Source organism: Rattus rattus, chromosome 8, assembly GCF_011064425.1.
Source record: "Rattus rattus isolate New Zealand chromosome 8, Rrattus_CSIRO_v1, whole genome shotgun sequence".
NCBI lineage: Eukaryota > Metazoa > Chordata > Mammalia > Rodentia > Muridae > Rattus > Rattus rattus.
Window position 1 is genome coordinate 90,960,652 of NC_046161.1, and position 67,206 is coordinate 91,027,857.

Below are 67,206 nucleotides of genomic sequence, written 5' to 3' on the forward strand. Positions count from 1 at the left end.
GACAGACACACACAGATACCCACATACAGACATACACACACAGACATACACACACAGACATACATACACAGACATACACAGACACACACACACACACACACACACAGACACACACAGACACACATACACAGACATACACAGGCTCACAGACACACACACAGACACACAAAGGCACACAGAGACACACAGAGACACACAGACACACACAGACACACACAGACACACACACACACACACACACACACACACACACACACACGGTGCCTGGGGACAAATGACAGAACATCGGGTCCTTCAGTTTGTCATTTGAAATTTAGAATGAACATGACTACAAAGAGCTCTCGGAATCATTGATGTGTGCTGACTATTGTTGATTCTGAGGTTTCAGGAATTGTAAATGACCAGATGGTTTTCAGCAACTGTGAGGTTTTTTTTTTTTTTTTTTTTTTTTTAACAAGGATTTTGTTAGTTTGCTTTTGTTCTTTGTAGGATCTTTTCGTTCTTTAATTAATTACACTTTACACCCTGATCATAGCTCCCCTCCCTCCTCTCCTCCCAGTCCCACCCTCACAACCCTCTCTTCCCCATTTCCCCTTCCCCTTCTCCTCAGAGAAGCGGAAGCCCTCCATGGGAGGAGCCTGCCCTGGCACATCTAGTCGCAGCAGGACTACGTACATCCTTTCCCATTGAGGCCAGATAAGACAGCCCAGCCAAGGGAAAGGGATCCAAAGGCAGGCAACAGAGTCAGACACAGCCCCTTTCCCATTGCTCCGTTCTCATTGCCCACCCCTCTCCCTCCTCCACTCCACTTCTGCCTGGTAGCCCGTATGCTTCTGCCTTAGGGCCCTTGCACATGCTGACCACTCCACTTAGACTTTCTCCCGGATGTGTCCAAGGGGCACACATCCCAATGCAAGTTTCCACTGAAACCTAAAGTCACATTGTGCGACCTCTTGTCCCTTGATCATCCCCTCACCTAGTCTTTCTGTTCCCTTTATAATCTTTATCAACACCAACGCAGTAAGTGTTGTCTGTGGTCGACCTCCTCCCAGTGGGGCTGTTTGCCTGTTTGTTCACTGCTGTGTTTTTTAGCGGTGCTCAGTGCACAGTAAGACGGCGCTCAGTGAACTTTGTCAAAGGATCTTCCAAGAAACAAAGGTACACATGAGTGCATCCTCAGGTTCCCCCCCACCCCCAACCCCAATTTCTTGACTAGTGCATTGACTCTTTTTTTCCCCCTGAATTTCCTAGCTTTCCCCCCCCCCCAGTATCAATCTACAACATTTTGAGGACTTAAAAAATTCATCCTTCACAGTTTTGTATTTGCGGTTATTGCTTCCTACATGGAAGAGTGAGTCACACTGCTCACTGTGAAATTCCCACCGAGTTTCTCCTCTTCTTTTCCACTGCTTTGATGAAAGAAAATCATTTTTTGAAATCTTTCCTTTTTTAAAAAATTATTTCATTTTTATTTATTTTATATATGTGAATACACTGTAGCTGTCAAACACACCAGAAGAGGGCATCAAATTCCATTACAGATGGTTGTGAGCCACCATATGGTTGCTGGGACTTGAACCTCTGGAAGAGCAGTCAGTGCTCGTAACCACTGAGCCATTTCTCCAGCACCCCCATGTTTTGAAATCTTTAATGGCTGCTAAAAATCTTTGCATTGCTACTGATTGCTACAAACTCTTTACTTCAAGGGAAATTTGGGGGTGGGGCGGTAAAGGTAAATTGAGAATGTTACAAAGTTTGGCTTTCAGTCACATAGGTTTTGGGGAATCAACTTGTTGCATTCCTTCCGAGTCAACCTTTGTGCTTGGGGGCTCATTTGTACCTGTTCCCATAGGTCAACAGCAGTAGAGAGAAACACTGGCTCCATGTCAGCTCTGATGCATCCCGCCTGGCTATTATCTGGAAGTACGGTGGCGTCTACATGGACACCGATGTCATCTCTATCAGGCCCATCCCCGAGGAGAACTTTCTGGCAGCCCAGGGCTCCCAACACTCCAGTAACGGGGTATTTGGGTTCCTTCCCCACCACCCCTTTCTGTGGGCCTGCATGGAGAACTTTGTTGAGCACTACAACTCAGGCATTTGGGGCAACCAAGGTCCCAAACTGATGACAAGGATGCTAAAGATATGGTGTAGACTTAAAGACTTCCAAGGGTTGGGTGACCTGAAGTGTTTGAATATTTCCTTCCTCCATCCCCAGAGATTTTACCCCATCCCCTATCCGGAGTGGAGACGTTACTACCAAGTGTGGGACAGAGATCTGAGCTTCAACGACTCCTATGCACTGCATCTGTGGAACTTTATGAACCGAGAGGGCAAGACTGTGGTTAGAGGGAGCAACAGTCTGGTGGAAAATCTCTACCAAAAGCACTGTCCTGAGACTTACAGGGTTCTGATTCAAGGCGCAGAAGGGACAGTGTCCAGGAAGTCAGGCAAAGGTAACAGATAGAGAACTGCTGCTGCTGTGGGAAACTGGATGTTTTCTGGGCTGCCCAACTCTCGCATGGTCTACATTGTCTCTAGAGGCTCATCCACTTCTTTAGGACTAACTTTGTCTGGTCATAACAGCAGGCTTCCAAAGAAAAGTGGCTGTAAGCACAGAAGTTTATTTATTTTTCACTGAACAGCAAGTCTGAGGGCAGATAATTTAGGAAAGGTATTTAACAGTGGCCATTGGAAGCCCATGCTAGAATCTTTCTGTTTGTTTTCCTGCTGTCTGTAGTCCATGCTCATGTGGCTGCTAGACCTACAGCTCATCATGTGGCTATGCCAGACAGTAGGATGGCAGAGGGAGGAAAGAAAATGCGTTTCATAAGACTTTATGCAAGTACTGTATAAGTGCAAATACCATGTATCTCCCTGGCTAGATTGTAGCTGCAAGGGAGGCTGGTAGGTAGCTAGCAGGTTTGTTTACTGTTCTATTTTTATTAAATATTGTTAAGATTAATTTTAACACCTGTCAGAATGGAGGGACCTGGTTGCTGTTGTTGTTTTGATTTTTGAGACAGGTTCTCACTATGTAGATCGGGAGAGCATCCAATTCACAGAGATCCTCCTGCCTCATGCTGGGATTAAAGGCATGTGGCATCCTACCTGGCTCTTGATTTTTGACATTCGTATTAATCCATTTTCTGTCACTATAACAAAATCCTGGAACTGGGAAATGTATTAAGAAAAGAAATGTATTTATCTCATGGATTTGGAGGCTGAAATCTTGGTTCAGGTGACTCTGTTCGGCCTCCAGTGAAGCCATCGTGGAGAATGGTATCACAACGACTGGAAACATGTAGAATATGGCCCCGCGGTGAGTCAGAAAGCCAGAGCAGCTTAACCGGATTGGTGTCAGAGTAAAGGTCTGTCTGTGTCCCAGGCAGGCTTCGAACTCTCAATTCTTTTTCCTAAGCCTCCGAGGGCTGGATTACAGGTATGTGCCACCATGGTCTGCACAGGCGTCCTCTTTCTATAGGAACTAACTGGAATCCCATCAAAAGTCTATTAATTCCTTATGATGAAATCCTCCTATGACCCAGTTACATTCCACTTCTTTAAATGCCACTTTGGAGACTGGGCTGAAAATATACAAAACCATGTATAAACTACAGCAATGTTCATTTTTTTCCCTCATGAATACAGTATTTATTTGTCTTCTCTCTGTCAAACCCTGAGCCAAGCACTTTCCCCAGACTTTTAGGGGAGGCACAGGAAAAGGAACATACGGGGGGGGGGGCAGACGAGACAGGAAAGAACTATAGGAGGTGAAAGTGGAAACAGCCGCTCCACATGACGAGGAGGAGGCCACCATTAGGCGAGAGAGCCCCGTGGCCTCTGAGTGGGCAAAGCCCAGAATCGCGTAGGAGACTCCCCGAAACAGTCCCAATCCTTGCCCCAGAGCCAGCCACTCCAACTGTAGCAGCCTCAGCTCCAGTGAATTTGGCAGCTGTGTTGATGTCCCTTGAAATGGCGCTGGTTTGGAAGCTGCGGCTAGGGATAAGCGAGGTCAGAGGCCAGCGGACTGCCAAGCAGCTGAGGCCCTCATCTGTGGGCATCTGTGGTCGCTTCATCGCCACTGCAGACAGACAACGGCTCAGCAGCTGAGAGGAGATGGACTTGAAGCAGGCACACATTTTCAGGGCTGAGGGGCCAAGGCAGGAGAGCGGCTTCCCAGTAGAGAAGACCTACAGCAATGTTCTTTAACTCATTAACTCAGTTGATACTAATTGATTTTCCATACCAAGCACTAATTTAGGGGCCAAAGACAGAGATGGACTGGCCGCTTGTCCTCAGGATACCGTCCTCCCCCCAGAGCCCGCCTTCCCACACTCCCCCTTTCTACTGCACACATTTGGCCTACTTCCCCAGTTGTTGATTAAGAGCAAATTCTAAGCCCAAGCCATTTAAAGCTGCTTCGTCCATAGATTCAAATGAAACGGACTTCCTCCAAGCATCCTGTTGCATACACCATAAACACATGTGATTTTTATTTTTCAATTAAAATAAAAGTAAATTCACTTCTGATATACATATACATATTATATATATATATATATATATATATATATATATATATATATATATCCCCCCAATCACAAAGTTGAGAATGATGTTTTATGAAACTACATCCATCGGCTGCCTTTCATTCTTAAATTCCCCTTTTCAAGAATCATGGCTCTGATAGTCTGATTAAAACAACTGGTGATCAAGGGTAGGCAGAGAAATCCTATCTCGAAAAACAAACAAACAAACAAACAACCTTCCTAAAACAAAATAAAAAACCCCAAACCCTGGTGAGACGGTTCACTGGGCAAAGGGGTTTGCTACCAAACCTGAAGGTTGAGTATGAGCCTTGGAACCCACATAGCGGAAGGAGAGAACCAGCTCCTGCAAGCTGACCTCTGACCTCCACATGTGTGCTGTGGTGTACATGAGCGCACATGTACACTGAACAACCCCAAACCCTCACAAGTCCTGAGTCCTCGCTTGGTTTATTTATTCCATTACCTGCTAGATTCTCTGATATCTGACTCCTCAGTCAGGCTCTATGTCGCTTTCCCCAGGATGATGTCCCCGAGACACTGAGCTCTGGCCTTTAGCTTTTCACAGATGAGAATTTCTCAGTTAGCCCTGTTGGGAAGGAGGAGGGTCATACATGTTGGCTCTTACTGCTGTACCTGAGGAATGCCCTCCAACTAATATCCCTGAACACGAAAGTTTGAGGGACTCGAGGGAAAACACTTTAAACTTCTCAAAAACCTGTACTGGGGCTGGAGAGATGGCTCAGTGGTTAAGAGCACTGACTGCTCTTCCAGAGGTTCTGAGTTCAAATTCCAGCAACCACATGGTGGCTCACAGCCATCTGTAATGAGATCCAATGCCCTCTTCTGCTGTGTCTGATGACAGCTACAGTGCACTCATATACATAAAATAAATAAAATAAAGCTTGGGGCTGGAGAGATGGCTCAGTGGTTAAGAGCACTGACTGCTCTTCCAGAGGACCTGAGTTCAAACCCCAGCAACCACATGGTGGCTCACAACCATCTGATACCTTCTTCTGACGTGTCTGAAGACAGCGACAGTGTACTCATATATACTAAATAAATCTTTTACTAAAAAATAAAATAAAATAAATCTTAAAAGAAAAAAGAACTGCTGCTCTAAAAAACAAAAAACAATCAAACAAACAAACAAACAAACAACAAAACTATACTGTTTCCAGGAAGACCAAATAGGTCAACAGCAATGTCATACGTATTTCTTTATGCTGAGCTGTACTTGTATGCAGTTTTGAGGCAATAATGATAATTTGATGTTTAGAGAGTCCTTTGTTTTGTGGTAAAATGCTTTTCTTTAATAAGTATGGAAAATAAATACTAACATATAAGAAGTGCTATTTGTACAGTAGAAAGGGGTGAATTTAAAATACCGCATGGTGGTTCTGAGGAGAACTGAGCAATGTAAATTTCCTTGTTCATTTTGGAATGGTTGAGTGTTACCTATGTTTAACCAGATATATTTTCTTATTCTATATAGTTTCTTATTCTTATTGTGTAATAAATAGCATGCAATAACAAGTTATTTTATGTTGGTGTATTTTTCTATTTTTATTGATTTGTAACCACTCTCTATATTAAGAACAATAATACTTTAATATTACGTTGCACCCTTTACTCTATTTTTTGATTTTACTATTTAAATTAAAAAATGATTTTTTGGTAATTTCACACATGCATACAATGCATTTATATTATATCTACCTTCTGTTGTTTCCCTCTAGTTCACCTCTTCCTCCTTCCCCTCTTCCTCCTCTTCTTGCTTTTCTATCCACAGAATCCATTATTGCTGCCTGTATGTGCATGGCTTTGGGCAGCGTCCACTGAACATGAGCAACCTGCCCCAGGCCATCAGCTGAAGAAAACGGATTCTCCCGATCCCAGAATCCATCAGCTGACAAGAGCTCCTCAGCTCAAGCTGAGGCCTCAAGAGTTCCTTCCTTCTCCTGCTGGAGTGCTGACTGGGTTGATCTTGGACCAGCCACCGTAGCTCCTGTAAACTCATGAATGCTTTGGCCCTGTCCTAGCCAGACGACATTGTGTCACAGCAGTCTTCTCTGACCTCTGGCTCTTAAAATCTTTTAGTACTCCTGAGGCAGAGGCAGGCGGATCTCTGTGAGGTTGGAGGGCAGCCTGCCTGGTCTACACAGTGAGCTTCAGGCCATCCAGGGCTACGTAATAAGACTATGTCTTAAAAGTTAAAGAAAGGAAGAAGGATTAAGTGTTTACTGGAAAGACAGCCTGCTACTAGGACCCTAGCAAAGTAAGAGCAGTCAGGTGTTACTTCTTAGCCACGTTTGCTGTGCCAGGTATGAGTGCCCTCCGGGGTGTGCCTAAAGCAGCCTACACTCAACTGAAAAGTTGTCATCTACCTCCAACATGGAATATTCACGCCAGACTGATCATTAGTGTAACCCATAGGGCTACAATAGGCATAGCTGGGTAAGACTATTGAAGGATTTTCTTCCCTAGCAGTTTGAAAAGCACCTTCTGTCACTATGAAGAAGCCAGGAGGCAGGAAATCAGCAATCAGAGATCTACTTGCTTTCCCCTATGACCTAGGAGCAGATTGCGGTGTTTCAGCAGTTGGGTCCTACCATCAAGTTCAAACTCTCCCCCAGAGCCCTGGCCAGGCTATGCTCATGGATCAGCCCAGAGACAGGGTCTTAAGCGTAATTTCTGAGTTAGTAGCACTCTGGCATGGTCTCCTTGATCACAGTGGCACAGAGAGTCTTGATTTGGGAGTTCACGACAGTAATGTCTTTACTTTTATTAACTTTTAGTGTTTGTAATCCCTTTTTTGAATTATTCATTTATTTTACATGTATGAGTACAATATAGCTGTCTTCAGACACAGAAGAGGGCATTGGACCCCATTACAGATGGTTGTGAGCCACCATGTGGTTGCTGGGATTTGAACTCAGGACCTCTGGAAGAGCAGTCAGTGCTCTTAACCATCTCTCCAGCCCCTAGTGTTTGTAATCCTTTACAATTATGAATATAGAGGATGAGGCAGAGCAGTGTTGATAGCATTAGGCCAGCCTACATTCTGTCATTAAGCATCTCAGCCACTTTCACGGTGTATTAAAGTCATAGCTATATCGAAATATTATTTATACGCTTAGAACTCTAGATCAGATGCATTTAATGAATTAAATGCTCTATTTGCAATGCAAAGCCACCCTCAAGCTGGGAAAGATGAATTTCCTCCTAAAAGACAGAAGTTCTAGGCAGGAAGTCACTGAGATGGGTCTGTCCTGGTCCCACCTCCATCATTGCCAGACAAGTGAGTGGCAGATCAGTCAGCCCTCTTCCTGGTCCTGGTTAGGCGTCTTTGAACCCCGCCTTTCTGTTGTTATTTCAGAAGACACCCTTTCCCCTTAGGCCTCTTCTGGAAGGGAAAGATTTTCTTCAAAGTGATGTCTTCAGGGAAAGCGCTAGAGTATACACTCTCTATAAAGAAGTCCCCCTCAGGTCCAGCCACTCCAGACAGGTAAGCCTGTTGTTGCTAAATTCTTGGATTTTCATCTTTTGAGACAGGAATTCTCGGTGTAACAGACTTGGCTATCCTGGAACTCACTCTGTAGACCAGACTTGCCTCAAACTCACAGAGATCAGCCTGCCTCGGCCTCCTGAGTGTTGGGATCAAAAGTGTGCACCACTACTGCCTAGACAGATTCTCGAATTTTTTCAAGAGAAATGATCAAACTGGGTTTTTGAGTAAACTCTTCCTCTGACCACATACCTCTATATCCCTGCGTCAGCACTATGTAAACTGAACAAAGTACCCCTGACCTAATGCAACCTCATAGATCATTAGTGGCTATGCCAGAGGTTTGTATGGGTGCTGGCTTCTTTGTTAAAATGGCAGCAATTTGGGGGTGGGGGATGCTCAGGCAATTCTTACTGTTTCCTGTGGTCCCTGAGGTGTAGGGCCGGGTATATCTGTGATAAGATCTAAGTTGAGCCAAGAGTGGAAATTTGGCTCTAGACTGAGGAGATAAAAGGCCGCACAGCAAGGTGGGAATCGCAGATATTGAGACCCATCCCTCTTCTTTTCAGTCAACAGTCATGATCCCAGCAATTCAGGGTGGCAGTGATCTAGCACCAATATCCTTTCCCTGAACCTAGACATGGACTAACCAAGGTCCCCACTGAGGCTGCCATATTGGATGGTGCAGTGGCAGAAGGTGACAGTTATTCTGTGCTTGTGCTTTCTCACCAAAAGGAAAACAAAAACAAAACAAACAAAACCAGACCTTGCACATACTACGCAGTCAAAACTTTCCTGTATCAGATGTTGAACTGAGGCCCAGAGAGAGGGACATAAATACCTAAGCGTCTCATGTGTGCGAGTCTCGATCACCTGAAGATGGGACTTTGACTTTCAGCCAAGGTTAACCTGGGTGCATATCAAATTTGCCTTAGAAAAAGAAGGTAACTGGCTTATACACGGGGAAACTGAGGCTGGTGGACGTCATACACACAAATGTACACACAAGTATGGTCAGCTACCCTCTGTAAACTCTGAGGATTGTAGTGAGAAGACAGCCAAGAAGCCAATGGGCAAGAAGGCTCCACGTGAGCCCAGAAGGGCACACCACGGATTGCCCAGGCTTAAGCTGGGCCTTGGGGTATTTTACCTCATTTGGTGTGCATTAACAACCCTGCTAATGTGAGCTTATTTTTCGTACTTTACAGCTAAGAAAACTGAAAGGTCGCGGAGGTTAAAGTGATGTTCCCGGGGCCACACAGTTTGAGGATGAGGAATATGAACTTGTCTTTGATGTCCAAGCCTGCACACTTTGCTCTCAGATAGTGAAGAGGGTATCCTGGTCGGAAGAGAAGAAGAGCAAGATGTCCAACCAGAGGGCCTGACTCATACACAGCCCTACTTGTTTCTTGTGTCTGACCCCATTTCTCTCCTTACATTGAAAACATTGTGGTAAAACACATGCAACACAGGATTCACTGTTTTAACCGTTCTAGTATAAAACTCAGGGAATTAAATATTTACGTTGTCATGTAGCCATTCCTAGTGGCATCCCTGAATGCCTCTCACCATTTTTCCCCTACTGAAATTTCTCACTCTTCAAGAGCTTCCTTAGCTCTTTCCCCCGCCCCCCACCTCTATAGCTTCCAATAACCACTGTCCAACAACTGTCTTTATGATCTTGACTCTTTTTGGTTAAGCCCTATAAGTGGAATCACATGCCTTTTCCCTTTTAGGACTAGCTCCTTTTTACTTTGTTTATCTATTGGTTAGCTTTCTACGAAAGACTCCTGGCGTTTTCCTGAAGCAGGAGCTGGGAATCTCACTAACACCCTCGAGGTCTATACCTATTAAGTCTTCCTACTAGGCCTCCCCTCTTAAAGGTCCCACCAAACTCCCATAGCACCGTGCTGGGAATCGAGACTTTATCACATGGACCTTTGGGGACACTTAACCAAACAACAGCAGTGATATTATTAAGAATGGGGACTCCAGGAAGTGATGCGGTCGTGAGAGTAGAGCCCTCGCAGCTGGATTCAGTGCCCTTATGGAAGGAACTACTAGATCCTTCTGCCATCTTGATCAGAAAATAGGTGCTCTGCAAAAAGGGAATCTGCTAAGCCTTGATCTTAGACTTTCCAGCTTCCAGAAGCAGGAGGAAGGGTTTCTGTTTAGTCTGTAGTATTGTATTACTGTAGTCTAAATGGACTAAGATAAACCTGGTTCATGTAATAACGAATGTTAGTATTTCCTTCCTCATTAAGGGTGAATGATATTCTGTTGCATGTGTAAACCACGTGTTCTTAGCCAATCAGCTGCCCATGGGCACTTGGATTACTTCCATATTTTGGCTGGTGTAAATAATGTTATTATTTTACAGTGTGTGTGTGTGTGTGTGTGTGTGTGTGTGTGTGCGCGCGTGCCCAAATGTCAGAGGAGAACTTTCAGGAGTTGATTCTTTTCTTTCACTGTGTGGTTTACAGGATTTCAACTCAGGATATCAGACTTGGTGACAAAGCCATTTACCTGCTGCGCCATCTTGACAGCTCATTAAACACGTGTGTCCAAGCGTCTGTTTGGGGTCTTGCTTTAAGCTTCTTTAGATATAGATCTAGACATGTGTCTTACTTATTTTTCTGTTGCTGTGAAGGGACCCCATGACCAAGGTGTTAGGGTTCGAATCTCGACCCGTGCCTGGACAGAACACACCCAGACAACATGGTTCCATGTGGAGAGGCTTAATGAGAGAAGAGTAGAAGAAGAGAGGAAAGGCGGCCAGCCATGGCACATGGTGGGAGGGGGGAGAGGGGGCAAGAACGGAGAAGAACAAAGAGTAAGAGTGGGTAAGAGAGGAGTAAGAGAGTGAGGAGGGGGCAAGCAGCCCCTTTTATAGTCAGGCACAGCTGGCTGTTGCTAGGCAACCGGGGCGGAGCATACCTGCCTGTTCCCAGGTAGCTGTGAGGGTGGAGTTTAGACAGAATACCAACACAAGGTAACTCTTATAAAAGAAAGTAGTTAACTGGGGGCTTGCCTACAGTTCCAGAGTCTCAGTCCATTCACCATAATTGCAGGGAGTAACAGGCAACAGGCAGGCCTGCTGCTGGAGAACTAGCGCAGAGCTACATCCTGTTCCATTAGGGTGGGCGGGGAGACTGGGTCTGACATGGGCTTTTTGAAACCTCTAAGCCCACCTTCAGTGACACACTTTCTCCAACGAGGCCACACCTCCTAATCCTTACAATATTTTCAAATGGTGAAGAACCATGGCAAACCATCTTGTTTCCCACAGTGGCAGAACCGTTTCGAATTCTCATCAACAAACGCACCTAAATTTGAGTTTCTCCCCACCCTTGCCAACGCTTATTTCCAGTACTTTTGTCCAATATGCAGAGCTTGACATATTGAAGCTATGGGTGAGAGAAGGGCCCTAAGATTCAACAAAACCTCCCATGAGAGGAGACTCCCAAGGAGAAGGGAGTAGGGACCTATAATCAGGAGGGAGAATACCCCCAACTCCTGCCCGAGCTTTCTGGGCAACGTTGGTGGATAAGGGATCTGGAAGGTGATTGTCTTCTGATCAAATTGGAGTACACCTAAGTGAGGGTCTCCTAAGGTAGGCTCGGGTCAATTTCCTTTAGTTTTTCGGGCTTGCAGAGATGTCTGGAGGGAGATAGGGAGAGGTGACAAGAGGGAGAGCAGCAGTTAACTTTAGGACCGTGGCTGCATCCTGCTATGGACGAGAAGTGGAGAGAAGGGATGACGACAGAGTCTGCCCTGCCGCTTAATAAGGCCTGGGAATTTGGATGCTGGATTTCCTTAACGGATTCAAAGCAGCACTCTCCCTCCACCCCCCTCCCCAATCCCTTGCAGCTCTAAAAATAGCTGTTCCCGGGCGCTGGGGAGAGGCTCCGCCTCTGCTGTGGGTGGATGGGTTGTGGGGTAGGGGTGGGGGTGGGGGTGGGGAGCACTGCAGACCCCAGTCCTGAGCTACTGGCGAGGAGAGAGGCGCAGAGTCCGCGTGGCTGGCAGCATCGTGCGGCTGCATTGCAGGAGATGGAGTGAGTCTGGACTTGCGGACGTGGTGAGTCGGGAACGTGGCAACCCCCAAGACCTCCAGTCACCGGCCCCTGCTCCGGGTGACCCTCAGACTGACCCAGGCCTCCCAGGAAAACTATGCCTGGAATCCAGCCGGGAGCCGCGGGAGGGAGCGAGGTTCCAGGCGGAGCTACTCGGCCGCTGCGCGCGCAGGTTAAACATTAGTGGCTGCAGTCGCCAAGCTAGGAACCGAGCTGCGTGGCCGAGGGTGCCTCACGACGTCCCGCTCCCTGCGCCTCCATCCCAGCGGCCTTGGATTGTTCAGGAATGAGGTACCCTGCGGGGAAAGAACCCGTATGCTTGGAGGCACGGAGGCGCGGAATTGGGGAGGTCTGACAGCCAACCCTCGGCTTTTTCAGGGGGGTGGTCTTGGGAATGCAGTTTTTGAAAACAGTAAAGCGATCTGTGCTCTGTAGGGAAGTGGGGTTCGGTTACTAACAAGATGATTTTTAAATAAAGATTGGCGTTTCTAGGTTCCTCCGCTTCCGGTCCCGGGCTGAAGTTTAACAGGAGCACAGCATTAGGGGTGGATGTGATTAGAAGTCCACAGGGGAAGAGTAGGAAGCAGGAGCAGAGGACAGGGCCTTCACAACGGTCCTGAGGGGCCCAGGGCCGGTGCTGTCCTGGCCATGTCTTCAGGAATTGATTTCTAACAGGATTAGGAGAGGCCTAGGGAGAGTAAGATGTTCTAACCCTACTTTTCCATCTGTCTGTCAGCGTTCAGCAAGATAGTTACTTCCTCTTCCTACCTTCCCCAAGGTGTGGTCTGGGAGGTGAAAACCCTGCTCAGAGAAGGTCGTCTGTCTGTCTACTAGAACCAAGGGTCTGCCCCTCCTGCTGCTGCAGGCCTTTAATGTAGTTCCTCATGTTGTGATGAGGAGCACACCATAAAACTATTTCACTGCTACTTCCTAACTGTAATTATGTTACTGTTAGGAATTGTTAGTGTAAATATCAGATATAAAGGATATCCATATGTAGGCCCTTTGGGGTCGCGACCCACAGGTTGAGAACCACTGTCTTAGACGCATGCCTTGTCGGGACCAGAAAACTTTGTGCGGTTGGGAGCTGAACTTTTCTCAGAGGGTCAGTCGTGCTATTCAGAACACCAAGGAAAGAAGGGGAGTACTTGGTGGGCAGTTCTGAATGCCCTGTGGTCACTTAGCAGAAAGGGGCAGTTGTGGCCAGCAGAGTTAGTCAGCCACTGCCCTCTCACCGCTGGTCAGTCACTTGCCTGGTGATCGTTAGTCAGGGGTCTGGCCCAAAGTAAGGAGAGAGAAGCTCTGTTAGGAAGGAACAGTGCTTTAACAGACAAGAAACACTGGTATAGTCTGTCAGTTTTCTTTCCAATGAAAAGCAGGTTTTGTTTGTTTTTGACACTTCTGTGCCTGGGGATAATAGGTCATTCTAGGCCTTATTCTCTTAGATACTCCCAGGAGCCACCAGTCAAAGCCCCATCTCCATTTTTGTTTTAAAGAAAAAATATTTTTGTGACACTAATTTATGACAAGTTTTTATAAATTTTTAAAAATTCTTTTAGACTTTCTCACATGTATTCTGATCATACGCCCCCTCACTTCTCTATCCCCTCAACTTTGAGACTCCTCCTCCAGTCCAGTTTTCTTGTCCTACTACCTTTGTTTGTTTGTTTTTGATGTAGACCTTGCTGGCCTGGAACTCAAAAAGATACACCTGCTTCTGACTCTCTTCTGAGTGCTGGGATTAAAGGCAATGCCACCACCCAGCTGTCCTACCGCTGTGTGTATAGGGCCTGTCTTGGAATATGGTTGACCTACCAGGGGTCACTTAAGTCCTTGGAGCTGGAGATGTAGCTCAGTGGTAGAGCTCAGACTTAATGGGGACCTAATGTAGGCCACCAGCACATCCACCCCTCCCCTCCCCCACCCCCAATGTGCAGGTGAGAGGAAACTTAAAGTGCTAGGCCGAGTGGGCCTTGGAGTGTGAATCTCTCTCTTGCTGCCTGGAAGTTAACAGTGAAGAGTAGAAATGGATCCTCCTTTTTAATAAAAACATTTATTTAATAAAACAAGATGCTCCAAGATCAAGGCCAGGGACTGTAAAAGAAGTGTTCTGGAAGATCCCAGTTCTCTCTTGTTTCCATTAGGGGCTCTAGTGCTCCCTGGCCTCTGCTGTGTGGAGAGCATGTTTGCAAACTGTGGGAAGGTTTCCTTGGCAGCCCTGACAATTAGCTCTAATGACAGGCCCGGAGTTCCCCAGGGCAGGCCCTGTGGAGGTAGCTTGGGAGCCAAGGCAAGTTTGTAAATGATTGCCACGGCCCCTCAGAAGCCTGGCACCTTCCAACTTTCCTCTTAGTTTCATTTTTGAGGAAGAAAAAGAGACAGTGAGGTGTGGAGATGCAACTTTAAGGAGAGGAAATGCCCTGCCCTCCCACCCCCAAACTGCGATGTTTGGACAGTATTATCTTTGGCAGAATTCAGGTGAGCAGAAGAGCCACGCAGCTTCCAGGATTTGTTTCCCCGTGAAACTGGTGACTGGGGAGGGAGTAAACACTGCCGAGTGTGGAAAAGCTGCAGGGAGAAATGAACATCCTGACAGTGGCGCGAGCTTGTTCACTAGCACAAAGCTCCATTTGAATCATGAACTCTTCAGAGTGAAGTGGGATGGGGAGTTTCCCTGGACCCCATCAGAACCTGTCGAGGCAGGTAACACAGCCTTGGCTTTCCTAATGACGGTGAATCATCCCTGCCTGCCTGCGTTTCTAGTCCCAGAGGCGGGAAAACACTCTGCTGATAACTCAGTCTGGAGAAGGCGTGCGCTCCTGCCCCTGGGGTGTGTGGTTTCTTGGTAACCAGCTCATGTGGCTTTGTCTTCTGCCTGTCCAGAAGCCAACTTTGTAACCAAGAGACATCGAGGATTTACGCCCTCTAGCACTGACCCTGTCATGATTTGCTGTGAACCCCGGCAGCCCTTCCATTCTGCTCGAGAAATCTCAGGTACCGTATTTCCACAATGAAACAACCTGCTGTCATTTGTCACTTGTATGCCACCGCTGCCATTGTTGGGAGGTCAGTTAGTGTGATTCGGATTGGTGGGGTCAGAAATGGCACCTTTGAGGTCTGGTGTTGTGCCTGGCATGTAGGTGCTTGATAAACGATAGCAGCTCGATCAGATCACCAGGTATGGGAATTCCCACCCTCCCTGTCTACCCTTTGATGGCAGAAGCCCCAGACCTCTAGACATCAGACCTCTAGAGAACCATAGAAGACAGGAATGATACTCTTGAGGGTAAAACCTCATGAACTGAGAACTCTACTTCAGAGTCCTACATACGTGAAGTGTGGTTTCCCATCACGGTGTTTATGAAGTTTGCTGAGGGCGTGAAAAAGAAAGGTTTGCAGATACCAGGAGGGCAAGCTGTGAGGCCAGATCTTGACAGCCACGCCGGGTACTGGGAGGCCTCACTGATGTGCCTGAGCCCATTCAGGAGAGCCAATGGGGTTAATCTGTGGATGTATAATGTCAGGCACGTCCCTGGGACTCCATTTCCAAGTAGTGAGTCTGAATGAAAGACGACCAACTCCTGTTGATTCTAACTCTTGGGTGTTCCAGCCTCATTTCCCCAGAACTCCAAGAATTCTGAGGCAGATGGTCTAAGATTTTGACAGTTCTTTTTATTTTATTTTATTTTTTTATAGATTTATTTATTTTATGTATATGAGTACACTGTTGCTGTCTTCAGACACACTGTAAGAGGGCATCGGATTCATTACAGATGGTTGTGAGCTTTGAGGCATGTGCCCCATCTTGAGCAGGAGCAGAAGGAAACACCAAGGGCCGTCCATACTGAGGGGCAGCAGAAACATGGCTGACAGCCCAAGACCGAGGAGTCGTATTGCTTGGGTTTGAATCCAACTTCTGGACCTTGGGCAAGCATCTTTTTTCCCCTCTGTGTCTCAGAACACGATGGCAGCTCGTTAGGAATTGTTCTTTTTAAATACGATTTTTATTATATGTGTATGTATGTGTGTGTGCCACAGTCCTGCCTGATGCCCGTTGAGGTCAGAAGAGGGCTTCAGATTCCCTGGAGCCGGAGTTCTAGACAGTTGCGAGCTGTCATGTGGGTGCTGGGACTAGAACCTGGGTGTTCTTTAAGAGCAGCCAGTCCTCTTAACTGCTGAGCCATCCTCTCTATCCCCTAGGAATGGTTTTGAGAAACATTCTCCCTGTCGCCATAATCCTCAGCACTCTATAGCAGAGGGTGTTTTCTTCTGCTGCTCTCTGCCTAGGTGTTTGTTGGTGTGTGCACCCATGTGTGCGTGCGTGCGTGTGTGTGTGTGTGTGTGTGTGTGTGTGTGTGTGTGTGTGATGTAGAGGAGGGGATATAGTGTGCATGTGGAGGTCAGATGAAAACTTTATGGAGTCAGTTTTCTCCTCCCACCTTTATGGGGGTCCCTGGGATCTAGCTCAGGTCATCAGAATTATGCGGTTTATACTTGCCCTGATGAACATGGACCTTGGTTATTTGAGACAGGGTCTCTTGTTGAATCCAGAGCTCACTAATTGGCTAGATTGACTGGTCATTGCATTCCAGGGACCTGCCTGTGTTGGTCCCCTACCTAGTGCTAGGGTTACGTGCAGGTGCCACTGTGCTTGGCTATTATGTGGGTTCTCGGGAATGCAGATGGGGCATTCCCAGTACCTTAGCTGCATTGCCTTCCAGACCTGGTTCTGCTACAGCCATTGGCCAAGGAAGTGAAGAACTCTTGAGAATCATGGCTTTACTGAGACCTATGCAAAAAGGCAGAGAATCAGTCTGTTGTCAAGCATGTGCTGAGGTTTCTGTCCTACCTGGCATTTCATGTATTTAATACTACTTTCTAGGCACTGTTGGAAGTTGGGTTTGAAATAGAAGCAGTTTTGGACGCAGAGTTGGGTCCAAAAGTGTCAAGAGGCAGAAGGGACCTGAGCAAAGAAATTTGGGGACAGCTGAGGCTCAGTCAAGAGCAGGCCCAGAGTAGCAGAAGCAGTGGGTATATGAACTCATCCTCAGGAGATTATAGTGAGAAATGACCCATAGGTGAACAGTGGACGAATGTCAAGGGGTACCTGGACCCTTGCTTTGAAGGAAAGGCGGAAGAATAGTCATTACTGAACGGGAAGACTAGCAAGGGCGACCAGAGGTAGAGGGAGAGTGGAGCAAGCCGGTGGTGGAGATCTGGGGCCTAATCGTTAGAGAGAGAACTGTTGGCACACACCGGAGGCCAAAGCTTAAATAGTTAAAGAGCGAGGTTCTCAGGCCCTCAAGGGCAGGAAGTGGGTGTCCTGTTACCCTTGTACGCAGCATGTCTGGTTACCTGCTGTTGTCAGGGGCATGGCTTGTTGTGAGCAACTGTCCCTGAGGCTCTGGCGGTGAGGCTGCAGCCTGGAGCTAAGCATGGTGAGTGCTGTGTCAGCCAACTCCTGCTTCGTTGGCTACGTGACACACTGAACGGGATAGAAATGTGCTTGCCTTCTGGTGACCATGTGGCCTGCTTAGGTTAGATGCTGCTGTTCTGGGAGGAGTGTCTGAGAAAGGAAGGAGAGGGGTAGAAAATGAAAAGCTAGGCTCAGAGCAGCCTGTGGCCATTCTGAGGCGCAGCCAAAGAAATCTGCAGTCAGTACCGGGTCAGAAGGAGCCACCCTGAACCCCAGAGCGGGGAGCGGGGATGTGGTTATTAATACATCACACAGTACCCACAATACCAAGAGCTGGGCTAAGTCCAAACAGGTATAGAGTAAAACGGGAGTCTTCATGAGTGGATGAATTAGAGGCTTCAGGGAAAGGGGGTGAGCCTCTGGTCAAATCAAATCTTCCAAGAGGAGAGCCTTACCGCAGCTGGACAGTTCATGTCTACAGTCGTTGGAGGCAGGGGCATGCTCAGCTGCAGTTCAGCTCTGGTCTCCTTAGCAGGGAAAGACCATACTTCCCATCCAGATTCTAGTTTGGTTGGTGGAATTGGGATAACAGTACCCTATTTATTTGTAAAACCATACTTAGAGACTGCATGCAGCATGCCAGTGTTACCTCTGGGCCCCTCCCCTGCCCCCGGACTCCTTCTCATAGTCCCTGGGAAGCAGGTAGAGCTGGCCTGGCCATTGGCACTGTCTTTTCCAGAGGGAGGCAGTTCAGAGGGGACAGGGCCTCTCCTTCCCCTTCCCCTGCCCACCTAGACCCACTCTTTCTTCAAGGCCTTTATCTTCCGTGAGTTTCATGACCCTTTTTATGCCATTACTTTTCTCCTTGTAACAAATACTAACAAGAGTAATTTAAGAAAGCTAGGGTCTCTTTTGGCTGATGATTGAAGAAATACAGTCCATTATGCTGGTGGGGGACATGGTGGTCGGGGTGTGAGGTAGTTAACCACTGCTTCCACAGTCAGGGTGCAAGAGAATTCTGCCGTACTCAGTCTGGGACTCCAGGGTATGGGATGGACCCACAGCTGGGCGGGGCTTCCCTCCTGAGATAATCCTCTCTGGAAACACCCTCATAGATAAGCTGAGAGGTGTGTCTCCTAGGTGACTCCAACCCCAGTCAAGTTGACAAGGAAGATAAACTAAGACACTTTTCTTCTCCGCCTTTGGATTGAATTTAAATGACGGGATCACACAGTCTGGGAAGAACTTGATCAATGGGGAAGGGTGCACCGGGAATAATTTATGCAGAGACAGAGCACCTTTTCTCATCTTAGACTCAGCCTGCAAGGGCAGAAACTATTCCTGGAGGAAAGTGCTTACTGGCTTGCCCCTATGGCTCGCCCAGTTTGTTTCCTTATACACCCCAGGATCACATGTCCTGAAGTCGTGCCGCCCACATTATCATCAATTAAGCCCTACAAACTGATCTTTTCTTTTCTTTTCTTTTTTCTTTTCTCTTCTTTTCTTTTCTTTTCTTCTTTTTTTTGGAGCTGGGGACCGAACCCAGGGCCTTGCGCTTCCTAGGCAAGCGCTCTACCACTGAGCTAAATCCCCAACCCCCCTACAAACTGATCTTATGGAGACATTTTCCGAATTGTATTTCCTTACTCTCAGAGTCTAGCTTGTGGCAATTTGACAAAAAGCTATCAAGTATATCTACCGAGAGTATGGGAAATAGAATCTGAGTCTTTTGGCAAAAACAACAACAACAACAACAACAACAACAACAACAACAACAACAAAAACCAAAGCTCTAGCCCAGTGTTTCCCAACCTTCCTAATGCTGCAACCCCTTAATACAGTTCCACTTGTGGTGAACCCCAAACATAAAATTATTTCATTGCTACTACATAACTATAATTTTGCTACAGTAAATGTAAATATCTGATATTCAGGATATCTGAGAACTACTGCTCTAATCTGTTAATGGACTTGGAGGGAAGTTCCCCGTTAGAGCATTTGCCAAGCATACATAAGGCCCTCTGTGTTATCCACATTGCAGGGGAAAAACAACAGATAAACAGACAGGCCTATCGTAGACCGGGAATAATTTATGCAGAGACATAGCAGCTTTCTTAATCCCCTCTTGGCTGGGCTGGATATTGTTTTAGTTACAGTCCACCAGAAATAATATAGTCACATGATCACACTTTGCTGCCGGGGATGCTGGGAATTGTAGTCCACATGAGTGCTACTAGAATGGGGTATATATACCAGAAGGCACTGCTGTGGTCATTGGTGGCTCTGCTATTCCTGGAGAGTTGTTGGACTTTATCCCAAGTAACTATAGAGTGGCAGAAAAATCCTCTGGTACATTTGACAAATTTTTTTGCCAGGCGCTACCACAGTTGCTCGGTAAGGGATCCCCGAGGACCACATGCAGGCACTAGACTGCGAGTGTCATGGGCCCCCTTCCTTACCATAGTTCTTCCAAGTGGATTTCTTCCTGCTCCCCTACAGACTCAGGAGTTTTAAGAGGAAGAGATTTGTCCAAGGCAGAGGATTTAGATACATTTCTGTGCAATGGGAGGCTTACCTTTCCTCCCCACGCTGAAGCCACATTGACATAGTTGTTGGCACATCCTACTGAGTGACTGCTCTACAGACAACATCACTGTGCCCTCCTTTAAGGTTTTGCTGAGCGGGTGTATGGAAGGTATAACCGTTTGAACTTTATCTAACTTGTACTCTTCCGTTTTCCAGGTCCTCTTTCAGCTCCTTGGCCAGTGGCCTTGGTGGCATTCTACTCCCGTGGTCAGCCCAGAGCCTCTCCTGCCCATGCAGTACCCAGTAGCCACTGCTGATGGCCTTAGTGGCCTGCCGTCCGGGGCCTACACACTTCCCACCTTCAAGTTCCAGCCTCGCCGTGAGAGCATAGACTGGAGGCGCATCAGTGCTGTGGACGTGGACCGTGTGGCCCGGGAGCTGGACGTGGCCACTCTGCAGGAGAACATCGCTGGCGTCACCTTCTGTAACTTGGACCGAGAGGTGTGCAACCACTGTAGGCAGCCTGTGGACCCAGTTCTGCTCAAGGTGCTGCGCTTGGCGCAGCTCATCATCGAGTACCTGCTGCACTGCCAGGACTGCCTGAGTGCCAGTGTGGCCCAGCTGGAAGCACGGCTGCAGGCCAGCCTGGGCCAGCAGCAGCGTGGCCAGCAGGAGCTGGGTCGCCAGGCTGACGAGCTCAAGGGTGTTCGGGAGGAGAGCCGGCGTAGGCGAAAGATGATCAGTACCCTGCAGCAGCTGCTTCTGCAGACGAGCGCCCACAGCTACCACACGGTGAGGATTCTGTGGTGAGAGAGCCTGGGCTGTACACCTTAGGCACCGGACCAGCTGAGTGGTTCTGCCGTGGACCACGAGTCTCCCGGAGGCCATTCTCATCAGTTAGGAGCAGATTTTAAAGACGATTATTCTGAGAGTCTGAGGATTCTTATTGGGTTCTGTGCAGTGTAAGCGTAGAGTGGGTGCGTGAGAGGAGTGTATAGGGTGTCTATGCAAGTACTCCTGTGCATAGAGGGATGCGTGTGTACTGTATGAAGGTGTGACTGCATGATGCTTGTATCTGTGCATATTGCTGTGTTAAATGGGTATACACAATGCTCGAAGGGTCTATGATATCTGTGTCTGTGGAATATGTCTTGCATAACGTGTGCTTCTGCCGACTCACTGCAGTGGACCCAGCTAAGGAGTGTAATAGAAAGGTATGTTTATGGCTTCGAGGCGGTGTAGACTGTGCACGTCTGTCTGTACCTATAAAGACTGTATGTAATGATGTATATATGTAGGTGGATGAAGGCTATGTGGCACGTGTGCCTAAGGATGTGTGTATGTATGGAAGATACGTGTGTTTGTACGTGTATAAGGATGGAGAGTTTGTAGGTGTGCGGAGTGAGCTGTGTCTGCGTGTGTGTGGAGGCACGTGGACGACAACTAAGCGTGTGGTGAGGCGTGTGGAAGCAGGCTCACTTTAGAAAAACGACTTCGTAGTTCAGACAGAATTCATGACTCCCCTGCACTGGAAGACGAGGCTGAGACATCTACCCTGGCCAGGGTTTAGAACGTAGTTGTGGTCCATGCTCATTTAGGTTTTCAGGGGATTCCTAGTGTGGGGGCAGGGCTGTTAGTGTGGGCGGGGCAGTAAAGTGACTTGCACGGTATCCCCCGTGCCACCCAACTTACATTCCTCTCCCAACTAGAGGTTTATTTCTGTCAGTTAGGTCCTCAGTGGGCAGTCTGTCAGTGCAGGCGCTGTCTGTTGCAACCATACAGCGCTCGATGGCAAAGTTCATATAGAAGCTGGCTGTAAGCAACCCGGGACTGGTGTGGAACGCCCGCTACCAGTGACCCCATTCTTTATCTCTTGCTTTGCCAGTCTTACTGGGTCTCACGGCCTAAGATGGTTGCCTCTTTCCATCTTTCAAGTCGGCTCACTCTGAGCTACATCCCTTGCCAGCCTTTTTTTTTTAAAGTCAGGAACTCATGATGTGGCCCTGGCTGGCCTGGAACTTATATCAGACTGGCCTTAAACTCACAGAGGTCTGCCTGTCTCTGCCTCCAGAGTACTCCAATTAAAGGTATGTGCCCCACTAGGACTTTTTTTTTTTTTAAAAAGTCACCTTCTAGAAATGTACCATTTGTGCTTATAGTGACTAGAACTAAGTGACGTGGTTATAGTCATTGTAATGAGGGCTGGGACACCTGTGGTTATTTTCGTTGGTCTCATATTCTACTAAAAACCAGGATTCCTATTTCCTTTCCCTTCCCACTCCACCATCCTTTCTTTATGTGGTGCTGGGAATTGAACCTAGGGTCTCACATACTCCCAACCCTCCCGCTTCTTATTTCTGAGTCAGCCCGTGGACCCTGTGGAGGCAGAGTTTCGCTACAGGACATTTTCATGTGGTCTAAGGGATCTAATCTGGCAATTCCCGTTGCTTTCCTTCTGTGTAGTGCCATTTGTGTGACAAGACGTTCATGAATGCCACCTTTCTCCGGGGCCACATCCAGCGCAGGCATGCAGGCATGGCGGAAGTCGGTGAGTCCAGGCGTCCTCTGGGAACTGCTGGGCTAGGGTTTGGCGAGTGGGGCCCACGCACATGAACCTGCTCTTCCAGCCTCTCAGAGATCCCACACGGAACTCTGCAGCGTCTCATCAGTGTAGGGGACAAGAGGCATCAGGCAGGTAGGTTTAGTTGTAGCTTCGTTCCTATCCATGAACATCGGTTAGGTTTGCCCCGCACTTTCTGTACCCTTCGCTGTGTGTGGAGTGGCAGCAGTGACTCAGACCGGCCTTCAGCCTCCCTGCCTCGTCCGCAGCAGTCCCAGACTGGCTGTATTAATGGGGCAAACGAGCAGTCAGACCAGTTCTTTGGCTGTTCTGTGTACTGGAGCTTATCGTGACACAATCACTTTATTTAATTTTACCATTTCACATTCCCAAATGAGTAACAAGGCTTTGTGCTGCCCTTATAAAGTTATATGTACTTTTTGAGTTCAACAGAAGTGTCTGTACAATGAAATAACCACATAATAGAAATGTTTCATTAAGGGAAACATTGTTTTTTTTTACAGCTGAGAATAGGACTTGCTTTTATGCAGTGTAGTTCTAGGTTGATCAGTCCTCAGAAAGGCAGACAGACAGACCGACAGACAGATACACACACACATATACACTATACACAGAGAGAGCTTAAAGCAGTGTTCTTCAATTGCGTGCTTATTATATAGTCTCTTCACAGTTCTATATCAGGGATTATTAAGGAAAACAGTCTATGTCTTAAATATTGGTTTCTTATTTTCTTGTAAAAATATATCTTTGATATGGAGACTTAACTACTTAATAATATATAGGAAAAGGAAAGTTAAAAACTGGGTATTAGGGGGTTGGGGATTTAGCTCAGTGGTAGAGCGCTTGCCTAGGAAGCGCAAGGCCCTGGGTTCGGTCCCCAGCTCCGAAAAAAAGAACCAAAAAAAAAACAAAAAAAAAAACAAAAAAACCCAAAAAAACCTGGATATTATCACAGCAGTTATTATGTTAATGTTTCTGCATATATTTATAAGCATATAAAATTACTTTTGAGTATACCATAATTTCTGTTTTTTTTTAAAAAATTATTTATTTCTTTTTTTTTTAAAAGATTTATTTATTGTATGTGAGTACACTGTTGCTGTCTTCAGACATGCCAGAAGAGGGCATCAGATCCTATTACAGATGGTTGTGAGCCACCATGTGGTTGCTGGGATTTGAACTCAGGACCTCTGGAAGAACAGTCAGTGCTTTTAACCACTGAGCCATCTCTCCAGTTTTTTGAGTTAGTCTTGAACTTGCTTAGTATAGCTGAGGCTGGCTCTCTGCCTCCACTTCTTGTGTACTGGGATCATACGTGTATGCTACTGTGCCTGGCTTATGCAGTAATGGGGTTCAAAAGCAGGGTTTCAGGCATACCAGGCACTGCCAGCCCTAAACCGTCTTTGAAAACATGATTTTTAATGACTGTAAAGAATTTCGTGATGTAACTAACCATCAGTTTCTTTCACATTGCCATACAGAATATAAAAATTTACCATTCTCGTATGTAAATTTTTGTTTCTTTTAGTATTTTAATAGGAGAGGGAAATGTCTTCTTTATCTATTTTACCATTTATTTTTATTTAAGTGTATGTTTCTGTGTATATATGCCGTGTGTGTGTGTGTGTGTGTGTGTGTGTGTGTTTGTGTGTGTGTGTGTTTGTGTGTGTGTGCGTGCGCGCGCGTGTCTACAGAAGCCACAAGAGGTGTCCGATCCCCTATGGCTGGAGTCATAGGCAGTTGTGAACCACAAAACATGGCTGTTGGGAACCGAGCTCAGTTCCTCTGGGAGAGCTAACAAGTGGTCTGAATCGCTGAGCCATTTCCCCGGCATTGTAGAAAAGTGTCCTTAAGACAGTTTTTGCTGCATTAGTGCCAATGATGCTTCCCTTTTCGCCCATCCCTGTGTCGGCCCCAGGGAAGCAGAAGCAGGAACAGCAGCTGGGGGAGGTGCTGGAGGAGCTTCGGGCCAAGCTCAAGTGGACCCAAGGGGAGCTGGAAGCCCAGAGGGAGGCTGAGCGGCAGCGGCAGGCCCAGGTGAGTGTGCAGGGAAATGGCTGCAGAGGTTCAGGGTGTTGTGGCCAACCGTGCACTACACTCCCACAGGGCCCAAATTTAGGCCGGTTTCCCTGAGCCGGAAGTCAGAGAGAGAAGGCCAGCTTCTCCGGTGTGGAACACGATTCTGTTTGTCTGGAAGGGATGGTCAGACTACTCTGACAGACCTGTGTGGCGGAAGGTGCAGCAGAGTCGTGGTCTTCTGCACGGCGATGCTGGAGGCATCCGAACTTGAACGAAATGTTTTGGGCCACACTGTTATCTGGCTCTCCGAGGGCAAAGACTGGCTCTGCTTTTGAAAGCTCCAGAATTCTAGGCTAGAGGGCATGTGCTATAAAAATAGAAAATATAAATAAATGTACAGAATAAAAATGCCAGCTTTCTTCACCCCTCCTTGTAGTTGTTCGTTAATCATTGCCTTAGCAGGCATTTACTGGGGGTTGTAAAAAAAGAGAAAAATGAGTCTTATCCTCAAGGGGGTCTACAGTTTGGATAAGTCGTGTCTAGCAGTGGACCACTCTGGGTCTAGACAGCAGGGGTGAGGGTAGCATGTTCTTGGGTTGCCACAGTGTTAACACACGTGTAGGAGGCCTTCGCTGGTACTCAGCAAATGTTTGCCGTAACATGGAAGTGATGATCATACTGCCTTTTTTTTTTTTTTTTTTTTTTTTTGGTAGGAATTAGAGATGATTCGTCAGAGGGAAATAGAAGCTAAAAAGAAGTTCGATGAATGGAAAGAAAAAGAACGGAGCAAGCTTTATGGGGAGATAGACAAGCTGAAACAGCTCTTCTGGGATGAATTTAAAACTGTCGCCAACCAGAACTCTACATTAGAAGAGGTACCCAGCACAAAAAGCTTTTCAGAGTTATTTTGTTGCAAACCTACTTGTTCTTAAAAGTTAATTTGTGTGTGCATATGCATGCATAGATGTGTGTGTGTGTGTGTGTGTGTGTGTGTGCATGTGTAGATGGGCTTGCCCATGCACATGTATGTAGAGACCAGAGATGGACATAAGATGTCTTCTACCATCTTTCTGAATCTTAGTTCTACATTAGACTTATTGTGTGTGTGTGTGTGTGTGTCTGTGTGTCTGTGTGTTTGTGTGTCTGTATGTGTATTCATGAATATGTGTGGGTGCCCATGGAAGTCAGAGGAGGCCCTCAGATTCCCTGGAACTGGAGTTACCTGCTATTGTGAGCGGTCGCCTGTGGGTGCTGGGAAGTGAACTTGGGTCCGCTGTAATGGCAGTATCCTCTCACCAGCTGAGCCATCTTGTCAGACCTCTCACCTTAGGTTGGTTATTTATTTACTTATTTATTTATTTGTTGTTTTTTGGATATAGGATCTTTCTGTATAGCCCTGGGTGTCCTGGAACTCAGTATGTAGAACAGGATGGCCATGAACAGATCCACCTTCCTCTGCCTCCCAAGTGCTGGGATTTGAATCCCGCACCTTAGTTTTTGAGACAGGAACTCTTACTGAATAGGGAGCACTAGGGAGTACCCCATTTTGACTTGAGTGGCTGGCCAGTCAGCCCTTAGGATCAACTTGTCTCCAGCTCTAATCTCTGGCTTTATAGACGTGCACTACTGTGCCTAGCTTTTAAATAGGTGTTGATGACTTGAACCCAGGGTCTTTTCTTTTCTTTCTTCTTTCGTTTTTGTTTTTCTTTTCTTTCTTTCTTCTTTTCTTTCTTTTTCTTTTCTTTTATTTTGAGACAGGGTTTCACTATGCAGCTCCCACTATCTTGGAGCTTGAGAATACGCACTGCTGTGCCTGGCTGACCCAGATTCTTACATCTGTACAACAAGCACTTTGCCCACTGACGCCTCCTCCCACCCTCAGAACTCATTACTGAGTCCTCACTGGTTTTACTTGTGCTGTCGTTGGGGCTGACACAGTAGAAGGTTGGACCCCAGAGGCCTGTGCCCAGGGGAACCCACACTGCTCTGGCACACCCTTGCTGTGTGACCTTGGGTGAGTTAGTTTACAACCCTGTGCCTTAGTTTCCTTTGTGTACGATAGATTAGTAACAACTTTAAATGATCACATGCCTAGGACACAGCACTGCCTGCCATTTAATTAGAACTCTTTAGAAGACTAACCTTATTTTTTTAAAGCCTTCTCATCATTGGCAAGAAATGTGGTAGAATATAAATGATACATTTTTCTCCCGACTTAAATCTGGTGAATTCTGGGTATATGTCAGATACTCTGGTGGGGTTGATGGTTGTTGTGTATCATAGGTAACATTTGCTGGCTGTACTTACTGTTCCCTGCTTCTGTTTTTAAGACAGGGTCTCTGTCACCTGGCTGGCCTGGAACTTCTTGTGTAAACCAGGCTGGCCTCAAACTCACAGCAGTCTTCTTGCCTTTGCTCTGTGAATGCTTGGAATACAGTATGCGTCATTATGCCCAGCCACAAAAACTTATCACATTGTCTTACTTAGGGTTTTAGTGCTGTGAGCAGACACCATGACCAAGGCAACTCCTATAAGGACAACATTTAACTGGGGCTGGTTCAGTCCGTCATCATCAAGGCGGGAGTATGGCAGCCTCCAGGCAGGCATGTTACAGGAGGAACTAAGAGCAGAATACTGACTGACTTCCAGGCAGCTAGGATGAGGGTCTTAAATCCCACACCCACAGTGACACACCTACTCCAACAGGGCTGCACTTTCTAATAGTGCCACTCCCTGGGTTGAACATATACACACCATCACTCACATCAAACTTTTTGGTTTTTCTTTTTTTCGGAGCTGGGGACCGAACCCAGGGCCTTGCGCTTGCTAGGCAAGTGCTCTACCACTGAGCTAAATCCCCAACCCACACATCAAACTTTTTATGCAGCCCAGACAGGCCTTGAACTTTCAGCAGCCTGCCTCAACCTCACAGAGCCCTGAGATAACAGGCACATGACATTTCGCCAGGCTGAGCTCCATTTAGATGCATGCACACATGTGCTTTTTTAAAAGAATGTATATTACATTCCTTTTTACATGTGAAGTCAAGACCGTGTAATTTGTACAAGTTCGCACAGCTAGTAAGGGATGGAGGTGAGGTTTGAAGGCAGCTTTTAAAACTCCAAGGTCCTGTTCTCTGCCGGCCGCATTATCAACGCTAATACAGGGAGACCTTGTTAAAGTTACTGCCGAGTCACATCTTTATATGCACAGGTGGAAAACCATTTTAAAATGTATTTATCTCTGATTGGTCCTCCTCACGTCAAGAGAATCTTGCTTTGAAAGTGAATTGTCAGCAGTGTTTCTCACCACCATCCCATGTTTTGCCTGAAGATAGATAGACACAGGCAAGTGTTCCTAGGGGTTTGTGCTAGGGCAAGCCTGGGACCTGGGGTGAAAACACAGAGAGCGGGGTAGGATGGAAATGAGAGCTTGTTCTCTGTCTCCGTCTGTCTCTGTATGTTTCTGTCTCTGTCTCTCTGTCTCTCTCTCTATGTCTCTGTCTTTCTGTATATCTCTGTCTCTGTCTCTGTGTTTTTTCTATAATTATTCAAGTCCCCCATCACAGTGCTCCCTGCTGGGTTAGGGATGCTCTGTGGAAGGCAAACTACTACTCCATGGTGTGGCCCTCTGCTCTCACCAGCAGCTTCATGGCCATTGTTCCTGATTTTAAGTGTCCCTGACTCTACACTTCACAACACGTTGCTTGTCGAGCGACCGTCCTTAAGTACTGTTGACTTGAAGCAGACACCATTGCTCAGAATCCACCTCCAATGGATTTACTTTGGGTTAGAAAAACTTTGAGTTTCAGAAAATGAGGTCACGCTCCTTTACCAGCTCCTGTTCTGACTCAGATCCCATTCTTCTCATAGTGGGACAGCCTAGGCCTGGGTTTATTTATTGTTTGTCTGTCTGTAATTCTTGTGGGGAGGGAGGTAAAATTCGATTCAGAATGACTGGAAAGTACTGTGAGATAGTCTTCAAAACCAGAGGCAACATCCTGATGTGAGGAGAGCCACTGAGCCCTCAGTATATTTTGAGAGTGTTTCTCCTTACAGCTTGCCCAGTACAGAGGTCTGAGCACTTTGGCCATGATGGACTGCAGAGAGAATGTCAGGATACATGGAGTTGATGCTGCGGCTAGAGGATTTGCTAACAGGAAGAACAGGCCACGGGGTCTGCAGTGCAAGGAGCCAGATGTGTAATGTGCTATAGCCCTGATGGGGGTGCACATCAGAAATCCCCAGTTATCCAGGCCTCTGCTAATGCATTTGCCAGGATAAATGCTCTGGCTGAGGAATGATTAACGTCTGGTCCTGGTATTGCTTAAGCAGTGGCTGAGAAAAGTTATCAAGAAGAACGCCAAGTTAAACTCAGGCTCGACGGTTCTTAAAGCTGCGCTAAGGTTTATCAGTTTCGTGGGCTTTGTTAGTATGACATGGGTAGGTAGGAAGGGATTCTGCCTTTGATCCAGCCTTCTCCTCTGGTGACAGTGCTTGCTCAAGGATTAGTGGCTGGAAGTGACATGGCTCTGAACACTGCACAAAAATAGCTGTTTCTGGTGTGTGTGTGTGTGAGAGAGAGAGAGAGAGAGAGAGAGAGAGAGAGAGAGAGAGAGAGAGAGAGAGAGAGGAGAGGGAGGGAGAGAGAGAGAGAGAATCCTCAGGGAATAGTTTGGGGAGTCAGAGGTTCTCACATGGGCACTAAGTGTGGGTCTTTTAACAGCTTATTCCAGACCTGGGAAGAAACTGGCCAGCACTTGGGCAAGTTCAGGGCTTGGGGACATCGGAGTGTCACTGGAATTGAAATAACACTTGAGTTTGTGTTGTCCATGGGTGGTTACTTTTACTGTACAGGGGCTGGGCCCCAGGAGACCCCTCAGGAAGGGACTGCTGTTTGGGCGGATGTTTGCAGGCACATGGCTGTGGTGAGGGCAAACTGGGGAGGCCCTTGACTGTGGTGGGTTCCACTCTTCTGGTTCTGTATTGGGGTAAGGCCTAAAGCCAACGTCCCGCCTAGGACTTCACTTAATAGAACAATTCTTGGCTTTTCCAGAAGCTGAAGGTGCTGCAGTCCTACAGTATGACTGAGTCTCACCTCGGGTCTCTGCGGGATGAAGAGTCAGAGGAGAGACTCAAGCATGCCCAGGAGCTCCAGGCCCTTCGAGAAAAGATGGACGTTCAGGTGAGCTGATGGGCGCTCTACGCCCTTCTGTCCAGAGCTGTCCCCGCCGAGGCTCCTGGTTTGCCTTGTGGATTTGGCAAAGTTGAGAGACATCAAAACTCTGAACTTTCAGGCCTTGTTCAGTATGAAAGCGGAGAATAAGGTTCTCAGGCCAGGCTGGGGACGGGTTTAATCCTGATATGTCCCTGATATGTCCCTGTTATGTATGAATACATGCAAACATAGGTGGGTCTTCTTGATATTTCTGTCTCGACTTTCATTCTAACACAGTTGGAAAGGAATTCGGATAGAGTGACAGTGTCCTGAGGTATTTACAAATCTGTGGTAAATGTTTAGCTCTCAGCTCGGAGCTAAGATACCACTTGCCAGTTTCTGTGGTGTGCAGGCTCCTTTCGGGCCATCACTGCGAAGTCACTTGGCAGAGCTGGGAGGATTTGTACCCCGTCTACTCTGGCCACCACTGGGAGAAGCTTACTTAAGTCCAGGCAGGGGAAGTGGATGTCACTTATAGGACACAACGGGGACAGTCAGCACTGCAGCTCAAGAGGGAGCGAGAGTCTGTGTCTGCTCCTCAAGGGTGGTTGAGAGAGGCGGAAGCCTATCTGCAGAATGGTGCTGAGGCCGGCTTCACAGTGTCCCATGGCTTTTTATTGCCATTTTAAAACACAAAGAGCATCTTGGGGAGGAAGGGGGTTATTTGGCCTACACTTCTGAGTTACAGTGCATCATCAACAAAGCAAAGGCCTGGAGGTAGAAGTAGAAGGAAGGAAACGGCTTACTGGCTCGTTTTCCTCAAGGCTTGCTCTGGAACCACCACGGCAGGGATGACACTGCCCACAGCGGGTTGGGTCCTTCCACATCAATTATCAATTAAGAAAATGCCCTACAGGCTTGCCTGCAGGCTAGTCTCATGGGGCATTTCCTTATTGAGGGTCCCTCTTCTCAGATGACTCTAGATCGTGTTAAGAATACAGACAAACAGACAGACCACCCACAAAGCTAATTCACAGAGATGGTTCATGGATTTTACGTCATAGAAAGTCATGGAGACGGCTTGGTCAATAAAGTGCTTTCAATAACAATCATGAGGGCCTTAGTTCAGATCCCCGATGCCCACATAAAAACCGGGAACGTTTAAGTCTAGAACCTTAGAGCTGGGGGAGACAGAAACAGGTTCCCAGGCTCATGGCCCACAGTTCAGTCAGTCTAGCTAATTGGTTTAGTGAGAGACCTTGTCTCAAAAATAAGATGGAGAGGGACATTTGGCCTCTACACACATGCATGTGCAAATACACACACACACACACACACACATGCACGAGCACCTTTCTTTTCCTATAATCTAGAACTCTGTTCATATCCTTTCTTCTCTCTCTCTCTCTCTCTCTCTCTCTCTCTCTCTCTCTCTCTCTCTCTCTCTCACTTTTTTGAGACAGGTTCTCATGTAGCCTAAGCTGGTCTCTACTTGTTGTATGTCTGAGAAGGACCATAACCTTGAACTCCTGACCTTTCTCCCTGCTTCCGCTTTCAGATGCTTGAGTTATTTCACTGGAATTTTTTTTTTTTTTTTAAATTTTTTTTTTTTTTTTTTTTTTTTTTTTTTTTTCGGAGCTGGGACCGAACCCAGGGCCTTGCGCTTCCTAGGCAAGCGCTCTAGCCACTGAGCTAAATCCCCAACCCCGCACTGGAATTTTTTTGTTTCTACATTTATTATTGCTGTTTTCTTTACCCAGTTTTGATTTTGTATAACATGTGGAACTTTTTTTTAAAAAGATTTTATTTATTTGTTTATTATATAAGTACATTATAGCTAGCTGACTTCGGACACACCAGAAGAGGGCATCAGATCCCACTACAGATGGTTGTGAGCCACCGTGTGCTTGCTGGGAATTGAACTCAGGACCTCTGGAAGAGCAGTCAATGCCCTTAACCACTGAGCCATCTCTCCAGCCCAACATGTGGAAAGTAATCTAGCCTTTTGTTACTATAGTTGCTGTGGCTGACTTTCCTCATGTCTTTCCTTTTTTTGTCATCTGCCATAAAAAAGTAATTCCTGTGGTAAAAGTTATTAAGCAGTCAGCCTTTTTAAAAGTGAGAGTTACATTTTTATTTATGTGTCTGTATGCGTCTCTGTGTGTATGCATGCATGCATGAGGGTGTCTGCAGAAGCTAAAAGAGGGTGTTGGATCTTCTTCTGGAGCTGGAGTTGCAGGCCAGTTGCAAGCCACCTGACTAGGTGCTAGGAGCTGAACTCAGGTCCTCGGTGCAAGCAGCAAGCTCTTAATTGCCAGACATTTCTCTGTCTCTTCTTCACTGTTGCACCCACTCTGAGCTTTAAAATGAAAATATTCCTGTGTTTTCTTTGAGTAATTCTATGGCCTTAGTTATTATTATCTCTACTCTCTTGGTTTTTATGTGTAATTATCTGACTTGTCTATAGTTGGTTTTGATTTAAAACAGGTGTTTGCATTTTTTCTTTCTTTCTGGTCAGCCAGTTTTTCAAACACCAGTAGTCAGTAATCCACGCCCCCGTCCTCTCTCACGCTGTTTCCATTTTTTTCCTTTACACGGTTCAGGTCCTCTATTCTGTTCCATTCGTCTTCCTGTCTGACCAGGAGCCAGTACTTTTTACTCTTTATAGTTTTGTGGTTTATATTTATTACTACCTAGAGGGCTCCATTTGACAAGCTTCTATTCTTTTTCAGAAAACAGAGTGGAAGAGAAAAATGAAGGCCCTGCGTGAAGAGCAGGCAGCTGAGAGGAGACAGGTAGCTCTTGTTTGGCAGCAAGAGTTTGGTTTCCCATGACCTCTCCCTATTCAGCATCACCCCACTCCACCCCCAACCCGCCCCACTCCACCCACCCCACCCCATTCTCTACCTAGAACTAGCTATGAGGTGTTTCATTGTTTATAGTGTTCATGGCTGTCAGTCCTCTTTAATATACAAATGGGGTCATCTGCCTATCCCTCAGATGCCTTAGCCTGCTGCAGCCCCCCTTCTCCTGCCAGCCGTGTTCTGAATCCCATGCATCCTGTAAGCCTCAGATGGGTTATCAGTCCTATTCTGTGTGGATTCTGTGAAAACCTCCTCAGCCAGGAAGAAGCAGGTTGATCAGACCTCAGTGATTTCAGAGGAAGTCTGGTGAAGGGCCCACAGGCTGAGGCCCCAGCACAGAGAGCAGCAGACCTCAGGACAAAGAGCAGGCCTCTGTGTAGATGCCCACGGGAAGGAGGCAAGTTAGGGAGGTTGTTAACTTCCTCAGCTTCTGCTGGCCTGTGGCCCAGAAGATGCCATGACACACAGCAGACAGAGCTTGACCCATGTGACACTGGTTCCCATTGCATTGTAGTCCCCATGTGATGTTTTATTTCTATTCTCTGGAGTGTCTTTATGCAAGTATTTATAAATGGCCACATTTTGCCTCTGCTCTTACACCAGAGGTGGCAACACTTGTTTTTATCTGAAGATGAATTTGATAATTTTTGAGTGGTTGTTTTTAACCTGAATGTCCTCAGTGGGTGACTAATCTGACAGAACCTTCGTTCATGGGAAGCCTGGGAGCCTGCATTCCATTTTCTCTTCCCATTTCTTCTCCATCACAGCTCAAAAATTCACCCAAATTAAAGGCAGCCACCTGCACTGTGTAAAGATCTGGTCTTGCCTCGGGAGAGGCCCACCAGGAGCATTTGGTTGCCGGGACCCTGCCCCTCTCACTTGGGTCCTTGGGTCCCTAGCAGACATCGTGCTGACCAACCTTCTCCTGCCCACCAGCTGCAGGAGGAGAACGAGAGGCTTCATGTCACGCTGTCTCAGGATCAGAAGAAAGCGGCAGCCCAGTCCCAGCGCCACATCAATGCCCTTCGTGCCCAGCTGCAGGAACAAGCCAGGCTTATTGAGTCACAGGAGGAGACGGTAGGTCCACCCTTTCCCTAGTCAGGGCTCACAACTGCCAGGCCTCTTCTCTGTGAGGATGACTTTGGCTCCTTCCGGGCACAGCAGTTGGTGTTGTTAGGCTCCTGAAGGGGAGTTAAGAGAAGCAGGAAATTAAAGGCTGTAGCCACCTCCCCGCCAGGTTGGAGTAGCCTGTTCTCCACATGGGCTGTGGCAAGTAGCTCATTCTACCACCAGAGACCCCGCAAGACGCCTGGCCCCAGGCTGGTACAGTTTAGGTATTACCTCGTTTAACCCTCAAACTGCCGTTGAAAGTAGGCACTGCTTTCTCTTCACCTTTGTTTAGTACAGTGGTTCCCGACCTACCTAACCCTGTGACCCTTTAATACAGTTCCTCATGTTGTGGTGACTTGAAATTAACCTTGAAATTAACCTTGTTGCTACTTTATAACTGTCATTTTGCTACTGTTATGAATTGTAATGTAAATATCTGAGATGCTGGATATGGGACATGTGACCATCCCCATGGGAGTGGTGACCCGCAGGTTGAGAATCATAGATGAAACAGGCTTGTTTAAGTCTGCATAGGGTTTTCTGTAAGGGACGGTGACACTGGACTCGTGCGAGGCTGGTGGAACACAGAACCGTGCTGCTTATAGTGCGTTCACAGGTGTAACGTATTAACCTGCCCCCCTCTCCATGAAGGAGTGGCTTCCAAGGAGGTTTTTCTAATAAGTGAGAAAGAAGTTGCTGGCTGTCTGAGCACTTCCTAGAGCTGGATGCCATGGCTCTTCACCGGTTCTTGGTAATTTTCCCGACCAGCCTGTACTCAGCTCCTGTTTGGAAGGCCAGGTTTGTGGGAAAGTTCCCTACACCCTCTGAGCCCCACCTGCGACTTCAGGTTAACCCTGGAGTCACTGCCACTGTCCAGCTCCTTCCTGTCCTCATGCCCCTTGTTAGTTACACTGTCCTGCTGTCTAGCCACATTCTTTCAGTCCCTGGATCCACCTGTCACATGACAAAACTTTCCCTGGGAGACACAACATGCAAATCTACTGACCCCAGATAGAGAACCATGACAGACCAAAGTCCAGATACCTCCAAAGTCCAACTTGGAGAACCTGTGAGTTTTATACTGGGGTTACTTACAGGGGCATGGCCGAGGGGTTACTTACGTCAGTATGCATGAGATAGCTGCATCACCAAAGCCTGCCCCAGCATGGGTGACAGCTTACAATGCTGGAAACCTGGAGCCCACTGCACAGCCTGCAGGCAGCTCAACAGGTTGGAGAGCGTCTTTTCCAAGTGACTCAGTTGGTCTAGGTTTCTTCCAGGCAGCCCACCTGGATTCTGATTCTTGTAGGCAGCTCCTTTGGTCTCAGAGCCTTCTTACAGCACAGCTTGTCTGAGAGTCTTCTTTGTAGCTTAGCTTCCTGAGAGTGGGACTCTCAGCTTTTATTCCTTATTCTGGCAGGGGCTTAGTGATTCTGGTCAGTTTCAGGGACTTCCTGAAGCTATTTTGAGTCGGTTACCTTCCTGCTTAAGGACTTTACTGTAAGATGGAATGTTTCATTCTGGGAGGAAACAGTTATACAGAGCTTCCCTTATTCCCTGCTCCCTGCAAACACTGGCCTCTTTGCTGCTGTAAGCCACCTCTAGCTTACTCTGGAGGTATGCCTTTAGAACTATTGCTTGGAAGTGGAGGTTGCTGGCTCACGATAACAGAATAAATAAGTAGTAGCAGTTTATGTTGATCATAGATCCAGACAGGCAACACTTGCTGGCTGTGGTTACCACCAAATCGATTCCACTGAGAATCCAGACTCTGATTTCACCTTTACATTCAGTTGTCGTAGTTACAGGATAGCACTGCAGCCCCAACCCTTATACTCATATTTGATGGAAGGAGCTGATGAAAAGGCCTTTCCCTCAACATTTCAAAGAATAATTATTTCATGTACATGTGAGCACATGTGCACTACAGAACACATCGAGAGCTCATAGGGCAAGTCTGTGGAGTTCGTTTTTCCTTCTACTGACCGTTATGTGGATTCAGGAATCTAATGCAGGTCACCAGGCTTGGGCAGCAAGCGCCTTTTATAAACTGAGCTCTCTCACTAGCCCAAAACTCTGGAGATATATGATTGGTCAAAGCTGTGTTGGTGAGCAAATATACCTTTAAGGAAACTGGGTAAGCCAGCTGGTTTTGTGTGTCGACTTGACACAAGCTAATGTCATTGGGGAGGAAGGAGCCTTAGTTGAGGAAGTTCCTCTATGAGATACAGCGGTAAAGCATTTTCTCAGTAAGTTGTGGGTGGTGCCATCACTGGCCTGGTGGTCCTGGGTCCTGTAAGAAAGCTGGCTGAGCAAGCCATGGGGAGCAAGTCAGTAAGCAGCACCCCTCCATGGCCTCTGCGTTAGCTTCTACCTCCAGGTTCCTGCCCTGCTTGGGTTCCTGTCCTGACTTCCTCCAATGATGTACTTTGATATGGAAATGTAAGCCAAATAAACCCTTTCTCCTCAACTTGCTTTCTGGCGATGGTGTTTTCTCACAGTCCTAGTAAACCCGAGCTAAGACACTGGGAATGAGCATAATTTTTAAAAAGGGTTCTTCATTTAAAAAAAAAGACTTTATTTTGCCTGAATGGGTATTCTTCCTGTATAAAGTATTGTATAATGTGTGTGCCTGGTATCCTTGGAGGTTGGTAGAGACTGATGGGTCCCCTGGAACTGAAATTACGGCAGGTTGTGACTAGAGGCTGCTGGGAACTGAATCTGGGTCCTCTGAAAGATCAGCGAGCGCTCTTAGCTGCTGCTTCATCTGCCAACCCCACATAGCTGGTCTTACAGTCGCTGCAGTAGAGATAGGTAAGGAGAAGCAGTCAGGGATTGATATTAGATGAGAGCTTCAACACCAATACATGGTGATAAAAACCCAAGCCGACACAGAAGAGAGGATACAACGTATCGGTAGATGGTGTTTCATAGCCCAAGGCTGGGGAACAGCAGGGATCCAGGACTTGAGGATGGACAGTCTTCCTGTTTTGTATCTCTCTTCTGAAAGTGTTTCTTTTATTCATAAGCCAGCTTGTTTCTTATTTGTTTGACGTGGCAAAACAAACAGACAAACCAAGAACTAAAAACTTTTGGCTGCTAACAACATTTGAGCCCTTGCTAGTTCAGAGCTTTCCATCCAAACACGGACAAGACAGCTATAGCTGTGGTCTGAGGTCAGGGTGCACATTCCATTGCCCAGTATACAACCTCTGAAAGAGGAAAGAGAAGGTTCTCGTTGGCAAAGCTGTGTTGAGTACATTAGTGAATGCCTGGGTCAGGCCTCCAGGCAGGGATGCTGTCTGGTCTCTGTGCTCCCCTGAGTCCTCAGCTCAGGTGTCTGCATCCATCCCTGGTTAGAATGTCTACCTTCTCCTGACTGTCTTTCATCAATTTGATCTCCATACCAACTGTAGCCCTGTTCCACTCTGCTTCCATGGGCTTCTGCCCTGAGGGAATAGTTCTCTGGAGACAGTCCTGGTCTCTCATCCCTGAGAGAGCTGAGCAGGCTGTCATTCAGAACTGCCGAGTACCGCTCTTCCTTGGGGCGGTGTCTTTCCACATATGCACAGTGAGAGACGACATGCATGGGGCTGGGGTTAAGCCCTTAGTGGGTGGCATGACAGCAATGGCTGCCTTTTCTTCCCTGTTCTGGGCAGATCGACTGCTCAGAGCAGAACAGAGTCCCTCCAATGTCCTCTGCTGGCTTTAACCTGCTCTATCCTGTCTTTTGCAGATCCAGACTTTGTCCCTCAGGAAGATGGAGGGTAAGTCTGCAGTGGGAGCTTAGTGTCAGTCTTTGGGGGTGTCCTGGACTCTTTCTCTCCCACCGCCCAGGTGACTTATGGGTAAAATAGCGATGTTAGCAGTCCATGGGACATGCAGTGTGGTGTCAGGCTCGAACTGGGCAAGGGACAGGGCTTATGGGAAAGGGGGTATTTTTGCTGAAGGCCTCCCATCAGCACTCAGAGACTCATGTCTGGTTTGATTTTCTCCAGTGGGAGGGAGGCGGTGAGGGTCTTGGGCGTGGTGTTGATGACATCGGGCCCTTAAGTAGTCTTTTTGATTTACCATGTCTGTGGCATTAATAACAACAGTGCCGGGCCAAGTTCTTCAGACCCGTCTTTCCACTACACTGTGATTAACGTGGGCTGGGTGTTATTATTCTATTTTCCACATAAGAAAACGGACGCCAAGTGAGGTTCAGGGACTTGTCAGCTCCTGCCCAGCTACTGGGGGCAGAGCTGAGATGTGAACCGGATCTTTCTGCCTCCAATGTCTGTGTTTATGACCTTTCCCCATTCTGTCCCTGTGGTAAAGATGAATCTGTGGTGGACCGGCCCTTATAGGCCAGCCACTCACTGGGGCACTTACTAAAGCTTTCTTTGTATCAGGAGTGGGCTGCAGGGTTCTGGTGCCACAAATTAATTGTTTCTGTGTTCCCAGAAGTCCAAGAGGTGCCAAAGGCTGTGGTCACAGAGGAGGACTCTTCTGAGGAAGGTGAGTCTCTCACTGTCAGTGAAGAAAGCAGATAGGCTGCGCTCTCTCTCTCTCTCTCTCTCTCTCTCTCTCTCTCTCTCTCAGATTTACTTATTTATTTAATGCATTAACTAATGTATATACATGCTCTATCTGCATGTACACCTACCTGCCAGAAGAGGGCATCAGATCACACTATAGATACTTGTGAGCCCCCAGGTGGTTGCTAGGGATTGAGCTCAGGACCTTGGGAAAAGCATCCAGTGCTCTTAACCACTGAGCCATCTCTCCAGCCCCTTTAGTTTCTCTTTAAATGTAATCTGGACACACGAAGCTGTGGTGGAAGGAACTAAGGACACAGGGTAAATACTTCTTCAGCACCTCGTGTGCACCAGGTGCTTAAGGTACTAATGTTCGGTCTACAGGGTCACTAAGCCACAGGCTACAGCAGGCAGAGCCAGTGCTTGTACCACCAAAGCTGGAAATCCGTTAGAAACGCAAATTTGCAAATTCTCCAACCACATCCAGGCAAATGGAAGTAGAGTCTTGGGGGACAGAACCCAGTCTGTTCTCATGTTCTCTCCGGGGCGTTCTGATTCCTGCCTCAAATGATTGAAAGTTTCTGTGCATTAAGACCCATGCAAGGAGCTAACAGCTAACTGTGTGGAGGATTGTGTAGACCTTGTGGAGACAGGCTCTGGACCTTGGTAACCTTTAAAACTTTTCAGGCAGTCCCAGTGTGTAGCCTCGGATGAATTTATCGAGAGTTACCCGAGGAGGGTGTCTTGGTCCGCTCTTGTCTAACCACATATTTCAGGCCCTCACCTGCAGAATTGCTGATACAATAAGTTCAGAGTGAAAACTTAAGAGAATTTCCATATCTTACAAATTACTGGGTGATGATGTTTGGAAGCATAGCCCGGGAGTTTTAGAATAAAAAAAAAAGGGTTCTGACTCATTATCACTAATTTGGGTATGATTAGCTTGGGTGGCTTTAATGTGTAGCCAGCTTGAGAGTCACCATGTCTGCCCATAAGCTCCTTGGAGGAGACAGGATGAGTTTCTCCAGGTCCTCAGCCCTCAACAGTATTCTGCCCACACTCAGTGTGGACCGCTGTCCTCTTGGTACAATGTGGCGCTTGCTGTCTGACCACCCAGTGGCTGGGATTTTCCACAGGAGACCTGCTCAAATAGAGCTGGTTAATTTTCAAAAACCCCTCCCCTCCTTGAAGAATTCTAAGTGGCTAGCAGGCGCTGGAAGGAGGAAGACCCTTCATGGTGGTGTAGCTATCTGTTAGTTGCCTGTCCTATAAATTACGCCAGTTAACTGTTGGCTCACCCAGCTAGGCTTGGGTGAGAGTGTGTCTTTGGTTTGTCTTCAGTGCTCTTTCTGAGGCGGCAGACATTTGTCCAGCCTTGGTTGAGATGGTTCAGGTGATTTTCCTAGGAAAATCAATACAGCAACTATCTGTGGTAAGTGAGTCAAAGGGCTCAAGCCACAGGAGCCCCTACACTAGTGATTCTCAACTTGTGGGTCGTGATCCCCTGGAAGGTGTATCAGATACCCTGCATAACATGTTTACATTACAATCCATAACAGTAGCAAAATTACAGTTTTGAAGTAGCAACAAAGTAATTCTGTGGTTGGGAGGTCACCACAACATGAGGAACTAAAGGATCGTAACTCTAAGAAGGTTGAGAGACACTGCCCTACAGGCCCTGAAGAACAACTCCTGGGACACCCTCCCCAACCCCCATTGCCATGTCCTGGCACATTTTATTATAACTACTCATTTTCCTACCCATGGACCAGTATTTCTTGAAGCATGGTGTATGACTCACCTCCATCAGAATCATCTGTGCACAGGAAAATATAGATTCCAGGACCCTTCCTAGATATATGTGTTGTGGTCCAGGGATTGCCTCACAAACCACACAGTCACCAATCTCAGTCAGACAGGGAGAGTTTATTGATCTTATACTCCAGGACTGATCACCAGGGCCGTGGTCCAGATTTGGGAACTGAACCATGACATTAAGTTAAGATTCTACAGGATTTTTAAGCCAAAGTCCAAAAACATCTGTGCCAAGTTATTCCACCAACCAGGATTTAGGGGATGGGGATTTTCTTAGGAACATGTCTTTGCTGTACGTTTATTCTGTTTCCATTGGCTGGGGTATTCAGCTACGGCTTGCCTTGTCCAGTATTCATGTCTTAACTTGTCTACGGAGATGGGACTTGTCTAACATGTCCTAACTTGCCAACCAGGATGTCAGTTACCCACATACATGTCTCTTCCTGCCAAGTAGGATGTCAGTTATCAGAGAACTTAAACTTTATTCAGCCACTACTCAAGATGGAAGTCTTATTCCAAATAGTTTTTTATATTGATGTAGATGTCTCTCTTATGTTGGGGTCCATCCCAGGGGCAGCTTATAAAGGCAAATACCATAACAGCTTATACATGAGTACAGGAATCACTGTTAGGTGATTGGTTCAGCCAAGTAGGGTTTGTTTATTGTGGGTAACTGTACAAAGCAGTTCTCCTGACTTCTATCACGGTTGGTTTCCCAGGGCACAGAACATAACAGAAAATGTAATCAATCTCAGCATTAGAAAGTTTCCTAGTAACAGCAAAAAACCTATGAGAAAGTTTCCTTAGAATGGCAGGCTAGCCAGGTAACAGTTACCTAGGCCTTAACATTTTACCTAGGCCCTAATATTTTATGTAGGTCCCAACAGTATGGGTGGGATCGACTTGGGAGGGGCCGGGTAGGTGCATTCAAGTAATCCCAATACATACTGCACCTGTAGGAGGGAAGACTGTGACCTAGAGAGGGAACTTGAGGGGAAGACACTGCCTGGGGTTTAATCGGGTTCAGGACAGAACCAGATTCAGTGGTAGCAGAGAGTTCAGTGGTAGGAGATGGTATGAGGAGGAGGCTGGGCTGAGGCTGGAGCTGGTCTAGCATCTGAGCCCAGAGTGGAGCCCAGGGAAGGAGTCATTTTCAAAGCTTAATTCCAAACCAAAAGCTATGAGTTGGCTGGGTCCAGACCTTCAAGGTCCAAAATGGCAGGAGATGGGAATATAGAAGGTGGGTGGCGAGTCTGTTCCAGTGACGCCCAGAAGGAAAACCTTCTCATCTTCTGGCTCACGGGTGGGCATGTGGGAGTGGTCTGCTCTCCGCTCACTCAGGAGACAGCAGGGCTCTGGGGATGGAGGTCTCAGGAGGGAGCTCTGACCTTGCTTACTTTCTCCTCCTGCAGAGCTGGAGGCCTCCCTCGAGGAGCAGCAGGAGCAGCAGGAGCAACGGAAGGTGTTAGCAGCTCTCAGGAAAAACCCTGCTTGGCTGAAGCAGTTCCGGCCCATCCTGGAGGACACCCTGGAAGAGAAGCTGGAAGGCATGGGGATAAAGAGGGTCAGTCAGTTCCTGGGCCGCCGTTGAGTTAGTCGTTTGATTATGTGTTTAAAGACAGGGCCCTGCTGTGCAGCTCAGGCCGGCCTTGAACTCACACCAGCCGCCAGGGAGCTGGAATTAATATAGTGTGACACTACACCAGGGACTGTTTTCAGGGCTGACTTAGAGAACAAAGACAGAAAGTGTTGTCACCTAGAGAGGTGATTGGCTGCTGTTCTCTACCTTGCAGGGTCAATTGTTTCCTCCTGTGGTCATTGCTGTCTGGGCAGCTTCTGTCAGTTCTCACCAGCCGAGTGGTCTCTCTGCTCCTTTCTCCTCTCTAAGTCCTCGTCCCGCTCAGTGTTCTCCACTCATTGGCTACTTTCCCCCTTGCGTCCCTAATCAGATGACTGAGGGCAGTCAACTGGCTGAGTCTGGTCTACGGACCGTCCCATTTGCACGAATGACTTTCCGAATCCACCATCTATGTGTGGAACATGTGGCTGGCTGTTCCTGGATGTGTGAGGATATGGGCATCAGGGACATCTGTTAGCACGGAGAGGTACATCTGTTAGTACGGAAATCTATTATGTCATCACAGTAGCCGAGCACGGTAGCACTGAGCTTACCATTTCAATGAGTAAGATTAGAAACACTAGGAAAGCAAACGCAGACAGCCAGGTATAGTTTTGCTCATTGAGATTGCTCTGTCTTCATCAAAAGTGTTTAATTTTGATAAATCTTCATCTGGGACTCGGATGCCTCCCAGACCCTCTCCTGGGCTCTGTTTCGGTGGTTGAAGCCCAGGAAACTTCTAGAAGCACTCACCGCTGTTTGTAGTTCAGTTTTTCAAATACCGTTAAGTGGGGAGAAGAACGAGTCGTGCCAGGAGAGGCGTGAACTGAAGCAGGCCATGCTCACCTTGGATTCAGTTGCATGCTGGGAAAGCCCCATCCAGGTCCCTTACCGTGTGAACCGTGATGCAGCCCTTCGCTGAAGCCCATGTAGTGCATGGTGAAAGAGCTCTCAAACCCCCGTTCCTCAGGATTTCTGCAGTGTGTGAAGCTCACCCTCTCTGTTCCCATGTCACCCCTTCCAACATGACATGCCAGACAGCAGTCACAGTGGCTCTGTGCCTCAGATCGGGAAGCCTGTGTAAGCAAAGGTGAACTCTTGTCCCCTCTAGGGCACAAAGGGAATTTCAGCCCAGACTGTCCGACGCCTGGAGCCCCTGCTGAGAACCCAAAGGGAGCAGACAGCCCGAAGCTTCCGAGAATTTCTCAGTCTGAGGGAAAAACTCAGCCAGGAAGTGAGCAGCAGGGCGAAGAAGAGATGGGACAGTACGGCTGTGGTGCCCCAGCCAGATGGCCAGCCTCCAGGTAAGCTGAGGGCAGGCCTTGCTTGGAGACCACGACCCAAGGAGAGGTTCCATGTCTGAGGTGGTGGGTGCTGCTCCTCCTTCCATCGGGGAGGGACCCTTCTCCGATGAACTGACTTGTGGGATCCTCAAGGGTGGGGTTGGGTTGAGGCCCTTGTGCTTTGGGTGGAGGATTAAAGGATGCCCAGGTTCCTTCAGTTCCTCCACTGTGGCCGTGCACGGCCAGAGGGATGTCAGTGCTGTCTCTGGTCCAGCGGGTCAGAGTTGAGCTCCTTGTGCAGACGAAGTCTGCTAAGTTCAGTGCGCGTATCCCTGGGGACTTTAGAGATGATTTTAGTTGGTGCATGGACCAGTTGTTTTACAAGTTACTCTTTTTCGATTTTTTCGTGCATTGGGAAAAATTCCTGGCATGGCAATCAAGTTAGGTAATAGAATTGTTTTTCGCATACATAGAAAGCCAGTATTTTATGTGCAACGCATCAAAGAGGCAACAGGGCAGGTAGTATAAGAATACGGTAGGAATTTTGTGATTATCTGAGAAACTCCAGCCCAAGTTATCCTAACCTTAACGGTTCTAAAGGAGGAAGGACAGTTCTAGGCCTTGTAGACGTCTCCAACCGACAAGTGGCTCTCCTGCTTGGATCTGAACTTGTGTTCCTTCGCTCATTCTCCCAAATGTCACTACACTTAGCACGGTAGGCACTTTTTTCACCTGCCCTGTCACATGAGAAAGCAACAGGGACTGATTTGAGTCAGTCAGACCCAGGAGTGCTGGACACTCAGGAGAAGCAGGACAAGAAGCAAGGCAATGTCCTAGGAGTCCCGACTCCCAGGGGGAAGGGAGGGTGTTGTGCTTCTTCTTCTAGGTGTCAGGTTTTCCCCATGGCTCCTGTCAGAAAGCCAGGAGAAAAACCTCTCCTTTCCCCATCGCCCCTTCCCTAGCTTTGGGGTTCAAGTCCTTAACTGTGAGAAGAGATAGATTTTCATGACAGTTTGTGGAGCTTTCCTTCCTGCTCTGAGTCCGTTTCTCCTCATGTTCCCCACAAGCCCCATGGCAGTGTTCATTTTCACCCACTTAGTGTCTAAGGGGCCCTCAACAAGTGGGTCCTGAGCCCTTCGGACACTTTCTCCAGGGGTTGCATTTCAGATGTCCTGCATATCAGGTGTTTACATTACAATTCGTAACAGTAGCAAAACTACAGTTATGAAGTAGCAGTGAAGTAATTGCATGGTTGGGGGTCGGCACTGCATGAGGAACTGTATTAAAGGTCCGAGCATTAGGAAGGCGGAGAACCACTGGCTTAGATCACGTGTCTTGCTTGGGAACTTGCTGCGGGATGCAGCGGCAGTCGGACGACCAGGCTTGCACTGCCCCTTTGCTCCGTGGAGTTGAGGGCAAGTTCCTCCATACCTCAAAGTCTCTGTAAAGCAGGAGAATCACTGCCTGAAGATGTGCCGGGTGTCACACAGATCTCCGCAAAGAGCTCCGCTTAGTGACTGGTGCACGGTCGCTGTGAGCTGTTATTTCCTCTCTGCAGGCTTGTTTGCCTCTCACCTCTCTTCAGCTCACCCCTTCCCACTTGTGAATAAACAGAGTCCCTGAGAGCAGTGTACTGCAGACATTTTTGACCTTGAGCTACAAGCAGTAAGAAACACTTCTCCATGAACTCAGTGCACCCATGTACGTTTCGTGGAAAGCACTTTAGCTCCCTGTGAGACACTTCCTCTTCAGTTTGCTGTCCATGAATAAACATTTCTGGGTGCCAGTCTCCCAGTGGGTCCCAATGCAACGTGGGAAACAGAGGAGTGGTCTCTGATTGCCTGCCTCGGGCACAGCAACCTTGGTTATCAATGTATTGAAAGGTCCTGCTAGCTCATCTTAGTCCTGCAGTCCTGCAGTGACCTCTGGTGGCAGCAGCGTCTTCCTGCAGGGCCTCTCGAATTTAAGTTCGTGAGTAGCCTAGGTTGTGAGCGAAGGCGGCCTGGGTCCTCAGACTGGCTGACTTCTGTGGTCTTCTGTAATGACGGTTTGACCCTGAGACGCTGAATACACTGAGTTCCCAGTGTCCTAGCAGAGAGGCTCATGACGTAGGGCAACAGCCAATGCATTGTGGCTTAGTCATCTCTGCTGTTAGACTGTCTTCTACATTATTTTGGGACTATAGGCCCAGTATTGATACATTCTGTGTCCTTTCTGTATTTCTAGTCAAAAGCCAGCGGACCACACTGGCCACAAGGGAGGTCCGGCCAAAGACCAGGACCCTGACTGTGGCACTGCCATCCAAGCCGGCAGAGCCTTCTACATCAACCCCTCGAGGCCACAGCAGCCATGGCCCCGGCCTCACCCAGGTGTCCACCCCCATTCCACGCCCCAGAGTGCATGGATCCTCCAGTCCCCCCGTTTCCCCTGGGCCCGGGCTGAGGTGAGCTCTGACTTTGGCCTCTTGTAGGGTTGGAGGTGGTGGTGCTTGGCCTCAGGAAGCCTATCCCAGACCCTTACAGAGCTCTGCATTACAGGGGAGGGGCAGGGACAGACATGCATATAGGAGGTACCTCAGGAAGCTCCACAGGAGCTTCTGAGAAGAGACTGGGAATCCTTTACTCCCAGTCCAGGCAGGCCTCTCCTCCCCTCCCCATCTCTCCCTCCAACCCATGGCCGAAGTGGAAGGGTGGGGCCTCAGGTACTGGGAGCTCTATGTGAGCCTGAGAGAGCAGGGCTGGCTCTGGGCAAACCTGAAAGGCGAAGTCCGGCTTTTAAGTATTTTTTTCTGGCCCATGTTCCCCTTTGTTTTGTCTCTCAGCAGCACCCCACCTTTCAGTTCTGAAGAAGAGCCAGAGGGAGACGTCGTACAACGTGTGTCTCTTCAGCCTCCTAAAGTTCTCCCTAGGTCAGCACCCCAGCCTGAGGACAGCTGGGGCTGGTCTGATTCTGAGACCTCAGAGGAGAGTGCCCAACCCCCTGGGAAGGGCTCAGACGGGCTGGCTTCCTCAGGTGAGTCCTTTTCCAGCCCCAGTTTCTCTGTGCCCTGGGACGCCGTTTCGGATCTGGCATTTCTTGCCTCAGACATGCCGGGAGGCATGAGTGAGGCTTATTTTACCCCATGTTTGTGTCACTGGGCGTCCAATGTTGGAGGTCTGGGGAGCCTCCTCACGTCCTTTGTGTTTCCTGGCCTTACCAGCAGAGCAGGCCATCTGTATGGGAGAAACGGCCAACAGAAGGTAGCCAGAAGCCGTGAGTGAGTCTCCACCCACAGCCTTTGGGCCACAGCAGCATTTTATCTGTGCAGGAAAGAAAATGTTCTCTGACATTTGCTTCAGAGACAAACAGGAAGCAAGCTGTAGATGGAAAGGGCTTTATAGAGACCGAGGCTAAGTTTTCCGGTAGTTGGAGCGAATTATTCTTTAAGCTCACCATGCTCTCTCTTGTAGGCCCTTGCGACAGGCAGTTGGACATTTCTCAAAGTAATGGCATCTGCTTCCAACCCTTCTCGGTTCCCTTATAAAACGCTCCGAGGGAAGCGATGGCTCTGGTTCAGGTGTTTGTTTCTCGGCCCAGGTTGAGCTGGAGAACGTGGGGCTTAGTTTTGACTTCGCCAAGGAGAAGCAGGGGGAGCCCTGGGGTTTACCGTCTGTAAGTGCTTACCTCAATGGAGTCTGCAGTGCTTCGTCATGCCTGCAGCGTAGTCCAAGCCTGTCAACCCGTTAGAAGCCGCCAGGGTTAGCTTTCTGGATGGAGGCTTGCTTCCTTAGCAGATGGACTGATAGCCTAGCAAGATGATGGAGCTGGTGGGGGTCAGGGGTCACGCATCTACTGATACGGTTTTGGCTGTGCTGCTCTCTGCTGGTCCTTGTGCAAAGATTCTGGTTTCTCTGTTGTAAAATGACATATTTTGACAAGATAACTAATAAGAGGGCCAAGCAACTCAGTGCTTGGCACAGAGTAGGACTTTAACAAACATTTCTGCCTTCTAAAGACTCATTTTATTTTTAATTTGTGCACGTCTGTGTGTGGGTATGCGGGTATGGGTGTAAGGGGTGCAGATGCCTGTGGAGGCCAGAGGAGGGCATTGGAATCCTTGAAGCTGGAGTTCTGGGTGGCAGTGAGCTGACTGATAGTCACCAAGCTCAGGTCAAATGAGGTAGACGCTCTTAACCACCCAGCCATTCAGCCCCAGTAACCACAATGACCACTCATCCAAAGGCCATTACAGCTCCAAAAGTCTGCAGAGATTTTTAGTATTTGAATCCAGAGAGCTGGGTGACTTTCGTGCTATGCTTCTCCGTCATCTTGGTTTATTATCAGTCGGGGGTCCATTGATAATCTGAGTTTCTGGTTAACACCTGTTCCTTGCATGGAATTCACAGGAAGTTGCTCCTGTGATACTAATATTTGATCTCTGTGTTTGTCTGTGAGGGGAGGTGTTGAAGGAAGACACAGGAGTCACTTTTACATTACTGTGACTAAAATTCCCAAGAACAACATAAAGAAAGGAATTGTTTATTTTGGTGCTTGGGTTCCCAGATGCCAGCCCATCCCTGCTGGAGGGGGTCTCTGGAGCAGATCATATCTTTGCAGGCAGGAATCCAGAGACAGGGGTACGGGGGAAGGTCAGGACATGCCCACAGTAAGCTACTTCTCCCAACTGGGTCCCACCTTCTCCTTTCACCACACTTCCAAAATGTCACCCCAGGATGAATCTATCAGGGGATCGATCCACTGATCGGATCAGAGTGCTCATGACCTAACTGCCTTTGGTAATGTCTCACAGCACGCCCCGATGTGTGCTCTACTAATTCCCTAGGCCATTCCCAATCCAATCAACTTGGCAAGATTGACCCTCACATGTGGCCCGACAATGTGCCAATCTGTAGTTCATGAATTACAGAATCACATGAATTAAACAGAAGGCTGCCTCTGCCTTGGATTCCTTAGAGGGATGATCTTTCTAAACCTCCACCAGCAGCCACACCATAACTCAGCACAATTATTTTAACAAGGCAACATTCTTTTTGTTTATTTTGTCCTGTCTGTCTGTCTGTCTGTCTGTCTGTCTGTCTGTCTGTCTATCTATCTATCTATCTATCTATCTATCTATCTATCTATCTATCTATCTATCTATCTATCTTTCTATCTATCTATCTATCTTCAAATTATCCATGCTGCTTTTATTTTATTTTATTTTTTAATTTTCTAGGCATTCTAAGCCTCTTGAAACCAGGCTACTATTAGCCTGGACTTTCTCTGTCTTCTTTTCCCTCTTTGGGGGAGGAGAGGTGCTAATCCTGTCCTTTTCCTCTTGTCTCTCTCTCTCTCTCTCTCTCTCTCTCTCTCTCTCTCTCTTTCTCTCTCCCCCTCCCCTCTCTATCTCTATCTCTATCTCTCCACACTGGAACCTAGATGTGGTCCAAAGGGATGAGGTGTTCATTCTCCAGGCTTGTTCCACTGACATGGCTGTTTGTCCCCCTTCCAGCAACACTGGTACAGTCGATGGTCAAAAACCTGGAGAAACAGCTTGAAACCCCAGCAAAGAAGCCTTCTGGAGGGGTCAATATGTTCTTAAGACCCAACACTGCCCTTCAGAGGTCTTCTACACCAGCAAGGAAGACTCAGGTAGGATGATTGAAGATAACCCTACATCCCATAGACAGCCAGGCCCAAATTTGAGGGTTCTGGAGTGAAGGGTTGGGGAAAGATCGAGCAAGTGTCAGCTTTGGTATACCCTGAGAAGACCATTGCATGTGACATTTTCTCCTTTGTCTCTGTACATGTAGAAGGATGGCCACTTTGGATTTTTTTTTCTGTTTAGAAAGACTTTTGGTTCATTATGTAAGTACGTTCTGTTGTTCTGTTACCTACAGCAACAACAATAGCAACAACAACAACAACAGTAGTAGTAGTGGACAGTTGTCTTTGTAGTGTCGCTGATGGCGCAGTCACCTGCTAGGCAGGCTGTCATGGAGCAGTCCCCTTAGCCCCCTACTCTTTGTTTTATAATAGCGCTGTCTATCTACCTTTTTTTGAAATCACACAATCTTGGATTTATGTGAAGACCCCCAAGTTCTCCTGCTCTCCGCACCAATAGGCAAAACAGATGGAGGTGCTGTCTAGGCCCGGGTGGTAACTTTTTACATACCTGGATGAAATACATGGAATGTCCTGTGTCAGAACCCAGGCCCAGGCACCAGCAGAGGTACAGAGAACCGTGGATGGGAACTCCTGGCCTGGGCTGTTACTGTAGTCTGGATGTAGCCTGGTCCCCGAGCAGACTTTAGTCTTCCCATTGACTGTAGCCCTGACCCATTCCAGGCTGTTCTATTGCTCCCCCTCTCCTCTCACGTTTAGTGTTGACCAGGCCTCTCTGAGCCTCAGTCTGTGAGGAAGGGTCCTTTCGACTAAGGTGCATTCGTTTCAAGAGCTTCAGAAGTTCAAGGCTCTGGGCTTCCAGTTCTGTCGATGTGAGGAGTTAAAAAATCTGCATACAGTATTCCTCCCATCTACCTTTTAATTGCATACTGTGTTGGTTTCATCTTGGAGCCCACGTAAAGATCTGAGTTCTTCCTCTTCCTCTGTTGTGAATGAACACTGATGAACACAGACAGACAATACCGTGAGCATGTGTGCTGCCCAGGTTTAAGTACAAACACAACAACCAGAGCAACACATGAACCTCTCCAAGGTGCTTGCTTCGGCCTCATTAGTAGGATGCCAAAGGATCCCATCACTATGGCCCTGAATCTCTGGAGTAGGTTTTCAGAGGCAGGGAGCTTGAAAGGCAGGGCGAGGAGTCTCCTCTCCAAGTTACTCTCGTTTCTGTCACCGTTTTCCCCCATTTCTGAGCTCTCTGCCACCTTCCCGTATTTATTAACTATTTTCTTCTCATCTTCTACCTCTGCAGCTTTCAGAAGATGAAAGTGACTTGGAGATCTCGTCTTTGGAAGATCTTTCCCATGACCTGGGCCCAAAAGGAAAGCCAACACCCTTGTCCCACTCGAAGCTCCCAGAAAAGTTTGATGCCAGCCCTTGGAGTTCTGGGTCACGTCCCAGGATTCCTGGCTGGTGATTCTGCCAGAGGGCTTAGCCTTGTTTCTTGGCTGGTCTTCCCCAAATGGAAGAAACTGTCAGATCTCCCACTCTCACTAGCAGCCAAGAAGTCTTTCCCTTGAAGACAAACAGCAGGAGACAGATGGGACCGCTATCCATTCCCTGACGGCCACCCCAAAAGGCTGGGTCCTGATGCTGTGTCTTGTTTAAACGTGAGGATTGTAACAGGACTTCCAAGTGTTTCTTCCACGATCCCAGCCCAGACTGAAAGTAGTTATTGTTTCTAAGTTTTTGTCATCTGCAGGTCACTGTGGCATTGGGTCCTGAGTTAGGTAGTCTATAGTGGACTCTCTAGCTTTTCACTACTGAGCTGGGGTGCAGACAGAGGTAAGAGGTGCAAAGTGCCTGCTGCCAGGGCCAGGCATCGTAATCGAGTGCTAGGCATCAGAGTGTTATGGGCTGCTAGGGCCAGGCATAGTAATCGAGTGCTAGATATCAGAGTGTTATGGGCTGCCAGGGCCAGGCATAGTAATCGAGTGCTAGGCATCAGAGTGTTATACGGGCACGGGAGAGGCTGGCTGCCCTACTTTCGTTTCTGTTGCTGTGATAAACACTCTAACCAAAAGCACCTTAGAGACTTTATTGGTCTATGACTGTGAGAGGTGAAGGCTGGAACGTTAAGGTAGGTCTGCACACAGCACTACCTCTGACCAAGGAATTCACTCTATAGCCAAAGAAACACTAGGAACTATAGAGGATACTGCTTGCTGACTGCAGCTGTACGTACTCAGCTAACTTTTTTATACAGCTCAGAACCGTCTGACTAGGGATGGTACTGCCCACAGTAGGCTGGGTTCTCCTGTGTCTGTGAACAATCTAGACAATCCCTCACAGACATTGCCCTCAAAGCACATCCTCTATGGAGACTCTCAGCTGTGATGAAGGGATATTCAAAACTAACCAGGACACCCCACCCCGCCCAGGATGACCCACAGAACCACAAATTTAATTTTTGAGATCATTTCTGACTGAGTTTTTTATATATTTGACTGTATTTTTGGGTGGAGAGGGTTTGAGTTTTGAGACAGGGTTTCTCTCTGTAGCCCTGGCTGTCCTGGAACTCTTTTTACAGACCAGGCTGCCCTTGAACTCAGAGATCTGCCTGCCTCTGCCTCCTGAGCGCTGAGATTAAAGGTGTGCATGGTGTCTCGTGCCTTAGATTGAATTTTTTTTTAGTGTGAAAATATTTATTTATTATAGTGAACATTTAAATATAATGATGTATACACCTCTTTATTATGTCATTCTTTATTATTTTTTTTCAAGCTTTGTGGAGACTGAGAGTGGTGAAGAGGGAGTGAAGCAGCTTCCACCTCAGCCGTGCCAGCTCAGGGCCTTTGGGATACAGTGATCAAGGTGTAGTAAGACGGCCAATCTTACTGAGGCACTTTACCTGGGCAAGGTGAAGGTGGCCGAAATGGGGTCTGGCAGAGGAAGATTGCAGAGTGGAAGAAAGGAAAAGGCATGTCCTAGTCAGTGCTCTATGGCTGTGAAGAGACACCACGATGTGGCCAAATCTTATAAAGGGAAACATTTAATTGGGGCTGGCTTACAGTTTCAGAGGTTCAATCCATCGTCATCATGGTGGGGAGTGTGGCAGTGTGCAAGCAGATATGGTTCAAGCAGCAGGAAGAGAGAGACACTGGGCCTGGCTTGGGCTTCTGACACTTCACAGCCCACCTCCAGTGACACACTTCCTCCAACAAGGCCACACCTGTGCTAACAAGGCCATACCCCCTAATCCTTTCAAATAGTCACTCCCTGGTGACCAAGCATTCACATCTATGAGCCTTTGGGGTCATGCTTATTCAAACCACCACAAGGCAGAAGCAGGGAGAACACAGACAACAACGAGGGGCTCTCACAGGAGAGTTTCAGAGCCAGGACTGTCTACTATGGAGTCCCCATGCGGCTGAGCTTGCCAAACCTTTGCAACTGTACTGTGCTTTGTCATTGGTTGGAGGAGCCTAGGGTCATATGAGACCTTAGACCTTGGTTGAACTCTGTCAGCCAATTACATTCCTTGCATTTGATTTTCAATTTTAATATCCTGAGAGAAAAACAGCTATCTTAAACACTCAAGTTTGTCCCAAGAAGGTATTATTTCTAACTTAAGGAAGTTTTCAGACACATACAAGTGAAGGGGATCATATGGTGATTCCTCATCGCCGGGCTCCAGCCATTAGCAACTCAGTTCCTAGCATTTCTTCACCTATTGCCAGTCATCACCCCATTCAGGCTTCTGACCCCTCAGTGGTCCTGACACTTGGGCTAGGTACTGATGTCCTATAGGAGGAGCACAGGAGTGATGAAGACACCGCACCGTAGAGAGCGAAGGGAAATGGTAGCTGGGGAGGGGAGGGCTGGGGCCATATTGGTGTAAGGGAAACAGTTTGGTGAGATTAGAGCAGAGGACTCTTCATGGACACCGGACACAGTTGGGCAGGTAGTTGTCAGGGACCCCACATGCGGAGACAACGAAGGAAGCTCAGCCCCAACTTTTCAGGTGCCGGTTGAAACTTCTAGAGTCTGACCTCATGGTTTATAATTACACATTAGGCGCAGTAAAACTTTGGGGAAAGGTTTTCACACGACAGCTATCCCAACAAAGCTTTCGGCACAGCTACATAGAAACTCGCTGGCAAAGTAGCAAGGCACCCATGACCCTTACAATAAGGATGAGTGCTATTGGCTGATAAACAGAGCTCAGGGCTGAGGTCTAGGAGACAGAGGAAGGTTTTGCAATAAGCACATGGATGGGTTTTATTGATGGAGGATGCAGAGAACATGGGGACTCTTTGATAAGGATGAGTTTTAGCCACTGAGAGGCAAAGCTCAGGCAATTCCCAGGATTTGGGGCCGGGGGTGACGGCCTTGTTGGGCACCAATGGGAGGAGAAGCCCTTGGTCCTGCCAAGACTGGACCCCCAGTGTAGGGGAATGTCAGGACCAGGAGGCGGGAAGGGGGGGTGGTTGGGGAGGGGAGAACATCCTTATAGAAGAAGGGGATGGGGGATGGGGGTTTATGGATGGGAAACCGGGAAAGGGAATAACATTTAAAATGTAAATAAAAAAAATCCATTTAAAAAAAGAACCTTAAAAAAAGAGAAAAAAGAAAATTAAAAAGGCAAGTCTTACTATACAGATGTCTTTTTTTATTTTTGTTTCCTGGGACTAGTATGACACTAGGTCCCCTCCATCTAATTTTTACTATCACAAAAACATACATTAAAACGACAACTTTAACAACTTTTAAATGTACAGTTGTATCCATTAGTTTTCAAATCCGAGGTGACCGAAATACCAGACAGAAACCGTTTATAAGAGGAAGGACTTTTGGCTCCCAGTTTCAGGGGGTTTGCAGTGCATCACATGGGTCAAGTTTGAGACTGGAGTGTGTAGTAGGGATTCCTAACGTGGGAACTGACCAGGAAATAGAGAGCAGAGACTGGAGGCAGTCTGTACAGACTTGTAAAGCTGGCTCTTAGCGACCTACTTCTGCAAGCCAGGCCGCACCTCCTAAAGGCTCCACAGCCTTCGAAACTGGGGATCAAACACTTAAAACATGTGTCAATAGGGGACTTCACAGATGGAAGAGATAGGAACGATTGAAGAGATAGGAATGGCTCTTGGACACTAAATACATTGTGTTGTAGCCGTCACCCCCCACCCCCCACCCACCCAGCAAAGAAGGCTTTTGTCTCGTCCTAAATTCACACGTGGTAAAAACACCACCCCATTCCCTCCTCTTTTCAACCCTTGGCAGCCACTTACTTTCTGTCTCCATGGATTTGATTACCTTAGGAAGCATCATAGAAATAAGACCATATGGTATTTGGCCTTTGGGACTTGCATTTTTCACTTAGCGTAGTTTCTTCAATTTCTGTCTACATTGGGACCCATAAAAGAATTTGCCCCCCTTTTAGGCTGAATAATACTCCATTTTATATATACAAACATACGTGTAGACAAAACACTCATACCCGTAAAAGAAGGTGGCTACAAATAAATATACATATAGGCAAAACACTCATACACATAAAATCAAATGTAAAGAAAAGGATTAAAGATCCCATGTTGTGCATATGTCGCACTCTATTCATTGGTGACCTAACACGGAGAAGTGATAAATGATTGTGACATTGGAAATACGAATTCCTCATCTTATCACTACCTGTGGTATGCATGTATTGGAGTATGCTACAGTTCATAAATATGCAATGTCACTCATTATATGTTAATGAAAAGAACCGCAGAGCTAAGAATAAAATCACCATTCTGTTTATTACTTCCTCTAGTGCAATGGTGTCACGTGCAGGCAGATGCTGTGGGCTTGTGCTCATACTCACAACAAAGGGCAAGTGCAATCCAGGTAACCTGTTTTCAAAACACTTGTTTCATCAGCTAAGTGGTCATGGTGCACACCTTTAATCCCAGCACTTGGGAGGCAGAGGCAGACAGCTCTCTCTCAGTTTGAGGCCAGTCTACAGAGCAAGTTCTGGGACAGCCAGGGCTACACAGAGAAACCCCTGTCTCAAAAAACCAAACCAACTGACCAAACAAGAACAACTCCACTCCCCCAAACGACCATTTGTTTTTAACTATTGATAAAGCACACAGAAAACTTTGGGTATTAACCATTTCTAACTGGGGGTTCTGTTTGATATCACTAAGCATATTTACATCGTTAGGCAACTGAGTGTTAGAACTTTTTCACCCCTCCCAAATAAAACTTTATTCCACGTTGCCGTAAAAAATAAAAAATGGTGGCTACCAGTTCCTGTGCGTTCTCTCTCACTCTGCGCGGGTCTGTGGGAGCCGTGCGCTCCGGCTGTTTCTCTGCCAGCCACTTTCACACACTGTCCCCCTTGGTGGGTTGTTACCACGCCTGATACATACATCGCATTCCAAGGGTGGTTCTAGCCTGACACCACGCCATGCTAGCCCCGGGCATTCTATAGCTGCCCTCTCCAGGCTGTCTCTCTGCCCACTGGAACTTTGCTCACGTCCCCTGTAGCCGGGTAAAATCAAATTTCTAGAAACTTGTAACTTATCAATCAAATTTATATATGTTGGACCCTCCTGGGCTCCCTCAGTGTTTGCCCCCTGCTGAGCCTTGCTGACGCATGTGGAAACTTTTGTTTTTAAGAAAAGAACATCTTGGCCTTCGCTGTTTGGCCGATTGGCGGTAACACCATTGAGTCAATTCCTGTTTTTATCCTGAGAACGTAAATTTGTTTTTCCATTGTGCTTCCAGGGGTCTTTCCACCCACTTGGTGTATATATACTGTGAACCTCGGTAAAGCTTTGGCATTCTCGTAGCACAAATGACCAGAGTCTCTGTCTTTTGTTCAATTGGCCTACGCCCAGTTCTTGGTGCTGTGGCCGCACGGGCACCGTCAATATGTTAAATTCTCAATCCACAATACATCCACACAATAAATTCACTGCCGATTAATAAAGATATAAACCGCCCACCTAGACAAGATAAAATTGACCTAGTCCACCCGGATCTGCGTCTCCCTGCTCCTCCTTCTCTTCTCTCCTTCCTAGACTCCACCTCCCGACCCCACCTACCCTTCCCTCTCATCCAATGATAAGCTTTGGCTTTTCCTGGACCTGCCTTGCTGCATAATGACATCATCCTATAATTCCAGACTTTGTCGTAATTCTTCCTCTGCTCTATCACTCTGTCAGGTTGCTAAGGCTAGGAGGCAAGGCAGGTGTAGAAATAGCTTAGCAACCAGGGACCCCACTTGACTCAAGCTACACACACATACCTCTTTCTCAGCAACACATGGAGCAGCCTGTCACTCTTACGGTAGTGTGCATTGTAAGACCTGCGGCTTCATTTGAGTTCTGCCTCCAGTAGGTGGGGGCAGAACAAAAGCTATGGTCGCTCATACCCATTGCTCCCTGGAAGCCTCTAGTAAATTCCCCTTTGTGGTCAAACGTGCCTTGGGACATAGACATTAGGAGTTTAGGAATATCCAGCCTGGACATAACTCAAGCCTCTCAACCAAATTAGGAAGCCACCCATCTCTTGCCCCTTAGCAACTCCCCCTCCTCTTGGACCCTCAGAAGAAAGCCTCACACAGTAACTGGGTGCTCCTGAGCCCTCTACCGTGGGTAACCCACTATTCTCTCAAAGCACTATTCTCTGGGTTGCACATCTGCTTTGGTTTTGAGTAAAACTCTGCAGTTTTGCCATTTGTCTGCACTTACTTTAGTTATTTGCCTGAGGCTCCAAGAACTCGTGGAAACTCTCGCTCCAGCTAGGGACAGAAGGTCTGCAAGAATTAAAGGTTACATTGTCAGACAAGGACTCAGAGAAAGGCATAAGTCCTGCCGTCCTTGAGAGCAGGTCTTCAGTGGACCTAAGGGTCTCTGACTGGACTCCACCTCTTAAAGGTCCATCACCTCGACATTACCACACTGAGGACCAAACGTCTAACACATGGACCTTTGGGGATAGAGGTGGGAAAACAAGTTTAAATAATAAAGGTCACCCTCAGCATCACCTCCACGGGCCACACCGCTGAATCCTCATCCAAGGTCTCTGGGGACCACTGTCCATGCGTGAGAGCAACTCCCACTGTAGAATGAGTGGAAAGGGCCCTAGGATGGGAGACTGGTTCAGACTGGAATCCAGACAGGCTCAAACTTAGGACCTTTGGGAAATTACGCAACCTTTGATTTGCAGGTCTCTGAGGTGAAGAGGCTGCTCTCCCCCAGGCTGAGAGCACACTACCATCCCCGGAAAGCCTCTGGCTTCATATGAAAGTTCTTTTTTTTTTCTCTTGCCTTTATAAAAGTCAGTCAATTTACTAATTGTAACCTGAAAGTCCTTTTGATATTAAACAATTCTCCCGCTTTTTCCTTGTTCTTTGAAAAATTAGAGCTGCATCAGTTCACAAAGCCTAAAGCCTAAATTAATAATCAGCGCGTATTTCATGGTTCTGAGCCGTGTTTCACAATTTCCCTTTTCTTCTTTAGAATTAGTTCTCTGCTTGTTAACGGCATACGGCAGAAACAAAATCATTTTGGAAAAAAGTCCTTTGGGAATTATGGGTTTAGGGTCCATATGGCTCTTGGACAGAATTTGGGTCTCAGTAAGGGAAGGCGGCCCTGTCCCCAGCAGCTCTGTCCCCAGCAGCCTTGTCCTGGGAAGACAGAGAAGAGGAACCCAGGGTAAAGATTCATCTCAGATTGGCTTCAAGGTAGATGTTGGTTTAACAATTGCAAGGAAGAAGCCAGGAAATGGTAGTCAGGATTCCCAAGGAGAGGCTTGGATGTGTTCAGGGAGGCCAATGGGGGTGGCAAGCCATGTAGCACAGGGTCATATGCAGGCAGTGGGCCTTATAATCTAAGACCAATAGAGTAGATCTGGGTTAGTGCGGCTCTCACAGGTCCTGCTGGTCACATCCTTAGGCGTTGAATCCTTTGTCATGCTCCCCCCACCCTGGGAATACTGGCTTCCAATTACTTGAAACTACCAATGAGCACAAACCCCAATTTCATCCGGTGTGTACGGGAAAATGTGAGGGGTCATCTTCTGGTCTTGTGAATGAATGCTCCTGAAAGGAAGCTGTGCCTGGCTGTGAATGAAAAACTCCTTGGAAGGAGTATGTGTCTGCAGAGATTGATGGACCGATTGGAATTTCAGTTCTGTGGAGAGATCGGAATTTTGTAGGTTCAGAGGCTAATTACTTTATTGTGGGCCTGTTTCGGCTTTCCAGAACAGCCATTCCTTGCCCCACTCTGTATCACAACTAACATCTCCTAATAATAAACGAAAACCTCTTAACTTAGCAGAACACTAGCCTCTGCCAATCCAAGAGCTAACAATGTCATCAGACAGTGTCTCAGGCCTACGGAATAATCCCCTCCCCCAATCTCATTGTACCTGCCTCTCTGGCGCCTTCACCAATGTATTTTAAATTTGCCTTGAGTTATGATTTCCTTTGTTCTGTGTCTTAGCCATGGTTTGTATTCCAGCACAAAATATCATGACAAAAAAGCAAGTTGGGGAGGGAAGGGTTTATTCAGCTTACACTTCCACATTGCTGTTTGTCACCAAAGGAAGTCAGAACAGTGATGAACTCACACAGGGCAGGAACATGGAGGCAGGAGCTGATGCAGAGGCCATGGAGGGGTGCTGCTTACTGGCTTGCTTTCCCTGGCTTGCTGGACTTGCTTTCTTATAGAACCCAGGACCACCATCCCAGGGATGGCACCACCCACAATGGGCTGGGCCCTCCCTGCTTGATCACTAATTGAGAAAATGCTTTCCAGCTGGATCTCAAGGAGGCATTTCCTCAAGGGAGGCTCCTTTCTCTGTGATAACTCTAGCTTGTGCCAAGTTGACACAAAACTAGCCAGTACGTTCTGTAAAACTACAAAAATCTTGTGAAACTGCTTCCACATTGGAACATGCAATTTGGGTAACTTAAATCTGTGTTCCTGGGCCATGATCATGCAAGAGGCTCCAGAATAAACTATCTCTTATTCCTTTTACGACGAGAGCTGTGGTCTTTATGTCGACAGTGCATTTACACCTTGTAACTAAGGAATACAAACCTAGACTGCGACATCCACCTACTGAATCTTTTGGGCTCTGACCGCTGCATCCCCCAAACTGACCTCTTCCACTGGTGAGGCACCCTTGCCTTCCTCACACTTCTGCCTGCATGGTGTTGAAATGAGAAGCGCTTCGTGTGCCCGTTGACCAGGGAATGCCCTAGCACTCTCCACCAGGCCTTATAACAGGTGCACAAGTGCAGCGTTACCACGTCTGGAGGAAGAAGATGGCATTGGTTGCGAGGGACCGTTTGTGTAGTACACTGAGTCTCCAAGGCTTTCAGAAGATAGAGGTGAGACCACAGTGAGAAGGTTGTACAGTACCTCCATGGAGCCTGGGAGGGATTGGGAGTCTGTTGTAGGAGGCCCAGAGTGAACAGTGCCCCATTTCATTGGATGTTGCAGAACTGGTGAAGTCTGTAAACTGCACATGGGGATGGATGCTTGGGCTCACACGCGATGGTGGGCAGATCCCTGAGTGTACTATGTAAAAAGCAGAGTGGGAGTCACTTACCCCAGATGGGCATCTTATAGCATTTAAGGTGTCCACATCCGGTGCTCTCGACCTGGGCCTATTATGGAGTGGGGTAGGGATGGGCTGGGGGGCTGTTAGGGCTATGATGCCATCTGGGCTTTCCCTGTCCGTCAGAAGATGAAGATCTGTCTTCACCGGCTTCACCATCCTTCAGTAGCTAAGATGCATCTTCCTGGGTTATCAATTTTGACTATGTGGGTACAATTTATACATTTTAATTTGCAAGCCTCTGTCATCTTAAAAAAAAAGTATCACATTTAAGATATATTTTCAGGGTAGAATGCATCCTGCAGGAGTTCATACTTAGAGCTGTTCACTCAGTCGGGACCTGCAAGGCCTCCTGAGGACACAGCTGGTGTCCCCTGTGATTTAAACCATGTTTCCTATTATTGTCACGAAGCTACAGTTCATACAACGTAACCTCATCACTTTAAAGGGTGGAATTCAGTTATCTACACAATATTATTTCATCCTTTTCACTACTCTCTTATTTAAAATTTCTTTTTGTTTGTTTTTTGTTTGCCTTTTTAATTAAAAAATCCGGGAAGTGCTGCCTGGCTCTGCCACGCTGCCTCGGGAGCAAGGATTACGGCACGTGAAGGAGTAAGGTAAAACCTTTTATTAGAAGGGTCACTCATGTGGCTCTGAATGAGAGTAGCCATGAATGACACGCGGCTCTGGGTCTTCAACTCCCATCAAATCCCAGTCCTTAGTCACCACCCCTAACCCCCTTACTTTGGAAGCAGCTCTTGGGAATTTGAAACTTCATTATGCTGTGTGCTTTATTACTAGAAGAAGCAAGGAGAGAGGCATCCAGCCGTAGAAATCTCAGACCCACTAAGGACTGCACAGCTCAGGAACTGAGAGTAGAAGCGGCTGGCTTTACTTTTAATCAGGTCTCTGGGTCCTGTCAGTTCCTGGCTTTACTTTTAATCAGGTCTCTGGGTCCTGTCAGTTCCCTTGTTCAGGTACACATTTGTTGTGGTTTTAACGAATAAAGTCAGCATTTCCCCAGAGATCAACACAAGCCGGATCCGATGTGAGTTTGTGTCTTTCTGCAGGGATCTGGGGTGGGATTCTAAGGCAGCACAGCCTTCCACCCAGCGTGGCTATCAGGGCAGTCCATATCCCGCCTATGCTGTTTCTTGTTTTTTATACAAATCCACAAGCAGGCTCACAAAGGGGAGTCTTCTCCTCATCCCTGGCCAGCAGCACCGCCAAATGAAGATCTCGAAGGAGGAAAGCAGGCCTTTGAATTTTCGTCTACTGTGAGATTTTCTTTTATTAAAGACTCTTCCGGGGGGCTGGAGAGATGGCTTAGCGCTTAAGAGCACTGACTGCTCTTCCAGAGGTCCTGAGTTCAATTCCCAGCAACCACATGACTCACAACCATTTGTAATATTGGAATCTGATGCCCTCTTCTGGTGTGTCTGAAGACAGCTACAGTGTATTCATATACATAAAATAAATAAATCTTAAAAAAAAAAAAGACTCTCTTGAGAATTTGAGGACAACTTTCTTAAAGCCTCAGGGCAAAAATCTTGTTGATTTAGATTCTAGATCTTTTGATCTGAACTCATGAGAAGTTCCATGTGTAAGTGAATGGTGTCTATTTCTTTGAGAAATGATAGTTTGTATTACTCCGAATAGCAGTAGTCATTCTGCAAAACCAAGCAACACAGGGAGGAGCACGACAAGAACCTTCAATCCCTCGGAGTTATGCAATTCTGGTAACGGGGTTCCACAGGCTCAGAGGTGAGTAACTGGATCGTATCCCTACAGCTTTCTAGGAAGCCTCTGGGCCCTCAATTTCCCAAGATCCCTTCCCTGCCCTTTCTTGGGAATCAACGATATGATGAATTAACATCGCGGTGAGTGGAAACATCACGGACCTGGAATTAGAAAGACGCGATTCGGGGTTGGGGATTTAGCTCAGTGGTAGAGCGCTTGCCTAGCAAGCGCAAGGCCTTGAGGTTCGGTCCTCAGCTCCAAAAAAAAAAAAAAAAAAAAAAAAAGACGCGATTCAAGGATTCAAGTCACACTTCCATTAATCGGTAGACGGGAAATCAGGCGAGTCAGCTCCCCAGCCTCAGTTTTCTCTGCTGTAATTGTGATAATGAGGCTCCGAGAGCCTATTGTGGGGGTGGAATGGGCCGAACACTTCGAAGTCCCAGCAAGATATTGGCACCATTGTGTAGCACATCAGACTTTCAATAAACGATACTTCCCCCTTTCTTCCATATTCATATTTTGTACCTGCCGTAGCACCTGCCAGGAAGGAGATACTCAAGAGATATTTGTGGAAATATTCAAACGATTCTCCATGGCCTTGTTCCATAAGAACGCCGTGAGGTTGGACCCTCTCCAGAAGCTCCCAGGCGAGAACAAAAGAGCCTCGGAACGCGTCAAAGCTTCTCCAGGTTGCAATCTTTAGGATGAAGCGGGGACAAGAAGAATGCTAAAGGTAACAGCGGCACTAAACTCCTGAAGTCAGATCCACCGGGCGGAGAGTCGTTCTCAGAGAAGCGGCAGCCCTTAAGGACTGTCAAGGACCCTGAAGCACGGGGACAATAATGAGACCTGAACAAGCTCCCGGGCTCCTTGGATTGTTTGACAAGGGCTGCACTGGTTAGCGTAGAGAGGGTGCACCTTTGTAAGTGTATCTTTGCTCGAGAAAAGAGAAGAAAAGAAAGGAGACTTAAACGCGCACCGGGTGGTAGCGGGGAGAGCATCCTCGCTGTGATGGAGGGGTGGTGGCGGAGGTCCAGCTGCAGAGGGATCCGGGAGTGAGTTTGTGTGACACAGTGTCCTTTGGGTTCCCAGTCATGCCCCTGACAGACATCGATAACTGGTCAGGACAGATTTTCGTGTATCATCAGTCAGAGTCCAACTACTTGGACTGTCCCTGGCTCCAAAAAGAATATTCGTGCTTATTTAATGCCCAGCATTGCTTAACCTGAGCGCTTTGAGAATGCCATGACAATTTTAGTGAAGAACCATTGATATTCTTTTAGTTCTTTTCTCGATTCACCTGTCCTAGAACTCAGATATCTGCCTGTGCACCACAGAGAATAATTATATAACGGCAACTATTCCATCGTGTCTAGAATGGGACCTCCCAATCCTTGATGCAATTTTTTTTTTTTTGGTCATTTTTCTTCTCTCATTCCTTATGCTCTGGAGGCTACCAAATCCACTCATTGCATTATGGGCCTGCCCCTCTAAGATGCTGGTCCCCTAAAGGTGGTCAGATCCCACAGCCCGAACGAAACCCAACAAGCCACACATGCCCCTTTACAGCTTTTTCTCAGGGACAGAGACTTGAGAAGCCATACTGCCTGTGACTTCACAGCCTCGAATTTATGGCCCTACCTCATACCTGGCTCCTTAATGCTCCTTGTCACACAGACCGAGGGAGAACCATGTGGTGTGAAGCTTCCTTCTCCGAATCCCCTCCTCTGCCAGCCCCCATAACCCCGCCCATGATATCTCTCTCTCCTTCACTTTAAGGTCCTCCTTGGGTTTTAAAGGGAAATGCCTCTTTTACTTGAAGGTCTCATTCCTGTTGTCTTGACATGATGTTCTGTCCCTTCTTAATGTGTTCCCACCCCCACAGCCCAGTCGTCGCCCTCGGCAACCACAGCAGCTCTGGGAGGCTCAGTGCTCTCACACTGCCCCGTATGTACAAATGCACACAGTTGGGTCTCTGTGTCCACGGGCTCCAAGTCTGCTTATCGAAAACCTCAAGAAAAATTTGCCTATGTCCTGCCCATGAACAGATGTTCTGACAGTGGTCTTAGGAGCACGTGTAGAGTTTGCGTTTCACATGTTCATGAGCCTGAGTCTTACAGGAACTTAGTCAGCTTGTACTAGGAGCTGCTAGGGGCTCAGCGATCCCAACCCAGTTTTACTACTGAATTCCAGACTGGCCGGAATGGTCTGTATTCCCACTAGCGAGTGTGGGAAGCCCCTCTCTTGTCCACAGCCTCACCCTGCTTTGATGCTGTGCGATCACTGCTATTACTCCGAGGGTTTCTTTTTAAGATGTGTTTTTTAAAAACATGTTCATTTGCGTGTGTGTATGTGTGTGTGTGTGTGTGTGTGTGTGTGTGTGTGTGTGTGTGTACGACTGTACGCATGAGAGTGTAGATGCCCAGAGAGGCCTCAGAGCTCCCGGAGCTGGAACTGTAGGTACGAGTGCTGGGCTCACGTCCTGAACTCAGTCCTCTACAACAGCAGGATGTGCTCTTCTTACACGTTCTTTAAGGTTTCCTCAGTCTCCTCTTCCTTCTGCTTTTAAATGTACATGCATTTTTGTTTTGTTTTGTTTGCTTGTTTGTTTTTGAGGCAGGATTTCTCTGTGTCAATCAGGCTGGCCTCAAGCTTGGCCTCTTTCGGGAGAGTGTTACGATTAATGGCGAGTGCCACCACACCTAGTAAATATATACATTTACCACACCATAGTTTAATTCCATCTCTGCAGCTAGAACTCTCTCTCTCTCTCTCTCTCTCTCTCTCTCTCTCTCTCTCTCTCTCTCTCTCTCTCTCTCCCCTGCAGCTCTCACTCTCTCTCCCCAGCATCTCCACCCCAGCTGCCTCTCTCACCTCCAAGCTGCCCCCCTTTCCTTTGCCTATCTCTCTCGCTTTACACAATGAAAACGTCGAAGCTCAGTAAAGTTCACTGACACAGCCATTGTGAAATGAGGGTGATTTCCTTTGTACAGATTCCTAAGAAATCCTCAAGGGCATGGGGTCAAAGAGAAGGTGCAGTTTTGCTGTGTGGGACCAAGGAGGCTGTCAAAGTCATTTACTGTCAGTGAACTCCAGGTAACTCTCTGTGGGGTCCTTTCTACCATTGGCTATGCCTCTCTGTGGATGAATGAAAGGGGTTGGTGGGTCTGAACTGGTGTGGGCTGGCAGTGGGGAAGGTTGGGTGTTCCTACAGTCCTTATAAAACCCACATCACCTCTGCCTTTTGACATGTTTGTTTGCAGTTGGGCATTTTTGCTCCCCTACCCCCACCACTCTCTGTTAATGATAACTTAGCTCCTAAGACTTGGGCAAACATTCCTGGTGTCCCAGAGATTTTCAGACTGGCTCAGCAGCCTGTGCTCCATTACAGTATCTTAGTCACCCTTCAGCCAAGCTCCTCCCCTTCGCAGGGGCGTTGCTATGGCAACCTCCCTTCTGTAGCGGTCAATACCGGTGGCAAGTCCTACATGCTTAATATGTTTGGTATTTTACTTTCAAAATATTCTTTAGGGGAAGTTCACATTGGCCCGCTGAACAAAATAAATAAGACTTTGCCGTCGACAAGGGCTAGAGGCGGCTGCTTTGATAACAGGCAAGGCCGGGACTGGTCAAAACCTCGGAACCAGAGTGAGTCAGTCACTTGTAGCTGCACTTGAGACAGGAAAGGAATGGAAAAGCACTCAGAACACCTCCCTCCCACCCCCCCCAGATACGATGGAGAAACCTCAAAGTCCAGGGGCCTGCAGGGATGAAGTGGGTCCACTCCAGAGTCAGCATCGGGACTTCTGAGCTTTCAGCTGCGTTCTGTGGGGGACACAGGTGTTTCTTCCACACACAGTGCATTCTCGGGGTGCGGGGTAGTCCTGGGGCTTTCTCTGTCTTCATGAGCAGCACCAAACCATAGTTGTCTCTAGACTGGCAGCCCTTAGGTGTGCACACACACCACAGAGCTTGGTAAGAACTTTATAGAGGCCGAGTGTGCTGGTTCCGGAGGGACAAGCTGGCCACATGCCCTTCACTGCATTGGGCAACTGTCTGTCTTTACGATACACTTGCCCCTTCTTAGCGGTCTCTGAGATCAGAGAATTAAACTTAACAAAACTGTAGCAAATTGATTTAAGTATTGTGTTCCATGGCTTCATACCCTCCCTCCCTCCCCCCCTTGTTTATTCTCCCCGTCCCTTCATTCTCCCTTGTATCGCTTTTATGCTGCCACATGTATTTTCCCCATTCCATGGTATCTCTTTTGTGTATTGGTGGGAGAGAGTGCAGTGTGGTAGAACACAAGCTTTTCTATTTATTGGCTGTGAACCTTGGCATTACTGTCTCGTTTCCTCATTGCCGAGAGATTTTCCAGAACACAGAACCTCAGTGCTAAGCCCAGCACATCCCTGGGCATGATGGAGATGTTACTTAGTCAAAATAATTGACCATTTAAAGCTCTGGTTTCTTTAGCTGTGAAACAAAGATGACAATACCTCACAGGGTAAGATAGGGTTAGGGTTAGAGTTGGGGATGGTGTGACAGTTGTGGTTAGGGCTGGGGTAACAGGGTTAGGGCTAGGGTCAGTATTAGGGCTAGGGCAAAGGCTAGGGCAGGTTTAGGGCTAAGGTTAGGGTTAGGGCTATGACCTGGATTAGGGCTAGACTTAGGGCTAAGGTTAGGGCTGGTGTTAGCATTAGGGCTAGGATTAGTGTTTGGCCTTAGGGCTAAGGATAGGGTCAGGTTTAGGTCTAGGGTCAAATTAGGGTTAAGGTTAAAGTCTGTTAGGAGTAGGGGTAGGATTACTTCCTTTTTTCTTCCACGGTGCCTGAAATGTAGTTTTTGTTTCTAAAAAATCTGTTTTCTGCCTTTAGTTTTTGTCTAGATGTACTTAAAAGAATCGTTTGTTTGGAGACAGGCTCTTGTCATATAGCTCTATCTGGCCTAGAACTCAGTGTACCAGACTGGTCTCCAACTCACAAAGATCTGCTGCTTCTTCTGTCTTCAGAGGGTTGGCGTTGAAGGCATTCCCCACCATACCTGGTCAGAAACTTCATTCCTATTAAATAAAGAGGGCAATTGTATCTCTAACTAGAAGCAACCAATTAATATTTTGGAATTATATTTCCAGGTCACTTTTCAATGTATTGCTTAATAATGTATACTAGAAAAATTAAAATATATTTAAAATATTTTTCACTTGTATGTATATGTGCTTGCCTGTGTGTGGGTGCATGTGCTCAGGTGAGTGTGTGCTTATGTTCAGGTGCATGTGTTTGTGTGCATGTGTTTGTGTGTGTTCGTGTGTGTGTGTTCGTATGTGTGTGTGTGTGTGTGTGTGTCTGCCTGTATGTGCGTACATCTGCTCAGGTACCTGTGTGCATGTGTTTGTGTGTGTGTGTATGTGTATATGTGTACAGACACACAGCATTTTAAGTCTTAGACTTTGAGGTTGACTTAGTTACACTATTTTAAACAATCTTTTGGTAATAAATTTACCGTTTTTTTTCCTTAAGAGTTTTTGTTGAATTTTGAGGTCTTGTTCTGTGACTATGTCCAGGCTGGTGTCGAGCTCACAGTTTTTCTTCCCTTTGTGTCTCCTGAGGGTTAGGATTCTAGGCATGTACCGCACACCTGGCTGAAGTGTTGTCTCTAATTCTCGACTCCCTATACGCTCATTTCGCGTCTGCTTGGGACATTATGAATAGAACACCTCGTTTTTTTTACCTCTGGATTGTGAGGTGTTGAAAATCAGCTTGACCGAAGCTAGGAGAATATAGCAGTTCGAAACCATTCCTGAGGCATGCAGACACGCAAATGTTTAAGAATAGAAAAATCAAAGACATGATAATACCCAAAGAAGACCCTGAAATCTTGCTGCGTCCACGTCTTAGTGCACAAGCATTGTGGGTGATTCCTGATGACTGCCTAGAGGCTTTGGGCTTCTCAGGCTGGTCACAGCCTGGAAATTATGCAAGAAGTCAACAAAGTAAGAAAATGAAAAAAACATAAATATTTGTAATTGATCCTGTAAACACAAAATGACACACCCGGGTCTCCCCCTCCTTTCTGTTCCCTTCCCCCTGCTCCCTTTCTTTAAAGCTCGGCTCCCCTTTCCCCTTCCGTTCGGGTTTTCTTTTTGGGGCTGGGCGCTGAATCAAGGCCCTCACGCATGCGCAGTATGCTCTCTACC

At 47.4% G+C, this 67,206-nt stretch overlaps 2 protein-coding genes across 3 annotated transcripts in view; both read left to right on the forward strand.

Moving 5' to 3' along the window:
- The window catches only part of A4gnt (alpha-1,4-N-acetylglucosaminyltransferase), an 8,321-nt gene extending 5,092 nt beyond the window's left edge, over positions 1 to 3,229 (forward strand). For both annotated transcript variants that reach the window (XM_032910896.1, XM_032910897.1), the window contains exon 3: positions 1,853 to 3,229. In XM_032910896.1, coding sequence (XP_032766787.1) covers positions 1,853 to 2,467 — 615 coding nt within the window. In that variant the 3' untranslated portion in view covers positions 2,468 to 3,229. The remainder of the gene's footprint in view (positions 1 to 1,852) is intronic.
- An 8,802-nt stretch (positions 3,230 to 12,031) lies between these two features.
- Positions 12,032 to 50,590, forward strand: Dzip1l (DAZ interacting zinc finger protein 1 like). The gene is made up of 17 exons (XM_032910203.1): positions 12,032 to 12,139; positions 15,018 to 15,128; positions 20,293 to 20,868; positions 22,540 to 22,624; positions 24,576 to 24,694; positions 25,390 to 25,551; positions 29,732 to 29,860; positions 32,566 to 32,628; positions 33,634 to 33,774; positions 37,544 to 37,574; positions 38,254 to 38,307; positions 41,555 to 41,706; positions 42,872 to 43,064; positions 45,270 to 45,486; positions 45,865 to 46,055; positions 48,535 to 48,674; positions 49,960 to 50,590. Exons 3-17 carry the CDS (start codon positions 20,368 to 20,370, stop codon positions 50,122 to 50,124), a joined length of 2,343 nt encoding a protein of 780 aa, XP_032766094.1. The 5' UTR covers positions 12,032 to 12,139; positions 15,018 to 15,128; positions 20,293 to 20,367; the 3' UTR covers positions 50,125 to 50,590.
- Positions 50,591 to 67,206: the final 16,616 nt, after the last annotated feature.

What these genes read in the sequence shown, in the direction of transcription:
- Dzip1l (XM_032910203.1), top strand. Translation starts at nt 20,368, where the DNA reads ATGCAGTACCCAGTAGCCACTGCTGATGGCCTTAGTGGCCTGCCGTCC. An exon ending in AAGGCATGGGGATAAAGAGG is followed by an intron (nt 41,707 to 42,871) that starts GTCAGTCAGTTC and finishes TGTCCCCTCTAG; the next exon opens with GGCACAAAGGGAATTTCAGC. An exon ending in GCCAGATGGCCAGCCTCCAG is followed by an intron (nt 43,065 to 45,269) that starts GTAAGCTGAGGG and finishes CTGTATTTCTAG; the next exon opens with TCAAAAGCCAGCGGACCACA.